Source organism: Rhipicephalus sanguineus, chromosome 11, assembly GCF_013339695.2.
Source record: "Rhipicephalus sanguineus isolate Rsan-2018 chromosome 11, BIME_Rsan_1.4, whole genome shotgun sequence".
NCBI classification, from domain to species: domain Eukaryota; kingdom Metazoa; phylum Arthropoda; class Arachnida; order Ixodida; family Ixodidae; genus Rhipicephalus; species Rhipicephalus sanguineus.
In genome coordinates this window covers 41,330,215-41,402,303 of record NC_051186.1, presented here as the reverse complement: position 1 = coordinate 41,402,303, position 72,089 = coordinate 41,330,215, and the positions used below count along the sequence as shown (strand labels likewise).

Below are 72,089 nucleotides of genomic sequence, written 5' to 3'. Positions count from 1 at the left end.
TCATTGCCACAGAGGCCAGTTGCCGTAACGTCCATAGCATGGCGCACCCGATCGGCCAAGCCGACGCGATCCGGCGAGTCTTGCGACGGAAGGTGCGTTGTCCTTGAAGCGCACGCGCTCTTTCACCGCGTCAGTGGCAGATGCTCCATCAGCTTCTTCTTTGTCACCTTATTAACTTGTTGAAGTCTTGCCACTGCAGTTTCCTACAAAAATCACTAGAGGAATATATCGAGGAAGTGTCGGCAACGCAGCTGCATGCAGAACCGCTTAGGTTTCTCCATCTGCCTGACAGAGCGGAGGGAGAGCGAGCGTAGCCGTAGTATTACAGTGCATTTAGGGAGGAAGAGGTGAACAAAAAAATCACAGCATATCCACGGAGTGAATGATGATGAGTGGGCGAAGCTGCGGAGGTTCATCGGTAAACCGTGAATCTTCCGTGAATTCTGCCCAGTACATCGTCGCCGACGTGAGATCGGGCGCGTTTATACTAAAGGTTCGATGAGTTATGACGACTTGCAGCTCACTTTAATTTTACATGTACGCTGTGAGTTTTCATTGTTTAGAAAACCATTGCTTTAGAAAACATCTGGCGTCTTTCGTTAAAGCAGCTGGCGTCTTTTCGTTTTGCTTTAGAAACATCTGGCGTTCTTTCGTTTTGCTTTTACAAAACATCTCGCGTCTTTCGTTGGTTTATTTCATCAATCAATGGCGTTTTGAACAAAATTTTTATTGTTTAATCACGCACAGGAGAAATCTCACCAGGCACTACCTTGGAGGTAAAGAATGGCTGCTAATGGGAATGAGAGACAGAAGAAGTCGGCTTTTAGCTAACGCTGCGTATTTTTTATTGTTCAACAACGCACAGGAGAAATCTCCCACCGGCACCACCTTGGAGGTCAAAGCGTAAGACTGGTTACGCACTACGACTACGACTATGAGGGACGAACGGGTGCCGCCTTAAGGAGCTTCGCCCCTAAAACATTTATTGTGAGCAAGCGCAATGTGTGCCCTAGGTGGGCGGCCTCCTTATTCCAGGTAGCCGCGTGCCATGGCCATCTCTCGAGCCCGTCCCATCCGGCTGCGCTCATTCTTCAGGTCCGTGTCTGATAGGTTGACCTCCCACTGCTCTCGGATGTTGCTTGATTGCTACGGTTCCATGTTTTCGTACGCATCCTCGTACCATATGACATAGGGTGTTTGATACATCGCAGTACATGCAGATGTATGGATGCTCGGTCGATGAAATTCGGGGCTTAGGGTGCCGTGAACGCAACACTCGGTTTGCAATTTTCTGAGGGTTACTGCCTCTTCCCTTGTTAGGCTGCGGTGAGGTGGCGGATAAGTTCTGCTACAAAATAAATGTCATTATCGTGGTCAAAATTGAGAAGTTAATTCACGCAACGTTCGTTCCAGCAGTATAGTTGTGCTATGGGAAGAAAAATCAGCCGGTTCCATGGAGGACGGTGCTTTGCACCCCGCCCCATTACTACACACTAAACAAAAATAACCAGAAACGGGAGTAAACTGCTTGTCCTCTAGCGCACAACCTTTTCTGGGTTTTTTTTTTACACGTACCAGTCGCGGTAAAAATTTACTCTCACGATAACCGAGTTTTTGAACGTAGCAACGGTAGTAATTTTTTACCCCCGCTGAGGTTTTCAGCGAGTATAGTAAGAGTAATTTTTTACTGCCTTTACAATGTTTTCCCGGTGATTTCTGAGAGTTATTTCTCGGTCGACAGTTTCTTGTGGCTGATGCAGTAGTATTTATGTACTCCCCTAACTCAGTTTTCGCGGCTATTTCTGATGGTTAAAAAAAAAAAAAAGGAGCGCGATTGCACCATGATCCATCGAAATTCGAATTTAATCAACGTAGAAAACACAGTATCCATGACATATATAGAGATAAACACATACACAAACACATATACATACACACACACGCACACACACAACCAATGCAGAATAAAACACCACTTCAACCGACTGCTCCGCTGTACAAACGTACTCCGGCCAGCCGGTATATATAGGCACCGCATCTTGACCCGCCATGTAGTGCAGGTAGGAGACTTATGTTTTGCTTGCTTGAACAATAAAGATTCACAGCGCACGCGTAAACGTTTAAGTTTGGTGGCAAGTCGCCATGAGACACACCGACCTTTTTAGTATAAACCCGCCTTATCTCACCTTTTTGATTATCCAATTATTCGCTGGCACTCCGTGTTGGCCGCACTCCCGTTAGCAGTGCTGATGCACAAACCCGCAAAATATACCTAAGCACACACAAACCACGGCCACTCAACAATTTTTTCATTGCGCAGCGCTACACAAACACAGTAGCAGCACATATCCAGGAACGCCGGCGAAGTAGAGCGGCGCCGTGCCTGTACCAGGTTCTAACGACGGCCTCGCTAGGCCTTTTCGAGGAGCACGGCTATGCGATAAACGACAGCTGGCGATCTCCTCTGCAATTTTCGTCGTCGTTATTTTAGAGACAAATTAAAAATAGGTGTCCGCTATTCGAGGAGTCTTACGGAGCGATGCACTTACAACGAACGAGACCGCTCGCAGGCCCGGTTTTCACCGTGCTCGTACTCGCAGTGCACCGTCGGCCGCACGTTGGTTCCGTCTGCCTCGATCGGGGCTCGCCTTCGCGCTAGATGTTTCACAGCGGCGGCCGCATGGAGTGAAATACACAGTTTGGACTATACACAGTTGTACACAGGACTGTACACAATCTATGCGACGCTTGTTTCACCTGCTCCGGCGAGGCACTCACACCGGCCGCTGGCCGGCTCGGTGCCGACGACGTAGTGAAGCCTTTTTCTTATAGTTGTAGCCGGTCACTCTCCAGGAAGCAACCACGGACGATCACACCAGCTTGACTTTGTTGCCGCTGGGAGTGTTCTTCGTAGCTCTTCGCGATTCGGCACGGAAGCGAGGTATCCACGGCGTCCAGGCTCGGAGCCTTGCGCTCGTAAGCGCACGGCCGCTCGATGATAGAAGAAGCACCTCAGATCCAGCCCGCTGTGCGCAGCCGCTTGCCATCACCGCCACCAGACATATACAGCGCAAGCTTCTTACACTCGTCCCACAGGCGCTGAGCCGTGCCCCCATCTGGGAGGCAGAAAGCGTCTTTTCCGAAGAACCACTCAACAACAACAACTCGCCTGTCTCCAGGGCCGATATCTGCAGTACGGCTTTCCAGCAGGCTTTTTTCTTCGAGCAAGTCCGTTCGTTCACAGGCTGCTTTTCTCGCTCGTTGTGCTTCTGCAGCTGAAGTGCCTGAGGCGCGACAATGCCCAGCTTTGAAAAAAAAAAAGAAACTTGAAGGGGCACTCATCGTCGGACAAAAGCCGCCGAAGCGGGGCGAGCGGGACCTTGAGGTCACATGGTAATAAACTCTCAAACGGGGGTTAAAAATCACGTGACAGAATACTCCCCAGGTAGTAAAATTGGATTATGACATCCTTTTACTACGTTCCTCAGAGGTGGTGGTAAAACTATGTCATGTGCCACTTTTACTCCAACGTGAGGTAGTAATTTTAGAAGCGAGGGAGTTTTCAGAGGTAATGAGCCGCGAAAACCCCAATCTCGGCTAACTTTTGCTTACAGTGTACATTTACAAAAGGAGAGGGGGTGAATCATCCAAATTGTTGGATCGAGGCTGTAAGATAATCTGCATTGCTCTGAAGCGGGCTGATATAACTACGCAAAGGCCATGGCAGTGAGAATGTACTTCTCTCGACGCGTGTGCGTGTTTGTGATGTCAAAGATAGGCTGAGGTTCAAGCTATCTGCGCTAGCACGAAGAAACAAATAGGTTCAACTGCCATCATGCTAGGCTAACAGGCATAAGCAAAGGCTGTTTCGTATTAACTGAGCGCCATGAGAAGCTATTGTCCGTCCCTATTGCCACTTTACCAAGAAGCGTCACCAAGGGCAGAGAATGCATGCAACAGTGGTGTCTAGCCGGCGGAATTTCAAGTTCGTAAAAAAGGCACATTGGACAACACAGAAGAACTGTGTGCTCCGATTGTGTCATCAGGAGATGCTTACGGACATTTTGAACACTGTGTTCCGCGATGTCTCCAGTGAGAGCGCACAGGTCTTTACTTGCACATCATGCATGAATCACAGCATAATGTCAAGTGGCGTGTACAAGTACGACGTCATTCTTTATTCGCATAATTAATCACTTGTTTTTCATACCAAGGCACTATACACTGCTTCGATAGAAACCTTATTGCGCCGCATAGACATGGGTGTGTATATTTCTAAGGATAACCCCTTTGAAACAGGCTCGCTTTGAAGAGTTACCTAGTCCGCAAGAGCAGGCTATAGGAAGCACATCCATAGGTTTTATTGCCTATATGTATGAACATATGGATTTCTAAGGATGTCCTCTTTGAAATGGGTTGGTTTCAGCCTGCAGGAGCACGCAGTAGGTTCATGGGTTTTATTGCATTTACTATATTTACTTTGTGTTAAGCTGCAGGGTGACATTTCGAACACAGGGACAGCACCACGTTTCTAGGTATATATCCCTAGAAATGAACATGTCCATACACCCATATTTTGTTTGGTCGTGAGTGTGATAGGCGCGACGAAGTTTCTTTTGTCAGGATGGAAAGTTCGAGTGCCTCCATGTGCGAAGCTCGTGATTCATTCTGTAAATAAGAAAAATTACGTGGTACTCCATTCCACATTACGCTGTGATCCTTGCACGCCGTGCAAGAGAAGACCTCTGAGCTCTCAGCGCTTCAGGAAAGACGGTGTTCAGAGGGATCGCATGCCTCTTTAGCCGATGACACAGTCAGAGAGCACATCTCCCTTCTGTTGCCCTAACTGTTTTTTCTATTCCTAACGCAGAGAACAGAACCAAGCTTTCTTTAGGAGCGAAGCTCCTTAGGCCGGCACTCCTCCACATCGTCAAAGCTACCTTCTCTTTAAGCATCGCTTTAGGTTGCAGTGGCCGGTGATTTAAGAGGAAATGTTTAGACCTTGAGCGGTTTCGGTCTAGCGCACCAGAAATTCCAGGTTAAAAGAAATAAGCTCTGTGCACAACTGGTTATAATGGTCGTCTTCACTTTTACCACCTTCATCGTGCATTGTGAAATGACAACCATCATTCTAGCGCACTGCAGGCGCTTTGTCGAAGGTAGTAGCAGACGCTCTCCCCACCCGGCGCCAGCGCGAAAAGACAATGAAATGCTGCGCGTGCCGAACGCCGCGCGCGGCGTTCCGTCACCGCCGTCGAAGCTCCCCGCCGCATCACCGCTCGCACCCCTCTCCCTGCGCTGCGCGCGTCGCACACTCACTCGCTCAGTCGTTCCCTCCACCGGGCGCAACAGACGCTCCCCCCACCTGCTCCCCACCCTACGACCTTCATGAAAGCCAGCAGCGAGATTAGGCGCATGGTCGTTTGCGTCCCATTTCTAAGGAGCTTCGCTCATCGGTTGTATTCGTACACGGAACAACTGCTAGTTTTCTATTATTTATCGGGCAACGGCGTCTTCATTTTAAAAAAAAATGGAATAAACTACCAGCAGGGATAAAACAAGCAAATAATTTTTCATCGGTGCTAAAAAAATATTTATTTAGTCTGAACATTGTTTTTTTATGTGGACAATCATGATGTCCCTTTTTTGTGTGTGTCAGTAGCCTCAGTAATTGCCGAAATCTGTTAAAAACACAACTCTTAACCAGTGATTTGTTTTTCTAGATTAATCGTGTATATTTCAACCTTTCGTAATGATACAAGAATTTGTCTGCAATCATCTTGTTAACTGGTGTTTAATATGTTTACCTAGAACTGTTCAATACAGTCATATGCTTCCCAATACTTTCGCTTTCCCTTTTTACGTTCGTGCAATTTAAGGATGTACGGTTATTATCTGTATGCATGCAATGCATCTCGTTCTTGTACTTGGAACTCATATTTATTTATTTTTCATTGGAGCCGCAACTAGCCTTTCGCCATGGGTCCAATCAGTTTTGGTAGCTCTGTTTGTTTTACCCTTGCAAATAAAGAATTGAATTGAAAAAGAAAAAACCGAAGCTACGGCCTACTTTCCCGCCAAATCAAACCTCTCAAAGCAATGGGAAGCAAAAGCGAAACTGGAGAGTAAATTCGACGTTAACTCCTCTTTTCGTCCACACTCCGGGCTGCACCCAAAATATGGGGCTTTCTCTACAATTAATCTAGACGACTGCTGCACGTCCAAATATGCTGTAAATATGTCGTATGTAGCTTTTGAGCATCACTAGGCCCGGGATGTGAAAAGGATCTGGGTAGCCTATGTAGTGTTGGCTCCTCTTCTATGAAACCACTGCTGCTACGCTGAAGTTGAAATTAATTTCAACTTCAGCGCCATCGGAGCATAGCGGTCTTTTGAAATGTGCTTCTGCTGCACACATCGCGTTCGTGCATGCTCTGTATTATATATACTCTACACTATGTCTATAGACCGCAACAACGTCTCCCTTCGTTTGCAAACACAAAGCTTGTCTACAGTAGCTCGAAAAAAAGTAAAGCATAGTGCATGAAGTCCCACTTCGGATTCAGAAATAAATGCCAGAGCGGAAGCGACGCATGCTTTCGCTGTCGGTGCAGCCGCGCATTGCGTTGACGGCTGCAATCGGAAACCTGATAGCGAGCTGGCACGATAAAGCCAGGGTCACCCTTTATCGGAGCGTCGGCGTATCGTCAGAGCGTCACGCGCCCAGGTATGGTGTATACGCGCGCGTATTTTGCGCCAAATGTAGCGGATCTTCCAGACTATTTTACAGATAGGTTTCGATGCCGCCATATTGGGCTGTTAACCTCGCCATTTTGTATCCTTAACAACTAAACGAACATTGCTACGGTAGACGCATACGCATAAAAACAGTTGGCTCGGTGCATTCGACGTTTCATGACCTCAAAAATTAACGTCGTGTTATACAAAAGGAAGAAAACATTCGTTTAAGAGTCCAAGGTAGCGGCGCCCGTATGTCTTACGTAAAAGTGGCTATGAAATAGCGCTATTCGTTTTTCATATGCAATAAAGAAGTGGTTTCTTGTCAACGACCATGAACTGTTATCTGGAATTAACGTTTATTTCAGTCTACGGGCGATAATTCGTTTATGACGTATAAACTTCAAATGCGGGTACTAATGACAAAACTCAGTCTATTAATGTCATCTTTCACTTTCAAACTTGTTACTGTCTATCAAACTTTTCGACATGTGGGCGTAATTGGTTCGGCCCGCCATTGCTGCAAATTCTATTTTTTGCCCACAGCTGCCTGTATGCGTTCCCGTAGTCCAATGGCAGTGAGAACAGCAGGCGTAATGGAAGGACGTACGTTCGGCTCCCCCAGCGGCAAGTTGTTGTTTTTCTCGTCCACTTTCCTTTCCCGTTCTCTTATTGCGACATTACTCCAAGTGATGACAATGCCAACACATTAAAACAGCACCGCGCTGGATCGCACAGGTAATGTGGACTAGTAGAATTATAGCTCACTAATAGTCTAATAGATATTAGCTTTGGTACAAGACAGATAGCATGGGGGCAATTCTGGACACTGTCAAATTCCGCCATATAGTCATATTTCGTAATGGCAGCTTTTTAAGTCAATCAGAGAGGCTGTAGCAGCCCTCTGGGCCAATCAGAATTGACCAATGGCGGAATTTTACACTGTCCAGAACAACACCCCATGAGGCGTTCGCGGCGCACTGGTTGCCGGACTTTCTATCCCTCCTCCAGATGTTTCTGGAGCAATCAAATTCGGCCATATCCGAGTAGAAGCGGCAAGAGGATTGTTAAATCAATATGTTGGAAAGGTGATGCTGCAGCTAACTGGTCGCTGAGGTCGAAATCTTCAATAATACGGCTTCAGCATAGAGTCGCGAGCAGCTGTCAGCACCGTATGTTCCCAGTAATTATGTCGACAGGTGACGTAACGTCACTGGAGATTACGGTCATTCGTAACATCCCAGTGGGAGGTCTTTCATTGTCCAGAAGACGCGAATCACTTAGTCCAAGCGCATTTGTCCACCTGGGACATTGCGTCATCCGTGCATTAATGCGCGGATTACCTCTCAGTCATCCCGACTAGGCGTCGTAAATCGTTCGAACTTATGGATGTGGGGAACAGCGATTGGCGGGCTTGTGGACAAGCGTGCGATGGGCTGCCTAGTTCTCGGTACGCCAGAAAGCTTTCTTAGCAACATTACAAACAACATGACATTACAAAGAAATTGCCAATGGAACAGCGCGAAGAAGGCAACGCTGCAACTTAAAGAACAAGAAAACAGTACATTTATTTTAAAGAAAGGCCTTGCAAGGTGTGTCCTATGGTAAGGCGGTCAGGCAAAATGGAATGAGAGTTGATCTGATGAAAAATGGGTGTATCATACTTCAATGTCGGCAAGCAATGTCTCAATACTTCAACTGCAATCAGTCAGATGAATTTCAGTATTGTATCAATCTTCTAGAATGGAGACGTTAACGAACTGAATAATTGTAACCTTATTAGCTTACTTTTAGTATTGTGCAGTATTTTTTTTATTATGTGATGAAAAAATTTGTTGGTGTGTCGAGTGCATTAAGCTTCACATCACGTGTCATTAACGCGTTTCGCTGAAATCAACAATATGTACACGCTGGATAACCTCGCTGGTACGCTCTCGCCTCTCGGGGAATGGATATTCAGTTCTGAGTGAATTGTCACTTTACAAAGGTGGATTCATCCTGCAAATAAACCTTTCTCAGTCCACAGTGAGCGTTCTGCCCAAGCACTAATTATCATTGTCAGTTCCCAGTGCTTTCTTTTGAAACATATTAACGGGATTCAACTTGCGGCACTGATATTGTCGGAGCCCACGACTGCCGTTTTGTGTTCCCTAGGCGTAGGGAAGTACACGTCGATGGAGGCTATCCCATGTCATTGGCATGGCCAGAAGAGGGGGGGGGGGAGATTGGGGGTATAAAGCTTTTGAAATTTTTCAAATTTGCATGTGTATTACAGACGTTCACACGCAAACACACGCAAGCACATGAATAAAGGTTAGTTGAACCACCACCCCAAAAGGAATTTCTGGCTATGCCCCTGTCCCACGTGACGTAACACACGTCACTTCTCGCCTTCGCGTTACACCCCCGGACAACGTGGCGAGGATTTTCGCGCGCACCTTACACCCACCTACCACGATTCGCACTGAGCGGACCAACAGTAACGAGATTCCCGAGTAACAGCGCGCGGGTAACTTCGAACGCGACGAAGAAAGGGATCGGGTGTGACTGTTCCGAGAAGCGCACCTCGTCGTCACCGATTGATCGACGCGCTCCGCTTTCGGGCGAAGTGGGGCCACGGGCGAAGGGGGATGGACGGATCCTCTCATTGGCTCCCCTCCCGACAGTTGACTGTCACCCCGCACCGTAGCCCGCACCAAAAAGCTGCCCGTGTGTGGGAGCAGGGCAGACTTCCGCCAAACCTGGAGGAAAGATGGGAGCGCAGCGGTCTTCGGTCCACGGTGTACTTTCGTTTCTCCCTTTTTTCTCCCTGTTCCGGGAACAGGCTCCCGGCCCGCCGCCAGTTCCCCAACTCTCTCCGTCGATGGGTGCGTGGATCGTGGAATAGGGGAGCGCGCAGCGTCGGTCGGTAGACTAGTTTAGTTGTGAGCGGGACCGCGCGATCTGGAGCGCGACTAGGCTGCTTCGGCTACGCCAGGAGGCGCGGTGCGCCGCACCACAACAACCAAGGTCGCGTGAGTCAGAGCGTTGTTAGTAAAGAGACAGTAATCACTGCAGAAGTATCTTTTACATAAACGTGGGATTTTGCCCGCGGACTTCACGTAGACTTCATCGTTTATCTGTAAAGATTCCCAAAACACTGTATTGACAAGAGTCGTCCATCAAATGTACTGCTACTTTTAGCCAAATGGGTTGTCCACGCTTTCAAAGAAGTTGTTTCGATATTCACGAGGATAGCTTAGTGCCCTAGTTGGTATTGCATCTTAGAAACTTTACAGCGCACACAGACGGGGACAGACAAAGAAAACACAAGACACAGCGCTGCATGAACTACAAGATACTTTATTTTGAATGGAGCAAACATATGTAAGTACGCTGAAGCAGCCAATGACAACGCTCTAAAGCCAAGTCTCAACAAAAATAATAAATAAAGATTATGACACACATCATCGGACAGTCAGGTCTAAACGACAGGCTCAGAGAGCGCAAGAATCTTGTTGGAAAGACTGTTGTTTGAGGCCACTTGTCTTTACATTGCAGAAGTTGTGTCTGTGAACCGATTTTCTGGCAGTGTAGAAGCTTACGAAATTGACCGTGACAAAGAGATTGCGTGCGCTTTCCTTCCGTGACGCTCTCAAAAAATAAAAGAAAAAATGAGATTGGTTATTTGAATACTGATATGCAGAAGGCAGAGTGCAAAGCGACATATGTCATATTCTTAATTTTTTTTTTGTGCTCGGCTTGAGAGCGTTGTCATTGGCTAGTTCAGCATACATATGTTTGCTCTTTCAAAATAAAGTGTCAATTGTAGTTTAGCGCTGCGTCTTGTATTTTCTTCGTTTGTCCCTGTCTGAGTGCTCTGTAAAGTTTCTAATTTGTTTCGATAATATAGCATCATTGGTATTTAGTAGACCCTATCGTGACGAAAACAGAAGTAATCAGTTTGGAAACATTACAGTTATTTTTAGTGAATTTTATACCGATTCGCCTTCCCGCAGACTTGTTCCTTTCACTGGACAAAGGCTATGTGTTCCATGTGCAAAAGTAAATGTTATTTTCTTTGGACAGATGTGCATTCCATAGACTTTCGAACAGTGTCTTGACTCATATCGCTACAAGTATAGGAGGAGCATTGCCTCTACAGACATACCAAGGCAGTCCATAGAGTTTCTGTAGGCTTGTTTAGAGCTTTTTCCTTTTGGTTGACTTGAAGTATTTCGATTCGTAATGTTTCTATGCTCTGTAGATGAACGTCTTAATTATATAAGTGCACCTCATTTATTCTTAAAAATTTGGGCCATAGTCACTCGAAAAATTGTTTCGACATACAACGATTGCATTGTTAAAGGGATAAAAATTAAATTATCGATGAACTTGTTTGCTATGTCACCTTCTTGAAAAGATTTCCTCTCTGGCTGTTTGAAATTAATATTTTTATGACGCAATGTTAATGCTGTTGGGGACATTAATTATCATGTAAAAATCCGATGGGAATAAATGGCGCATATGCTCCCTTAGAGCAAGAAAATTCATCCTAATGTAGGTTGCAGTACTGAGTCATATTACGCCGGCGTTCTTTCAATAGACAATACGTCTATGCACAAAAGTTAACAAGAACATACTACGTTCGATCAATTTAGGTCCAGTTATCACAACACGTCAAAAAAGACCGTGTAAAGTTTCACGTATTGAAACTTTACAGCAGCTGGTGCCGTAGCTCAGGTTTAAAGACTAACTCTGGATAACGCGTCTTCCACTGCCTTGCAGCTAAGTCCAAGTGCACGATTGCATTGCCGGTTCACCGCCATCAAAACGAACTGCATTCGAACCAGCGATTTGAGTAGCAGAACACAACCTCCGATGAGCAACTATGGGTAGGGAGAGGGCTAAGGTCTACTCTTCCTCAAGCAGCACACGACCGTAAATTTTTACATTGTCTGGTTAACTAATGAATAGAATTGAAATTTATTTTGTCGTCGGTTCTTAAAGGGACATTAAAGAGCAAAACGATTTTTCTCATATTAGTAAAGTACTCTTTCACGATATCAAAAACACCATGCACGCTTGGTGCGAGAAGACGCTTAGTAAGCGAGAAAACGCGCAAAAACAAAATGTGGGTCGCGACGCTGCCTTGAAGTTCCTGCACCATTCGCTGTGACGTCACATGTTTTGACGGCGCCTACTATAGGAACTACGTAGTTCCTAATCGGTAAAAATGAAGTACATTGTCCTCTGATGGGGCCTTAGACTTAACATAACAAGTTTGGGGTAATTTTGTTTAGCCAATGGCGCCAAAATACGATAAATACACTTTGAAACCTGTGACGTCACGCGAGATTTCGGCGCGAAATTTAAAAATGAAACATTGAACTTCATTTTCTTCTCTATTAATAAACCTATGATGGCGAAATTAACGACATTAGAGTTCTCAGAGCACAATTTATCGATATAAACCGATTCATTGTTTCTGTTTAGTGTCCTTTAGAAGGACGCGGGAGCAGAGGCTAAAGCTGAGAAGAGGCCTCTGCTCCTAATTACAGTTTGGCATGCAGGCCGCTGAACATCACAATGCCATAATATATGACAAGTATACTTTATATTATTGCACAATAACACAAGAAAAATTGGCATAGCCTTGCTACATAATGTGGAATGAAACATAAACAGGTTCATCGCGTAATGCAAATTCATAAATATGTTAGAAATCATCAAACACAGAAAATTTATTAAGCATACTCAGTATCATGGCGTCATGATGGACTTGATAATAGTGTTAGAAGGAATGTTATTGGAATCTACGAGAGAAGTTATTATTGAAGAGAAAACGAGCAGCATCCACCTTTCCGAGAACGATGGGCTCAACACTTTTGAGCAGCGAGTATCGCAAGCGGAGGCGGTGGCTGCGTCACCGGGAGGAAAAAGGGGGGAATCGGCCGATGACGACGGGCGGGCTTCCTGTTCGCGCGTGCCCGACGCGCAAACAGCATTCCGCGATTGCTACGCGTCGCGCCATTCCGCTCTCGCACTCTCTCGCCTTTCGTTTCGGAGGCTGTGCTCGCTGCGACCGCTAGTCGGCGGCACGAGGACTGTGTCCAGAGAAGCCCTTTGATCCTTTAGGTGCTCTTTTGCAATGTGCTTTTCTCGTGAAATGAACTTTTGATTGATTTGGTTCAGATAGGTTGTGTTTTCACGAGGTTGCAATCCAGAGCCATGAGTGATGTGCCTTCAGGCAGGAGATCTACAGGGCGTGTGCTTCGGCTTAAAGGGACGTTAAAGGGAAATAATGAATCGGATTGGATTGATAAATAGTACTCTGAGAACCCTAATTTCTTTAATTTCACCGTCGTAGGTGAAATTAGAGATATTAAAGATAGAGGAGAAAATCAAGGTCAAAGTTTCATTTTTAGATTTCGCGCCGAAATCACCGCACGTGACGTCACGGATTTCAAGGTCTATTTTTCGTATTTCGGCCACATTGACTCAATGATTTTTCCTGAAACTTGTTATGTAAAGTCTATGGCGCCCCTATGACAATGCACCTCATTTTTACGGATTATAAACTATGTAGGACCAGTAGATGCCGTCAAAATCACGGCACGATGTGTGGTTCGGGAATGTCAAGCTGGCGTCACCACCTGCATTTTTTGTTTTCGCGTTTTTTCGCTTACCAAGCGTGCTCTCCTGGCGAGCGTGGTGATTTGGGAATTGTGAAAGAGGGATCGACTAACATGACAAGAATCGTTTTTTCCTTTGCAATGTGGGCCATGCTACCACATCGCAACCCAGAGCCGTGAGTGACTTGCTTTCAGGCAGATCTACCGGGCGTGGGCGTTGCCTTAATTGGGCACTCGCATATCTGAACTCCGCATTGCTTGCGTGAGAGGCAAAGAATGAGCTAAAGTTCCTATGCATTTCGAATGCTAGCAAATGTACTGGCGAGCCTCAGAACATGCTAAATAATTTGTTGGAATAGTTTTTCTAAAGCAAACCTCAGAGCACTCTAAATGTTTTAAATGTATTTTAGCCAGTTTCTGTTTCGTTTTTGAGAAGTGTATTGCTTCGTGCTGTCATGACCCAGAAGTGATCACGTGGGATTAACACACAGCGGCGTTTGTCACCCGCTACAGTGCGTCTTGATCGCCTGGTCCCCCCTTCATGTTGTTGATACTCGTTGTAAGGACTGATGTATCAGCGAGCATAGATAGGAACGAGAGAACAGATGTGAGTGTGTAAGCATCGCATTCCGCTTCTCTCCCCCCCGCCCTCCCCTCTTCTGTGTCATGATGTCACGACATAGTACAGACTCCTGCGAAACTAAAGTGTAACAGTCTCCAAATAAGCTTTTATATTTAGTTGTTTAGGACGCTCTGAAGTTAGGAGAACTTTATGGCACTGAGGTTCCGGGCTTTCTATCGACCCAGAAAATGGAGTCGCAAGTATCATATCCGCGCTCCTTTAAGAACTTGGGACATAACGAATAACGTTGCCTGAGATTTCTGCTTGCCAATATCGAGCTCTACTAAGAAAGCAAGTGGGCATGGATGAATAAAATATCTGGGAGGGATTGTTGCGACTCACGACTGAAGCCGAACGAGTCGGCCCAGCACGTGATACCCACGTCAAAGTGCATGGTCGGTTTTATAATGCGCCTGCTTTGCAGCAAAGCCTCTGCAAAAAGCCTAAAATGTTGGCATCGGTGAAAATTAGCGGAGAATTAAGCATTCTCCACCAATACGCTGGGCGTCGAAGGTCACGCGTTGGGCTGACTTGACGGAGAAAAATTTTGGGAGGGGCGAAGCTTGTAGGGAAGGGTGTTGCAGCTCCATTAAAGGAGTACTGACACGATTTTGAGACATCGCAGAAAGGACATTTTTTGTTTCCTTGGTATGCAGTGTCAACGCTGTCCGCTCACCGGTGTCGGAGAACACGTATAAAATATTTTAATTTGACTTTGAAGTTTTCGTCGCTGAGCATCTGCAAGCCAGCCCCACTGCAATGGACATTATCCCGACGAGTCAAGACAGTTCCCTCGAGTTTGCGAGTTCTCCGTCCTGCATGCAGCCTAAATCGCAGAAATGACTGTCGGGGTCACTGGACGACAGTTCACTCATCGTTGTTTATGTGCACCACGAGCACATAACGGATTTGCCGCTAGTACGTCGCGAGTTTCTGCATCCCCGTGACGTCATACTGATATGAAACGTCACTGAGAAGCCGCCCCCTCGATATCGAAACCGAAAGTGTATTTTTAAGGTAGTGGTAATTAGAATATATACGATGCATTCCCAGGCACCACAATACTCGTTTTAGGTTTCTCGACACCAGTTTCTTTTTTTCGCTCCCCCCTCTCTCTCTGTCTCTCCCATCTTTCCACTCCCCTTCCCTTTCCCCCGGCGTAGGGTAGCCAACCGGACTGCTGTCTGGTTAACCTCCCTGCCTTCTCCTGTATTCCTTCCTTCGACACCAGTATTTTTATTTAGAGCAACAATCCGTAAATTTTTAAAATTCGTGTTAGTACTCCTTTAACGTGAAACCTGCGGAGGGGCGAAGCATGCAGTGTGCGCCGGTGTTTCCCACAGCAATATCACTGCTAATGGGCAGTGAGAGACAGAAGAAAGATTAGACACAAAGACCCGCAGTCCGCTTTTAGTTAACGTGCACGCTGCGAATCTTTATTGTTCAACTACGCACAAGAGAAATCTCCCACCGGCACTACATTGCAGGTCAGTATCCAGTGCCTACAGGGTGGCCGGTGAACGGTTTTGCAGCGCGAGCAGTCGGTTTTTTTATTGCGATAGGAATTATATGGACAGTCTCGGCTGGATTTTGCCGTCGCCGTCGTCATGCCCCGTATATATATATATATATATATATATATATATATATATATATATATATATATATATATATATATATATATATATCAACGTCCCAAAGAAAAATAATTCAGAAAAATGCTTCCGAAGCGCGGAATCGAACCGCGACCTCTCGTTCCGCAGCGCGTGATGCTAACCACTACGCCAGAAAGCGCAGATCCTTCAGGTAGCTAACGGCGATCGAGCGTTATATACATACCCTTTACCGCTGGCAGGACTCAGAGACGGCAGGCGCTTATAAGCGTTTCTTCATTACCAGCGAGATGGCGCGAGGAGCGCGACGGGCGGATTTAAAAGTAGTCGGCAAGCTCGCTCGCTTCTTATATTTGCGCAGGGAGAACCTTGCACTTCCGCTGTCTACTCGCGCGGTTTTTTCGTGGTGAGGGGAAGAGGGATGTTTCGAGCTTTCACCGTGATGTCCGCGCTCATGTTACGGAGCGTACGAAAGTCACTCGAACTCAAGGGACGCCGCTAAACGAACAAACAGAAGATGAGCGCGAACTATCAAGTGTCACAGCTCGACACTTGCAGCACGCTAGTTTCTTTCGCTGCTTCGGCCGCCTTTGCAACAGGAGCGCTGTTCAAACTGAGAGTATTCATTGGCGAGCCTCACTTCGTATAGCATTAGTTTCTTGCTATCGCATTCATTGCTTCGCCCTTGCGGCGAAACTGACTTTTTTTTTCAATCAAGAAACTCGCTAGCAGACGCTGCCTATGTCGGTGTTGTCTCTCGCGGGCAAGGGCGCGTTCTCGTTCCTCGTGAGCTGGTATACTCGCGGACAACTTTTCTTGGCAATGAAGCGAAGGCTACAGAGCCACAATGCACGTATCCCACCGCTAATGAATGTAGTCCCACAATTGCGTCCTATTTTCTGCGTGAGATATATAAAATACTCATCCATTTTCTACATGTAGCTTTTTGAGACGGAACGCAGCACACACAAGCGAGATATTTGTATTTCTTTTGTTTTATGTGTTGTCACTTTGCGTTTTTGCGTGCGTGAAAAAGTCGCGCCTTTTGCCCGTACCTTAGACGCTAAGCAGCGTTTGCGTCGAAATGCAACGCTAGCCATCACTTCCCACGGCGTTATGAGACGCGCGCCAAACCGGACTACTTCGCGTAGCAGTACATGTGCAGGCGCTCCGCCCTCGTAGCTTTCCCTTCATTGCCAAGAAAAGTTGTCCGCGAGTATAGTTCAGCGTACATCGCAGAAACAGCGTTTCCATAGTCAACGCGCGCCGTGCTCTCTTACCACACGGCGAGCGCTGAGGTGATGGCGCCCTCTCTTGCGCTCAAGCAAATGGACAGGACACGACAATGCACGCGACGACAGCAGACGACGATGCACTGCCGACAAGCCAAGACCCTATAGGTGCTTCGCCCCTAAAAAGTGAAGAAAGTTGGCTTCACGACGAGTTGGCTTACCAAGCTAATGCTTCAAATAATGTTTCCTTCCAGTTTATTTCAGTCACCCATGCCAGTGAGCCACCATCACAGTGTTCGTAACTTCGCAAAAAAAGTTGCTAAGCTTGTGAGTTCTTGTCGCCTTGGCGGCATCCCTGCCTTTTCAATGTCTTAGTGGCTTTTTAATTAGCTTTTAGTGACGAAAATGAGCAGAAGATTAATCTGACAAAATTACTTAACGAACTTTGACTATGCTTATTGCTTGATTGCAAAATGCTTCTCGAGATATTGCGGAAACTTAGTCTTTGATAGGAACTTTGGGTAATAGTCTTTCGTTTCCCGTAGTCTCGATTTACCAAATCTACCCCTTTCTGGCCGGCTTCACCTGTTTCCCCATATTGTGTACATGCCAGTCTGCGTGCTCCGTCAATGTTTGTATCATTATAATCACCGGTTTAATGGATCATTGATGAGAGACAAATCACTACTAATTTTTTTCTATCACGGATAAAAAGACCGCCTTACTATCGCAGCAGAGTAACTTACCAATGGTAACTTTATATTATTCCTACGTTATCCTTAAAGAACTTCGGTTGCATAACATAAATACATATCCGCACCCTTGATATCTCTCACAGTGAGACTACGAAATTGAGCCATATTAATATCTCTCAATTATTTCATGTAACACTGGACAGTTAACTTTCTTCACTAATTTGTTCAGGCGATCTCTGTTAGCTGCATGTGGCTCATGCCTTTGGGGCTTGCCGGTGAAACAGAGGTATACCGTATATGGAAGTCGGGGCTTGGGTCCTCTGCTCGTCGTCCAGAAGAACTCAAATCTAGTAGTACAAGTCGGTTGCTCGTACCTCGTGGGTGTGAGGTAAGCCGAGTTTTACTCACCTTTGTGACTACAGCCAAGCTATCTTGTGAGACAGAGTCCAAGCTCGGACGAGGCATTCCAAGGCGTAAGGCACGCAAGTAACGAGTTCATACGCGGTGTGCTGTTTTGTACAACTTCGAAATCCTGCCATGCTGGAGTTTTGTGACAACGAGTGGAGGTGTGAGGTAATCTGCGAACAGTGCATGGTTTCACTTGGTAGCATCGAGAGTAGCACCGTCGCTATGTTAGGCCCACCCACATGCCGTAGCCAAGGCTACTTCAGAAGTCCAACCTAACAGCCCGAACTGTTTATGAAACTCCTGGACAAGAACAACATACAATCACTTGAAAGAACGTAAGAATGGGTTTGTTGGTGGTGATACATGGTGAAACTTATGGCGTACAAAAAAGACACGGACAAAGAAAGTGACGACTGGACGATGCGCACAGTAAACGAATCAAGCGGATCGTCCAGTCACTTTCTTTGTCCGTGTCTTTTTTGTGCGCCATAAGTTTCACCACATATACAATCACTTTAGTTTTCTTCTTGGCCCATTTTAACCGTTCTTGCTCAAAAATTAATATTGAACTATGTGTTCTACGTGTGCGATTGCAGGAAAGGATTTGTAGAATAACAGTTACGAAATGAAAACTTTGCAATCATCAGTTTAAGTTGACGTATTCCTGTTCCAAAAGTGCAACAACCGTCATCAATCTTTTCCGCTTGATTAACGGAGAATTTTAGAGTTGTGTAGCAGTTTGGTTTTTCTAGAACTAAGTGTTCTTTTCTTGGCAGGTGCATGGAGCCAAATAAACGAAACTGTGAAGTTGTTATTACCCATCACCTGTGAATTAATGAAATTTCGAAAGTCTCAGTCAACGTTGGGCCACAGTCAGTGGCAACCAGTGTGAACTGAAGCTCACGTACCCGAGTCCTCCGTTCCAGGAGGTGCTATTTGTACACTACCAAAATCGCAATCTTGTCAAAGTTTAATTGACTCATTGGGCGGCTCCTTCCACCTAGAATGTCTAAAAGCAGTAAACGAATAAACGTGATAGAATTCAACCATTGTTGCGAAATGCGAGTATCCAGAATAGCTTCCTAATATGCCCTCAACTAAATAACATGTGGTTGTGGCACTTATTGCACCCTCTCGTGGCTCGCAACCACTGATAGAAATTGGCCAACAGGTAAAGTCAATTAACAATGATAAATTAAATCACATTATAAGAGAATCCGCGAGCAGTGGTGATTTGCTCAGCGGACATTCAGAAAACACAGGAGTCGTCAATCAAGCCCGCAGTTCATTTTTTATTGACAGCGGTAACACGTTTTCTCTTTTTCTCTCTCACTCTCACTCAATAAGATATTCTTTTTTGTCATTTTTGTCACCACGACACTTTTTTTTTTCACGTGGCGTACTTTTCATCAACAGTAACAATATATGGCAAAAGAGATGTCGTGGCTTCAGAGTTGTTTCTTTTTTCGGTGCATTCCACAGCTCAGAGAAAATCGGAGAGAAACGAAATAGGAGACGGTACAGAATCAACACCCGTTCAGTTCAAGCAAATAAAAGTGTCGGACAATGAGTGATGAAACAAAAAAAGTAAAAGAACATGGCTTAGATAGTCATTCGAATCACGAAGGGAGATCGGAAAATAAGATTATGACCATGTGTAGCTTAAAATTGAGTGTGTCTGCGTGCATGTGTTGTGTGTGTGCCTGTGTGTGACTGCATTTGACGTATATTTATATATGTATATTATATATATTACAATTTATAACATCGCGGTCGCTTAAATATATTTATACTATATTCTCCTCCATTTTTACTCCGTCTTATTCGTCCTGTAGCACATTTCTGTATATATATAATATATTTATATAATGTATATATAATATAAATCTATTCTCTTCACGCACCTCTGTTATCAGTTGCTTTGTCGCTGCCTGCCATCAGTTCTTCATTCAAAAGAAAGTTCCTGTCTTCGCACCGTCAACTGGAGGAACCGGTCCGCAGGAGCACATCGGTTGCTTTCATTCTTGTACCGCTTGGCTAGCGGTTTGCGACTGTGTCTACAAATAACTTTTGACCTGACGTTGATTATGGCCCTCTTACGTTCCCGTGTTCCATACCTTAAGCCCAGGCTGAGACTATTCCATCGCGTGTGTTACGTTTTGAGGCGAGGCAGTCACAGCCCAAGGCTGTGAAAAAATCTGACCATTCAGGAATAACCTAAATTCGAAGACGGCAAAGAAGAAGCTAGGCTACGCCGCCGAATGAGCTATCCAAGGCTTAACGTACCGTCGGCGTCAAAAGTTTAGAGGCCACTAACCCAGAGAAAACTTCGAATTTCCCAGCAATTTGTGCTGTATTCGGCCGAACTGCTCAGTACATGTTAGCGCATTGCAGGACAGGCCGACAATCTAATTTTGAGGCTGCCTGACCAAGAAGCGTGAATATTCAGCTTTTTCTTGGGTCTTGCGGTCTCTAAACATTTGACGCTGACTGCACATGACGGAAAATACGTATCGTGCACGCAACTATGCACTCCTTCTCATCTACTTCAGAATGGCACCGTCTATTGTTTCGGGATCGGGGATGGGGGAATGGGAGGCAAGGTTTGGTACCGCGACTTGTAGCGATTGGTTGAGCGACGCGGGAGTGAGTGCACGATTGGCTAGTGAGCAAATGAGAACAGAACACGGCCCTGACGTGAGCATTGCAGTGACTTACGCGAGAAAGCTTTTGTTTCGCGTCCGCAGCGGTAGTTGGGACTCGTTGGTATTATAACTGAGCGAATATGGATAGACGCTGTGATGCGAAGACAGCCCAGGTACGAATTTGTTCGAAGCTGTGTGGTTTTGGACAACCTAAGCATAGCAAGGTGCTGGATTGAAGACCGAATCGAATATATCCTGTGTACCGCCTATCCTCAATGCATATGTCGATTTCTTTGTCTGGCACTCTTTGGCCAAAAGTGGCCCTTGTGCCAAAAAAACGTATTAATCATCATCAGCAGCATATGTCGATTTCAGCATGAGCTCTTGATAGCTCTTTTTTCTCACGTTGTCTGCTTGGGAGGGACGCTTGAGGAAGGCATGGATAGCGGACATACTTGGTTGATGAGATGTGGTGTGGAGACCTTGCTTACTGTGAACATTGAATTAGTGTCGCAACAAATTCGGGAAACCTGATACCTCAGTGATAATGAAATACTGCGTGTTTGGGCGGACCAGATAAATCGCCATTCGTCAACTCTCATCTTTTTTTTTTCCATTGTTGCAACAACATTTGCATATGTCACCTGGCGTCACGGAACCTCCTGTATGACATGTGCATGACACAGCACCCTGTATGTGTCTTTCTAGCATTGACACCCCGCCAGCCGGACATAGACATCCCATGTGCCTCTAGCACAGCGCAGCAGCGTCTATGTCGCAAAGCTTAGAAACACTATAAAACCTAACCAACGTTCTGTCTGACGCCTTCCAGATAGCTGACTGATGAAACTGAGCTGTCGTTTAAAGGTGGTGAAGTCTTCGCTGTTGGCATATCGCATGCACTGCCACTGACTGGAAAATCTCAAAACAGTATTGCCGCAATGACTCCATCAAAGTTATTCTTTTACAAAGCGCACAGGTATATCCAAACCCAGCTGCCCATTCGGCTTCAGAAGTCTAATGTAGCGATCTACCTGTAGCGTGATGTGTACTAGACAAAACTGTTTTCAGAGTAAAACTGTGATTTCCGGGCCACTTTAGCTGTCCGGCTGAATATGGTGGGAGTGCAGATGGTCTGAGAGGACGTGGATAACAGCTGGTTAATGGAGTGACGTGAGCATCAGTGCGCATATTGACGATCGTCCACACACTTTCCAATGCACTTGAGATCAATGTGTTTAGGCGGACCATGGCGTGAGACATCGCCACGCGAGGTTTCATCTGCGCATGCGCTGTTGGAGTCAAGGTAGCGCTCCATTGCACTTCGCTCTAAATGGCCGTCGTAGGCTTGAATGCGCTCAGCTCAAACCGACATTCCTTATCCCTTCAGTTTTACGAAACACGGTGTCCCTCTACTCACGCAATTTTCATCCCATCCCTCCATCTACTCGAGACTCTCACTCGAAGTCTCCGAGCACAAAGGCACTTTCTCGAAACGCTTACGCCGGCCATATTATTCCTGCGTATTTAGCTCCACTTTAATTCCAGTCCAGGCACTCCTCATTTCTGTGTTCTGAGTCGCTGTATGCCCGCCGAATATTTGACTATCCGATATCGTAGTACAATTTTGTTGATCTAATAAAGATAGAAGACCGTAAAAATATGGAGCGTATGAAGCTTGCTAGCATGGCGAGCTTCGGTGTCAGAAAATGGCTGAAACCTCCAGAACACTCGCTGAATAAGCGTCTGCACTGTTAAAATACACAACCCTTTGCTACCCGATGAGAACTGTCTGAAGCTAAGCCTAACGACAGCGAGTGGTTGATACTTGTCAATGAAAGACTTCGCAGAAACAACCGAGTTATTTGACCGTGAACAAAATCACGCTCAAACCAGGATTAAGCTCTCGTTCGGTAGTTTTACTTCTGGCTTGCCATTTTGTAGCGTTAGCTAGAGCATTTCGTCAAGCTGTTAACCCGAGCTTAACCCTTCCAACCTGCAGTTAAACTTCCGTGGCCCGGAACTCTATTCATATGCACACTTCGCAAATGATTCCTTTCAAAGTGACACTTCCACAGATACATTCGAAGTGAACATGAACTTGTAAGAACTGTGCTACGAGGAAGATAGATGGCGAAACCATGGTCAACCACAATGTGCTGGGAACCAAACATGAAGGGGACAGCCGGGTGCTCTGTTTAATTAAGCTCCGTTCTTATCTCTCAAACGACCAAATCCTCTCGAACTAACTCAACTGTGAAGGAAAAAGAGAGGTCTCGTCTATCGCGTAACTCACGAGATAAGCGCGGTGTGTATTGCCCTCAACTGATATCTCATCCAATAACTGAGGTGCCCCCCTTTTATTGCGACAACTGCTTGAACACGGGTGGCAATGACAGTAGTGCGTGCGGCAACATTATTGCTTTCGCAAGAAGCATCCTTCCTTCTTTAGGCGCATTGATTGAAAGCTTTGATTTCGCATCATGTAGAGACAGCAAAAAGGTACGACAGGCAGAGCTGCTTGAGAAAGCGTGTGTGGGTTTCGTGGTATATATGTCTGTGTGTGTGTGTGTGTGTTCGCCTTTTGTAGACCATGCATGAGGCTGTGCGATTTCAAGGCTGCGAAGGAAACGTGGTAATACGGCGGTGTTGCCTGTAGGCCGCGGGGTTCTGCTCCTGGCTTCCCTGGCGAGCAACTGAGATCTACGGCTGGCGTTGTGCTTTTAAGTGCGTGCGACTCTACGACCAACGGCCCGGAGAACGGGCTCACTTTCGCGTGGTTCCTCAAGGTTACCCGCGCTGCGCGGTGGTAACAACGAGTGGCGGCGCTGTCGTCGCGTCTTGGTCAAAAGGAGGCGCGCGATTGGTAGACTGTCAAAGCGGGACTTCAGAGATCAACGCCACCCATCACGAAATCGCGGTGTCCGTTATTTCGGCCGCTGCACACCGTGAACATCTGTGAAAGAGTCTTTTTAAGCAGCGTTGGGTTCTTGTGTTCATATACACGAACTTAGAAATGAAGAAAGGGCATTTGGCGAATGCGAAGACGTTTCTCGGGTTTTGACGACGATGCGGCTTTATACGCTGAGTTTGCGAACAGAACGCTCAGACTCGACGCGGTGGATAGGATGGTGATGGTCGCTGTCCGGCCAGCTGTCGGGAAGCTGTCATATGTGTATGTAGGAAGCCGAGCAAACTTTCTTCATATATCAATTTACCGTTGTTGGCACTGCATGGACTTCAATACCTAACTCCGCAAGGAGCCGCACCGTACCTTAAAGCATTTAAGCAAACAAAAACAACAAATGTGAGCAAGTATCTTAGCGCTGACTGCCTGTCTCAGGTATATCAACATCGTAGCGTGGACTAACACAGCGGGAAAGCTCGAGCTCTATGAAAGCAGCCGTATAAAAAGCATGGGAAAGAAATTGCGAAAAATAAAAATTCCGTCTGCGTTGTAAAGATTACAGCTCTCTAATTGTAGTTCATAAATGATGAGAGACAAAGCATTGCACCGCGGTGTGATTATCATGCACTCCTAACTGACCGGACAGGTCGGCGTGTGTTACGCCACAGATGATGGCGTCAGTGCAAAAAAAAAAAAAAAAACATGTCATCCTAAAATTTGTACGCATTTCTTTCACTGTTTACGCAACTCAGTGACAACAAAGAATGTGTCTATGATTCCTTGACGGAGACTATGAGAGACGTCTTCCTTTACTGCATCGTATAAACTAGAGTTGGAAAGTCGCAGCTAGGTTTGTGTTTGTGGTTCAGTTTATGGGCTTGGTGTTCTCTCTTTTTTTTTGGCTGCCATAGTTTTCGCCTGCCTCTAATGAAGAGTGACGTACTGCCGTGTCGTGATGTCGCATCCCAGTACAACGCAACTTCCCCGATGAAGCTTAATTTTGGTGCAAACAGATGAACTCGAGCATCACACATACGTTTCTGCGTGGTCAGCATCAAAAAAATAAAAAAAATAATAATGAGCGTGAATGTTTTCGGAGGTGAAGGTTCAGTTCGTCTCCACAGGATTTTGTATATAACGTGTATTTAGCTTGAGCTGTCGTGTGGGGTAATAAAGGAAAATCATAGTAAAACAGGACTGCCCAGCTTTCACAGTGCACAATCTGCCAACTCTCGAAAGGTCACTCCTCAACTTTAATTCCTAGTAACTTGTTTAAAGAGCAGAAAGGTGAAAGCCCCTAATTGACACTGGAGGTCTACGAGACAAAACATTCGGCCCAAGTACAAAGTTCTCCCTCATTTTTTTAAGCCTAACGTGGCTGCTCACTGAAGAGCTGCTCAGTACACTTTAGGGCCTCTTTCTTTTCATATTGTCATTAGTTGCGTCATTATTGGTGCTCTAGTCGAACATACGCCCTAACTACCCATTTATTACACCTTTCAAAACAGAATTTTGAAAGTTTTAATAAAACCAAAGCCCCAACTGTGGGATTCGTATGTCGATCGTTGGCACGCCGAAAAGTTATTAGAGGCATTTCGAAAGTTGGCAGCGTTTTTCTACAGTGCCGAGCCCGCCCTAACACAATCATATGAACAGTGTGAAACCACGCGTACACTGACATACACATGTACTACATATATACAAGGCGATTTCGTGCGGCTACACTTTTGGAAACAACAAATGATTGCAGGAAAAAATCAATAAAACAACTGAACGCGCGCACATATGTACACCAGTGATTAATACTTCGCCGAAGAGAGCAAACATACACAATGGTGACATAAGAATCATAATACTCTTCTCTATCGGCAAAAGCACAACAAGGATACTAAAAAAGAAAGTGTGGCAAGACTGGGGCATAATAAAAAAACATGATACAATATGTACAACACCACCAAATGTTGCCGTGTGGTCGCTGCTGTTGGCAATGGAGCGCCGTATAACGTAGTGCTTTCTTTTTTTTCTCTTGCTTTAAAAGTTGCGTGGTCCGAGAGAGTTGATGCGTCCTATCACAGTTTTAACGGGGTTTTGTTTTCTTTTTTTATCACAAACACAAAAAAAATTCCCCAAGTCGAGTTTCGGCAGGTGCCAAGTTTCTCGTGATCTCAAGCGAGCTTTAACCGATGCACTAAAAGTGGGGAAAAAAGGGCGCACAAAAAGGTATACGTTTTACACCTCCTTCGTTCGTCTCGCGTACTCTCTCCGGAATAAAAAGGGAGTACGCGTTACTCTTTCCAATGCGACCTGACTTGTCACGTATGTGAATCGCTTTAAAGAGGCACGTTAACTCTCACTTGGCTCCCACGACTCTCCGACGAGAGTATAATGATCTCCAAGGAGAGTTCTAAGAGAGAGTCCTTAAAGAGAGTAATATACTTGGCATGTCAGAAGTCACAAAAATAGCCGAAGGACTTTTTCTTAGAGTGTAGAGTCTCACTCCTTCTGTTTTTAACGAATTACAAGTAACTTTCGGCTTGTTTCATTTGAAACGCTCGACGCACGCAATGAAACTTTTCACTGATCTTCTAGGAATGTCCCACACCTTTACGAGGTGTGCACCTTTTATGGAGTAAAATGAAACGGCGACAAAATGAGGAGGTGTAAATTAGTAACATGTGCACCTTTTTCTTCCCAGTACAGCGTGCATGGCTGCTTTACTCAACCGACAATAGCTGCTTACACGACTATACCCTACCCCTCACCCCTCCCAACCCTATTTTTTTTATTTTTTTTTCTCCCCTGGCAGAGTTTGCGCGGAAGCTCGGACGACGCAACTCTCGTATAAGCTGAACGCGCACCAACGGCTGGCATGCAAGGCTTCGCAGAAACGCGTACGCAAGCTTTGGAGACGATACATGGCGCTGGCTTCTGCATGGTAAGTCACACGCGCAAGTTATTGTATAAGGCCGCGGAAAGAACGCATTTTGCACCAAAAAGAAAGGTGGACGACGTTGCCGTACAACGAGTCAAGAAGGTGTCGCTTTTTCCACCCGTTTCAGAAGACAACACTGCGCAGTCTTCCGAGGGACTACCCGTAGATCTCTTATCTGTGCCCCAGATTGTCACCGACGCCACTGGGAGACCTAACGTGTCATATGGAGCCCCTGCGTAACCTGCTAATTATGGAATCGAAGCTGATTACAAATATTTCCGGCAGCGCCAATCGTAAAGCGATGCTCAGGGCAGCAGGTGTTCCGTTGACCTCCAACATCCGAAAACTGCGATACACTTCAACGCAATGACTGCGCATGCGCTTGAAGAGTCACACAGAGTTCAGTCGAAGCAGGTTGGAGCGAATTGTCCCAAGCCCATGAGCATAGTGCTTACGTTCAGATAGCCTTTGTCTCTTGGAATGTAACTGCACGACTGGCATGTCTCGACTCAGCAGGCGATAAGCCAAGAGCAGTTGCTGTTTTCGCAAACATTGTTTTGTTATCAATGCGCTTCAAACGGGCATCATTGTAGGTGCTCCCGAGTGACACGAGATAACCACGCGGCAAAATATTGAATATAGAACAGAAAAGCGAGAAAGATGGCTTGGAAGCCAGCACCACATTTCGTCGCGTAAGAGGAAATGGCGCGCACGTTACGTAGCAGCATCGCGGAGACGCCAAAGGCTGCGAGTAAAACTACAGATCAAAGATGGGGCAGCCAAGGCGCAAGCTCGCCGCGCGAAATTGGAAAGCCCGACCGCGGAGACGCGACACAACACCAGAGAGGTTTTCGCGACCGACGAGTGCCTCTGAGACTAACGAAAAGAAAAAACTGAGAGAACGGCGCGAAGGAGGGCGAGTAGAAAGAGGTCTGCAAGCAATGACTATGACGAGCGTGGCGCCATCTCTCCGCGGCGGCGGGTCAATTACACCAAGGATCTCCTGCTACGCTGGGATCGTCTTAACAGAGAGGTCGCGATCACATCGGCCAGGGAAACGCCCCACACACCCTCTTCTGCGGCCCCGCGCACCAACACTCCGCCGCCTTGTGGCAATGGGTCAAAGCAGACTGACGAGAAGCTGGCAGGGCCAGTCATGCTTCAAGACCCAAGTCGAGAACAGTGGTTGAGACAAAGTACTAGCATCACGGAACTCCCAAACACGGCCGCTGGATAGGTGACCCCCTACAACGGTAAACATCCGCCATGTTTAAACGGCCACGGAGGTGCAGAACACGACATGGCTTGGCTCGACTCTTGACTCGACTTCCACCAAGCCAATCGTGTGTGTGTGCAGCGCTGGCAGCGCCTCCTCTGTGTGTGTGCGTGTGTGCCAGTGTGTGCATTAAGCGACACCGTGACCCGTGACACTCTGCTTATGCACGAACAAAACAACGAAAACATTTGACATTTGTCTACATTTTTTTTGCTCTCTCGCAACCTGCCACTACCACATCGCCGAGGAGAGTACGGAGGTGATGCGAGAGCCCGGTTTTTCGGGGTTATGTGGAAAACATAATAAGTAAAAGGCAGTCGACCCGATTCGAAGGGAGGCGGCGGGCGAGTCTGCGCCGCGGCCAGTAGTTGGCGCCACTGCATCCTCCTCGCCTCCTTTGCGTTTCAGCTCCATCCGTTTACGTTTTACAGTAGTAATTGCGAGACCATTCGGCACCGCTGTAGCGACTTGTCACGTCTCCAGATTTCTCACTCGCTACCTAAAGACGGGCCTTTGTCATCTCACATAGGCCGCTCACCGCGTAGGATAATCGCAAGTGTGCAGAGTTGAAGCCTAGCCATGTGACACGAATGAACTTCGGCTAGTTTTGTACCAACGAAACGGTGCGCAACTGTCAAACTGTTTTGCGACTGATAGCGACGCCACTTTGGCAAGCTCTTCTGAAGAACAGTGGAGCCATCGTAGTTCAAAGCTCATGATGGCGGATCGCCGATGCGTTACTAGAGACTAGGCAGCATACAGCGTGAATAAACCCGTTGCAAGAATTGACGAAGACTTAACCTGCACACAAATGCTCCAACAGAGCTCGACTCCCTCTTCCAATTCTCAGAGGCACCCGTCGCCCGATCGTATCACGCGAGTCAGGTTGATCAGCCGTGTGAGGCCGCATGACGCGTTTGGATCTTTAACCAACGCTAGTAAATTACATTTGAAAGCAGTTATATCACCAGCTTAGTAAGCTCCATCCGCTCTCGGCTTGAGCGGGATGACCCTACGACCTGACCACAACGAGCGAGGTACTCCTAGCAGCAGCAGCATACCGCCCCGCAATGCACACAATGAGCTGTCGCGACTCTTTGGCAACGTGAATGTCGGCACTCTTTAGATGATGATTCAGCGCGATATAGTCCACTCACTTCCTCCCAGCGCTTCTTTCTCGACTGTCCTATGTACACGAAGCAAGCGCTGTCCTCCGGAGAGGGTTAGGAGCAAGGGGCTATAGAAGACGAGAAAAGGCCTCTCCACAAACGGACGACCGACCACATTCAGCCGATTGGTTCGTCCCCCCTCAGGACATGACGGTGGCCACGTGGTCCTCGGCGGAGCACATGAGTCCCTTGTAGCCGAAACTGACCTGCTGGCCCGAAGAGGCCACCAGCTGACAGGTGGCTGCCGACGGCGACACGGCCGTGGTTGTGACCACGCAGTCGGCCGCCTGTTGCTGCGACGCGGCCAGCGACCGCATCAGGTCCTCGGCGCTGACCGGCGCAAGCTTGACGTGCGGCGGCGAGAGTGGCGAGAGCAGATCGAAGTCGTACAGGGACAGGTCGATATCGCCGAAGATCTCATCGCTGCTGCTGCTCGCACCACTGCTGTTGCTGTTGCTGGCCAGCGACGACGAGGAAGAGGAAGGACTCGTCTGCAGTACCGAGGAAGAAGCCGACGAGGAAGTGACCACCATGGCGGCTGCAGGAGAGTTGTGCGCCGGCAGCAGGGTGTAGAGAGGCGCGGAACCATTGGCGCCGCCGTTGCCGCACCCGGGGTCGACGATGCCACACGCCGACGCCGAGGACACCGGTTCGGCCACCGTGGGTGCCGGCGGCGTGACGGGAGCGCCGCTGCCGAAGTTGAGTACCGAGCTCCAGTTGAGGCTCGGTAACCGGTCCTCGTCAGTCCACAGGGGTGTGGGAGGGGGTCCGGAAACTGGCGGCTCGGCGGGAGACCGGACAAAGGGCGTCAAGCGGCCGCTGTCTCCAGGAGGAGGGCACGACCGATCGTAGTCGTCGCCGTAGCCGCCGTTGTGGAAGGGCGTAGCGGCGCCGTACGGCTGATGCGGCGGTAGGTGGTGGTGACCGGCGCCGAGCCCACCGTTGGCGGTGGCGCCGTGCAAGTGGTGGTGGTGGTGGTGGTGAGGCGAATGATGGTGGTGATGGGGGTGGTGGGGGTGATGGGGCGAGGCGGCAGCCGCCGTGGGAAGCGTCGCCGGCTCGGGACCCCTAGGCGGCCTCATGTCCCGCTCGAGCGCCCGCAGCGTGTTGCACACGAGTACCGAGCGGAGGAGGCTGGGGTCGGGCGCCTGTCGGAAGCGGGCCAGCTTGCAGATGCTCATGTTGAACACCACGTGCTGGCGGCGCGAGTACGACGAGCGGGCGTCCTCACCCGACGAGCCGCCACCAGTGGTAGAGCTGGCCGACGAGCAGGAGCTTGAGGAGCTAGAGTCCTCCTCTTCGTCGTCGTCCTCTTCGTCGAGGCCACCGCCGTCGGAGAAGTCATCGAGCGAGTGCGCCTTGCGCTTGATTCCGCGTGGCTGCGCCTCTGAGAACATGGCGCTCACATGGAAAGGCGGTGCAATGGGAGCTGCTGCACTCTGCAATGAGCGAGAAGAAGAAAAAGATAGAACGATTCGGTTAGCATCGAGTGTTTGACATCGTTAGGAAGAACACGCATCTGGCAAGCGCTCTAAACTTAAGTCCTGAACTTGATCACAGTGGCATTTCCCAAAACTGTGCAGGCGCCACATGTGGTTCTTGTACACCGAAAAGTGTCAGCACTTGTGCTTTGGTGCTACGGCCTCCCGAGATTAAGCGGCAATAGAACAGAGAGGAAAGCATACCTTGGGAATAAATCAACGAGAGCCATGCCAGTGCCGAAGTGCTCACACACTTCGGCAAATAGAGCAGTGGCCTTTACATCATAACGACAAATTTACATCATAAGGACCTTTCAGGGGCATTCCAATGCATATGATCGCGGTAATTATGAAGCTCAATGCGATCAAGTTGCTGACGCCACCATAAGAAACTTGTGTTCTGTTTTATTTCAATTAAAGACATTCGATTCAAGACAGACACGCTAGCACTCGCCATTCACCAATACAATAGTCAATCTAAGCGAAACTGCAAACTCCCTCGGCCTTATGCATTTGGACTATTTCGTCATTGAGTCGCCTCTGCTCCTCCATGTATTATGGGAGTTGAAGTTATTGAACTCACCCAATTTCATAAATTTTGCGAGTTAACGCCTCATCAGTACACTATATAGGACCTCAATAACACACCTTGGCTCTTGAGCCCGAGATTATGTCCCCTGCCCGTTCTGAACTCTTATTGGCTCGTATAGGTCCGATTGCGCATTAAGCCTGACCTAATGCCTTCCTCGCACAACTTACTGTCGCGATTTATTGGCTCCAAAAACTGTTTACCTGAAGCACTAATGGGAAGGAACAGATCAACGATTGTAGCTGTGATAGGCAGCGGGTTCGCTACTCTTGATGGCATAGAGCTCTTGATAGCATATTGGCGTTTTGTTTTCGCGCATACTCTTCTACGGAAGCAGTTTAGTAACGTGTTGCCAGGGGAACAAGCACGCAAATGAAACTACCGTTACATGTTTTTTATCGCATCTACAGAAAAACGCTGAACAACATCCGTTTATACACACTGAAAGGCAGGTACGCATGCGCCAAGCAGGCTGCGAGCAAAGCGTCGTCGCTTCGCCGGGCGTGCCAACTCGAACGCGTCCTCCGAAGGGAGCCCGTTTGAAAACTTGGCGCCCAACGTTGGGGACGTGCCAGGGACGACGCGAGGAATAAAAATAAAAGAGAAGCCGCAACGCGCGAAGGTGGTAAAACCAGAATCAGCAAAGAAGAGAGAACCGCGGTATTGGCGGGCGAGGGGAAGCAGCTTCTTTTTTCTTTTATTTTTCACGACAGGTGCCGCCGCCAGCTCTTTCTCTCTCTCTTTCTCGGGACGGTTTCTTTGTCCTCTTCTTTCTTCCCTTTCTTTGCGCTACGCTGGGTGCACAGTGTGGTTGATGCGACGGCAGCGCCGCCCTGGCGGCCGTGTGGTGGCGAAGGCTGCGGTAGGTAGAGCGAAACACTATGCACGCTGACGGCGCCAGGAGTGTGGAGCGCCGCAACAATGGGCACGCGTTCTGACGCGGCCGAAAATGGAGCGAGCCGCTCAGTATTTCGAATCTCGGAAGCCACGAACTTTGGTCGTTGTTAGACGGGCGCTGGCGCCGACCACGGCAACGCGCGCTAGGTCAGTGAACAGTAACTCGCGCGTGATCATCAGAAAAGTGGAGAAGCTGTCCTTACGCCACTGTTTAGGTCCTCAACGCAACGACCACACTTAAATAAAGTGCCAGCGAGGGTCAAAATCATGCGAAAATAACGTAACAAAAGACAGCTTGTTCCCAAGTTCCGGCTACGCCGAAGGCAGGCTCCAGAGCAGAAGTGCTTCTTCATCATTTGGTAACGGGTATTGCAATTTCTCAGTTAATCACTATTTTTCGATTATTGCTTTTCATATACCGACGACACCTCTTTCCTTCCCCCTATTTATTTTTGTCCCTACCGTATTAAATGATTGCCAATATAAAAGTTAGCTGAAACAAGTGTCAAAGCACGGCCTCGGGTCTTTTAGACACTGCATTCGCTGCAGGGCCATGACACCGAACTTAATAAACGCCCTGAATTTCGCTCTTGACAAACCCTTTGCGTTCATAAGCGGCGCGCAAATGACACGGTATTCTGCGCGAGCCAGGTGAAACTATTAGAGCGGCAGCTGCGGTGACAGCGGGCGCTGACGAGGCATCGGTCGTGTGCCTCGGCGGCCGCTAGGGATAATTAAAACCGGACACTCGCGAACCGGAGCTCGCAGACAGCAGCCAAGGGCCCGGCCTCGAAATAGCGTGGCGCCGCCTATCGGCTTGTGCGCGCGCATCGCTCATGCCCGGACAGCTGCAGGTCTGCCATGTATGTAATTTCGTCGTCTTCTCTGGGAATATCATGATATATACAGGAACAGCCGGATAAAATTATTAAAAAAAGCCTGTTCGTTGAAATGCTCGATCCAGGAAGATTACTGTTACACAGCACAATACAAGAGCACCATCATCGTCTCTCCTTAATACTTATGCGCCATTTTCTCTACTAATTAATAATTGTAGGGGTTAACGGCCTACAACCACGATTTGATTATGAGAGACGCCTTAGTGGAGGTATCCGGAAGTTTCGACCATCTGGTGTTCTTTAACGTGCACCTAAATCGAAGTACACGGGCCTCAAGCATTTTCGCCTCCATCGAAAATGCGGCCGCCGCGGCCGGGATTTGACCCCGCGACCTGCGGGGCAGCAGTCGAGTACTATAACCACTAGACTACCGTGGCGGGTAGTTGTCACTACGGAACGTTTGTATTGCGAGCGGGGAAGCAAATGCCAAAGTTTTACTCTCTGTTGAAGAGAGAACAAAATGCTAAAGTTATGGCCGAAATGTGTCGTTTTCCTTGCCACAAACAGGAACGCTGTGCGATGACGTTGGCATTGCCCTTGTTAACTTGAGCAGAATACACGGGAACAAACGCTTACGACGTGAACTCGAATCCGCGACACATTCGGATTCAGCGCGACGTGACTGCCTGCGCGCTCGCTCTTCTCTGAGGCCGTTGAGCAATGCGCTTGGTTCGCGGTGCTAGTTGCACAAAACTTGCAGGCGTCATGCGAATCGCGCGCCCTTCACGCGTGCGCCGGGAATGCACACGCGCAACTCCCCAGTCTTCGAGGACTTGCACACCGCGTCAAGTAGGAGAGTATACACTGTAAATAGGAGTGATAGGAGTGCCAGGTTCTCCCTGGAAGCTGCGTCGGCGCGTTCCCGCGAAACATCTGCGATTTGCCGGCACGACCGACAGGGCCGCGCTGGAATCGCCAACGCGGTTTGTGGAGTAGCAGCGGCTTCTCTCCGGCCGTTGCGCGGCCGATGGCTAGCTCGTTCGCTCGCTCGCACGGCCGGCTGACTGTGCGGTCCTTGAGAGAGTTTTTCTCCTGCGCCTTGGACACAGCGCGCGCTGCCGTGCGTCCGTCGCGGAGACCTCGTTCGCACCGGTCAAACCGGTTCGCAAATAGAAAAAAAAAAAACCGTGGCATAGGGAAGAATAAAGAAAGACGACGGCCCAGCTCTTCTCGCCCTTTGCACACGCCTCCGTCCCCCCTCCTTTTGTTTTTCTCATCCCTCGCCTCCTACCTCCTTTCCCCTTCAATTTGAGAGCCCATGTCTTCGAGTTTAGTCCTTTTCTTTGCAGTCGCAGCAGGTTCCCGTTTTTGTCTCTCATTTTTAATACTGCAGCGGCTCCTCGGCATTCGGCTCCTCGGTATTCGTTTATAAAGTCCTCGCTCAGGTCGGCAAACAGGCCTCCTGCGGTGCGTTGCGTGCATTGTTCTGGGGCGATTTCTTCACCTTTCTGGTTTCACTGATATGTTCGGTGCCACCTGCAACACTAACCGCCGCCATGATGGCCCACACCAATCGCCACTGTCAATTCATGCCGATCCATAGAACATGTTGTTTCAAGTCCCGTGTCTAGAAAACCCAGCGCGAAACAAAACAGACATACACAGAGAAAGTAAGAGGACGGTCGCTTGCTTTCTCCGCCATGTTTTCCAGTCAACACGATGGAGCAACTGTCCCAACAGTCAAGTGCTTCTGTTCTTAACGCCGCGATAAGGAAAGAAAGAGAAGACAAAAGAGAAACGCAATGACTAGGCCTGACTTAGGCCTGGTTAACGGGACGATGCCCTTCTTCATAAATCACGTCTCCCGACGACGCCGATCTTGGCTCAGTTTCGTTTTCAGTCCGCCTTTTCATATTTTTTTTTCCTATGCTGGCCTGTGCCGCTTCGGTAGGGGCCGAGACAACAGGCATCGCCAAAAAGATAGCCTCCGAAATCAAGAGGAGTTTCGCGACTTTTCCGCTAGGGGAAGCGCGCATGAGCCGTGGCATCATGGAAATGGCGGATTCCAAAGCAGCCCCTCTTGCTATCTAGGTTGAGTTCCCGAGTATTTGGTTAAGCGCATCTTGACATTTCGATTTGCGCCGCTTTCGCCAGTAGGCTGACTCTACCAAACCTCCCGAGGAAGCCTGCGAGTATGGTTTGTTCATTCAAGGATACTGGGATAAACGCAGCGCGACTTAAGAGACTGGAGGCACAGACACAGGTGCTCGTCTGTGTCTATCTGTGTCTCCTATCTTCGTTTTAGTTGAGCTGCATTTCTCCGAGTACGAAGCGACTCGCCCAAGTCAAGGTACTATTGGAACAAATCTGTACATCCAAGTTCTGCTTCCCGATAGCTTGCCGATGTGGTACAAGAAGCTCAAGAGCATGGACAGCAAGAGGAGTGCGCGGAGTGCAGCAGTTACTCTGCCTCCTCATTGTCCGAGCATGAGGAAACGGGGTGGTCCGGACGATGACGAACGCGCACTGGAAGTTCAGCGGCAAATCCTTGCTTGCTTGATGCTAGGGCAACCCTTTCTCAATCCCCTCCTTGAGACTTTTTCTGCTCCGGCCCTGTCTCCGGCACGCATGGGTGGCGTCCGAAAAGAGGTGGAAAGGGAGGGGGGGGGAGAAGAATCAACGACTCGGCTAGGCTAGGCTAGGCTATCTAGCGGTGCGCGAACCGCTATGGGGGCCAGAACGCTGCATCTCCTCTCCCTCGAATCGCCACCACACCAGCCTTCAATCTTATTTTCCTCGCGCCCTCAACAAGGAGAGGAGGAGGACGCTGAGAGTTCCTCGGTCGGTTCGGGGAGGGAGACGTGACTGCGGCGCGCGGGCCGAGCGGCGGGAGGTCCTGCGCCTCTCGCGCGCGCCGCGACGTTGACGTCGAAGACGACGACGCGGGGCCTGTTGGGAAAAGCTCCGGCGGCGCCCGTTCGACGGCACGTTATTCTACCGCGGAAGTAAACACGGACGTCGGCTGCGCGGCACGAGCGGGTCCCGGTTAGCGGAGGATGCGGAAGACCCTCCTCGCACCCTGGAAATCCCGAGCTCGTATTCGAAAAAGGAGTGCGCGCTCGCGTTTTATTATAGGCGTCGCCGACCGTGCTGCTTGTTGCGCAGAGCTGCATCGGGAAGGGGCAGCAGCTGTGCCGAGATAACGTTTGCGCGGTGTGCGAATGATGCGCTACTAAACCGCGCTCTTCGGGTATCGGAATCAGGATCGGAACCATTAGATAGCTTTCGCTGACCAGGGAATTCGTTAGCGGCCGCCGCCGCCGGGATTCGATCCCGCGACCTTCGGGGTCAGCAGTCGAGCGCCGTAACCACCAGACCACCGTGGCGGCTAGCGCCGGCGAAGTATTGTCAAACGCCTTTAAAACGAAGTATTCGGGAGATTCAAGATCCTTCGTGATACAGGTCACTTCGCTGTAAAAGTATCGAGCCGTAACGCTCGCTATATATATATATATATATATATATATATATATATATATATATATATATATATATATATATATATATATATATATATAGGGAAAACGTTAGTGTTGTAGAATGCGCAACAGGTGGTGAGTTTTAGATTACGCTTTTTATTTCTCGATCAAAGCGATGAACTGTGGTCTAAGACCCGGCCGAAACGAGCCACAAACACGTGGGCTTTTCAACTTGAAGTAGCGGTGTGGTAATTACTTGAGTGACTTTGTCAAACGCAACGAACGTACGCGATGTTTTTTTTTTTTTTTTACGTACGCACTTACGAATAGCCATCTTAATGTCGGGGGCTACTTTAGTGCCTTATTTGCAAAATGGCCCAATTAGTGCACTAAAGCCGCGGCTCTTTATTCCTTGGCTCAGCATTAAAGTCGTCGTATTAAATAAATCTACGTGCTTCAACGCACTGCGCGAAATGAACATGCATAGCGCGATAAAGCGCGATAAAGATAAAGCATAGCGCGATAAAGATAAAGCGACACCGATACTTTCTGGCGCTGTAATAGCATTTCGTACAAAGAATAATGCCACGCTGTCCCTGCGGAGAGAAAACGACAACGGAACAGCCAAGACTTCTAAAGCGAAGCGCAGACAAGTCGAGCTATGCCTTCGGAAACTCACAAAGAGAAACAGGGTGAAGGGCGTAGAAGAGGAAAAAATAAAAACAACAAGAAATGTCGAGAATGAAAACAGAGACATACAAAATGTCGACGAGAGCCGACGACGTACCACGTTCTGTCGCCGCGAGCGAGAAACAAAAGGACAGGCTGATCAAGGTACGCGCCGAAGCGCGCGCGCGCCTCGGCAGAAAAATACAAAGCCAATTGTTTCACTGCAAAACGCCTACGCGTCGGCGATTCCACCAGCAGCCGAACACTTGCTTGCCGCAAGCTGCTCCTAGATCGCATCGTTGGCAGCGAAATGCAGGAGAAAGAAGATCGAAGGGGCTCCTGACGAATCCGAAAAGAAAAAGAAAAGTCGTAGGAGATATATGTCAGAAAGACAGCGGGAAGGCGTCTCGTTCTGGAATACCGGAGTATGACCTCAGAGATCTTCGACAAGCGTATCGGGTTTCTCCAATCTCGGAGGTAGTGGAACCGAAACATCTGTTTGAACGCGACGGTTGCTTTACTGTGGTATTGTTGTGCAACCCATACGCGCCAAGGCAGAAGGACAGCTCGGAGTCAAGCGTCTCGTTCTGGATGCAGTGGTATGGTCTCGGAGATCTTTGACGAGCGTATCGCGCTTCACCGATTTCGGAGGTCGTGGAATGGGACCATCTGTTAGAACGCGTCGGAGTCGGTTTGTTGTAGTATTGTTCGTCGCATTTCTTTTTTGTTCGGACGGGCGTATGACGTTTATAATGTGTGTACAAAAGGGGCACATATGTATCTTATAGAAGTACTTTGGCCGTACACAGGTCGCTTTATCACATTTTAGTCAAGCCAAGCCAAGCTAAGCCTTCGAAAACGAAACAAGTGGTAGGATACACCAGCAGTACTGTTCATGAAGTGGTAGTAATCGTCCACAGGACAGTAAGTCGATGGCATTTTGCGAGCAGCAGCGCAAACTCGCCTGCTACTCTTCAAAAGTCCGATACGACGAGAGCAGACGAGAGTCGAGCTACGCGGGAAACGCCGCCGGACTTCGCGCGCATGCGCCGCAGCCTCCGTTTCACTGGAAGCCACGAAAGCAGCGCCGCATCTCATGCTTTACTTCTTTTACCTTAGAAACAAACGGGAATTGACAATAACATACATATTCAAATTTTCAGCCCTCGTTTTGGTGCGTGTAAAAGCATTAGACTACGTACAACAAAGTGCTTAAGACTGCATAGGTCTGGTTCATGGCGCTCGCGCGAGGCGGCGCGACATACCGGTTTTTGTTACTTTTAAACGCGATTTAAAAATATAAATCCTACTCAGATCGCGAAAAGTATTCTGGAATCTGTCACTATAATTCACGGCCTTTTCATTTCCACCAGGATTTAATCACCCGTTCTGGCCAGTTGTCGGTCCCTTTAATCAAGCCACGGAAGTAGGCCTAGTTTTCTAACCTGGTACACCAATCTACATTTTGTACGAGAACAATACATCTGAGAACAGTCAGCCTGATAACGTCAACAGACTTCATCAGGAACAAATGACAGGATATATTGCTCATGCCGCACCTTTGCATGACATGGCGAAAAGATCTCACATATTTTCACTCACTGAGCCATGACAAATTCACAAGTGCAGAACCTTGACATTGCAACATTTTTCTGTACGCTACATTCCAGTGGCTCCTTAGAAGGCCTATGAGCGACGTATCGATTAACGGAACCATGCACTTACCGACAACTTTGATGGGACTCAAACATGAATAAGACAGTAGACTTTATGAACACGGACCACACATTTCAAGCAGCCAAATGAGCCTATGACAAGTCCATGCAAAGCTAGCTGAGACTAAGCCGCCCACCATGAAATGAAATAAGTGTACTAACACTACTGTCTGCTCGGTGTGTCGAGAAAAGCTGTGAGTAATCCATCCACAAAAACACTTCCGCGTCCTCTAAGTTAATATCTTACAGCTTGTCTTTACGTACACTGCTTTCATTGTTCAGAACGTTCGTCACGGACGCCTTCCATTCGTCACATCAAAACGAGGAAACGGCTGACTGAGAAGCGAGAAGGCACGACAAAAATTGACGATTGCGAAATCATGTACTGATAGGCTGTTGTGCGTATATGTGCTCCATGTTGAGTGCAGTGCAGGCAGTCGCATTGTCTTCCTTCACCCTACGCGTCTTCCCCTGCTCTGACAAGTGACTTCGTGTGTTCTCCGTTGTTCAAACGTTTAGACGCTGCCAAGATTCTGCCGGATCTTTTGTATTGTCAAGTGGCGCTCACGATAAGGGGACGCTGTGAACAATCCGATAACGAAGACGCCTCTGGAACTTCCGTGATAGCGGAAATGCAGCAAAATGAATGAAGCTGGAAAACAAGCTATCAGAATTATAAAAAAGGAACAATGAAAAAAGACTTATCAATTACAATCAGCTCAATCATACTTGTACACGCAGCTACCGACGTGAAATTGGTGACGCGGACTTGTCAGCTAACATGTTCATGCCGATTCGCCGAAGCGATCATCATCAATCACATTCGTCTGCGTCTAGCGATGAGCCTCCTTCTGAACGTTGCTTATAATTAGCAACAAGAATGCACGATTTATCAACCGTAACATACGCTCATTAAGATTCAAGCACAGTTCATTGGCGAATATATAGCTCCGGGAGCATTTCCAGCTGTTCCTGCGAAACAGAGCTTAGAGAACGGTATCGTACACGATGCAACTTCAACGAGGGCACCGAGATTATTGTGCTCAAATCGTGACATTTACACGAATTCTTCATTTGTCTACTAACACGAACTCTTCTTCTTCGTGCAACTTTGTGACCGTGTGGTCGAGTAAGTCGTGCCGATGCCGTAGGCTGCAATTAAAAATTATGGCATGATGTGCCTTCCTCAACATCAGTGCATCAGTTCAGCAGTCCTTGCGGGGATCTTATTCAATGCTTGCAGCGCGGGCCGTTCCCGGGGCAGTACAATCTTTCCACACCCCCACGCCATTCATCATTACAATAAACCTATAGCGTAATCAGTAGATATCCTCCAACGGCATATTTTTCACTGGCGTACAGGTAAGGTAACTCGCTTGACCAGTATAATGGTAAACTTCAGAGCGCAAGTTGAGTAGGCGTCATAGATGAACACATAGCACGGGACAACCGCTTGTCCTGTGCTGTGCAAGTTCTTCTACGTCCCGTACCTAATTTGCGCTCCACAGTTTACCATTATGAACCAACTAGACCCGCAACGAGTTCTCTTATGACCAGTATAAGATGACAGTAGATGGTTGTGTACGTCATTTTTTTGATCCCGCTAATACGACAGGAAAGAGGTACGTGTCACGAGAATCGACTTCCCCTGGGGACACTGCAGGTTCGTTCGCCCACACAAAAGGATCGGTGGCGGAAACAGCGCCCGCAAGAGGGCACTGTCGAACGCGAAGAGGTAGTTACTCTACGAAGATACAAACCGGAGGCGGGGGAGGGGGGGGCAAGTTAGGGGAGGGTTGGTTTTATAGTAAGCACGCATCACCAGAACAAACCCGACAGCCCCCCTTACACATTAAGGCAGACCACGGTAAGAAAGAAGTAGAGGGGACGGGGGGTCTCGTTTTACCCTCTCCCTCACAGACCCATAGATGATGGAAGCGCTCTTTGCCTGCCGGCCCCAGGCGGGTAGCGGAAACGGAAGTCGGGCATCTTTTTCTTGCTCTTCTAGTTCGAATCTCCCGGCTAGTGAGAGCGGCATCAAGCGCTGAGGAGAATGGGTGGGGTAGTGGAGGGAAGGGGAGGGGGGGTCATAAGGGCTGGGAAGAGAGAAGGGGGGGTCACACGTGCTTCCGGTGACGCTCTCCGCACCGCTGCTTTATCGCCGCCGATGCCGGCGAATCGCATGCGGAGTACGATGTTTTCCATTGAGGACCGCGCGAAAGAGATGCGCCGGTAACACAAATCAAGGACTCTATTGAGAAGACGGGTACTGTAATAAAAACAGACTACGCCCCAGAGCCAGGATTAGTTACTCGATTGTAAATAATAAAAATGTACGAAACTTGTAGCGAACTACCTGAACAGGGGACGCAATAACCGCGAGTGACTCTCGGAGAAAGGCAAACTATACACAACGTTTATACGCGTAACTATACGAGTAAATCGACGGTTAGGGGTTTGGATCGCACCAACGGAAAGGGTGATTTTTCGTCCACGTAAGTTCATCTCGATTTACCTGTACGACAGTTAAAAGCAACAATGAATGCTCCCTATGCTTTCATTGGCCAATTGTCTGTTGGATCCATATGGTTGTGTCTTACAAAGAAACGAGCCCCCCCCCCCCCGTTAAAAAAAATTCTGTTCTTTCGTTCACACCACGTTTACACCACTTAGCGCCCTTATTATCGAGTTCCTTGGCCTCATTATTTGTGGCTACTGTGTCGATTTTTTTTTTATTTATACATCACTGATACTGCATTTTCATAGCAATGTGACTACAGGCCACGCCAACCAGGCGAAGAAAACTTCTGGACGCCAGCGCTTTCTCACCTAATTTTTACGCAGAGACGAAGGTCTCAACCTTTATTTCTTAACGCGCTTATTCTTTAACTTCAGTTACAATTAGAAGAGCGGATCTACACTTTGGGAGGCTACCTCCGTGTCTGTGGAGGGTGTGTCAGAGAATTGACAAGCGTAGACTTGCTCGACTACACGACGACCTTGCCTACAAAGCAAAACGACGGCCGCGGAGCCCACAGTGCGTCGGCTTAGTCCTTTATACAACTGCACACGGCTCGCGGGGATTCCCGAATGATACACGGCATTCCTCCTATACGAACGCCGCGCCAAGCATAGCACGCCCTGTACAAGCTGGGAGGGCTTGTAGATCGTGGCTGACAAGGTCACATAAAGTTGGTTCGTACAAGCAACTTGGCTGCAACGCGGCACATCAGGCCGGGGCTACACTAACAATGCACTGTCATGGCACTACCGCTGACGTACTCGTTCCAAGATTTTTATAGATCCTGAGTTAAACGCACACCTGGGACCAAGTGCATAACTGTATCGCTGTAAACTATATAACACTGCTCAGGCAGGTCGCTAGGCATGTACGATGCTTGTTGACCTTTTTTTGTCCATATAAATAACCGCGCAATAAGAGCATACGTCGACACTCGTACTGAAACAGGACCATACATGCGAAAATACGAGAGTCCACGTACTCTAACCCTGTGGACTTTCACTCGGCTGTCAAATTACTGATTAGCGATCGTGCGTATTTTGGTGGTCTCCTAAGCAAACGTGCGAAAATACGAGAGTCCATGTACGCGCACACTGTGGTTAACTAATCTCTTCCAAGTGTTTTTATTTTCTGTTCTAATCTCATACTGAAGTTGCCGGAACAAAGACTTCTCGCTTTCGAACAGCCCTCTGGATTTGCCTGGTTACTTGCGTTCTCGAGCAAAATAGTTCTTAAAGTTATACTTCGTGACGCGACGGTATGGTCAGCGGTCCGACAAAAAGGACCACCTCCCTATAAAAATTCCCGCCCTGAATAACACCGCGAAGACTGACTGCAGCTTTGATAACTTTAGGTGGCAAACAAGTTTTGAAACCTTGTGTGGCAATCTTGTGAGCCACGTGATCACGCCGAGGTTTGTAATATTTCGGCAGCGCTTTCATTCGCACAGCGAATGTCGCGCAGTCACGCAGCAGGCCGGCGACGCCGCAACGCAGCGGATGGGCTAGCGCGCGGGCGTCTCGCTCGCGGCACGGCCGAAGAAACGGGGGCAAGCCAAGCCATGCCAGGGCTCGAGGAAGCGACCGCCGGCACCGTGGAGAGAAACGGGCGAGAGAAGGAGGCACGGCGGCCCCAGGAGGAAACGGCTGCGCTCCCAACGTTCGACGCGGCTCGGCGCCCCACGTCGCGCCAGCGAACTCCCGACGTGCGGAGAAGAGCGCAAGCAGCGGCGGCCGCTTTCCAGGCCAGCGCAGCCGACGACCGACCAACTCGACCAGAATCTTGCGTAGGCCGCCGCCGCAGCCAGTCCGCGCTCTTTCGCTTGGCACGGCCACTGCATGCAAAAGTGGCGCTGCATGCCTGCCGTGTCCCGACTGTCTGGAGCCGGTATCATACATGGGAACATGCCCCTCTCGTGTCGCTAGGGTTCAGGGCAAATGGGAACGTCCTTCTAGCCAAACAGCGCTCCAGATAAGCGAGACATATTGACTGCGTTGGTTAAAAGAAACAGGTAAGAGGTGGAACCGGGATAGCTTTAAAAATTGACCGGTGAGCTTCGATAGCACGAAGGGCAAGACAGCATTACGACAGGACACATATGACGACATGGTCGATCACATTTGATGGATGATTGGTTCAGTACTGCTCCATTGGCCCAAGCAGGTCAGAGGACCTATTACCACTTCGTTTCAAGGAGGATGCTGTTACATGTAACAATCTAGTCTAGCCTGGTTCCGAGGAGACCACTGTCCTAGCAGACTACGACCGCAGCTGCTAGAATAAAACTAGCAGAGGGGCCATGTTCACCTTCCGAATACAGCCGCTGCACGACCACTGCGCGAAAAGGCGGCGTTGCCTGACTGCACCTGAGTATGGTGTGGATTCGAGACTTCTGCAACTGCAAGAGTTCTGCAACTACGATTTGCGGCACCATATCGTCACATGCCCGAACAGAGGAGGCGTTGGCCCGAATAATCCACGCACCAGGTCATCCGAGTACTCTGGTACTACTACATGAGCGTTGCTTCTGTGCTGTGGCTAGCATCTGCCCCATATAATGAATAATGCCGGATGAAAAAAAAAATTCACATCGTCACGAACAGCGCTGCTACGAAACTTCCAGAACCTCACAATAACCCCCCGGTAGTACCACACCATTTATCTTTTACTTCACTAGATTAGACATAACTAGATTTTTTTTATTTTTACTTCTTTCATCGTCAAATAGCAAAATGTAACTTAATATTTAAAAATTTTCTTTTTAAACTACCCGGTTCTTGGCCAATCCCCAAGCGTGGGTGCCAGCCACGGTTTCAAGGGACTACTACTACTACTAATACTACTACTACTACTACTACTACTACTACTACTACTATTAGATGATGCGGCGGCAGCGAGCGGCGCTACAGTTGCTAGAGGAGTAAACTGGAAGTAGCGGCGCCAACGATGATGATGACAATGATGGCGTCCGCGAGAACAGCTGCAGGAGCGGCGCGCTGCCCTCCCACTTTGAAGCAGATCGCGAGGTCCCGCCACCTCGCGGCCGTCGACGGAGCGACAGCCGATCGAGCCATCCGCTGACGCCGCAGGTTCAAAGTCCTGCTGCTGTTGCCTGCCTGTGCATGGACCCACGAGGTCCATGTCGGTCGTTTCCGTTCTGTGCTCGGTGACTCTGTTCGCCGCGACGGACGGCGGCCCCCTTGTCCGGGTAGGACACCGCTGGCCTTCGGCCACGCAGTACTTCCTGGGTACGTCTAGTTTGGGTGCGGCGACCAAGGTTGCCGCGCCAAACGGTAGCCCCAATGCGGTCGCAGTTCAGTGCCCGACGATTGGACTCGTCGAGCCGAACTGTGGCCCCCCCGTCCGGGTAGGACCCCGCCGGCTTCCAGCCGCGCGGTATTTCCTGGGTACGTCTGTTTTGTGTGCGGCGACTGAAGTTGCCGCACCAAACTGTAGCCCCATGGCCGAGTCTCTCTGGCGTGGGGCCGTGAGACTGGCTACGTCTGTTTGGCGCTTTGCGCCGAGCGGTAGCCCCCTTGTCCGGGCAGGGACCGTCTTTCCGAAACAAATCTTCCCCTCCTCAACCCGGGGGGGAGGTCGTGCCGGGATAGACGTATGGATGATGATGGGTTGATGAGTATCGTAGAACTCTGGGACAAAGTGCCTCCGGGCACCGCGTCTCCTCCCATCTGACAACGGCGCGGGGGCGCAACGTGCAGTACACTACCACTACAGCCGGCCGCATCTCTCGCTCGCTCTTTTTCAGTGCCCTTCTCTCGCGCGAAGAGCGGCAGCCGAGACGCCCGAGGCGTTTCGCGTGGCCTTCGCGTGCCTCGAGCCGCAGGAATCGCGACGGCGGCAAGCTTGCCCCGCGCGCTGCCAGCTGATCTGACCGCTCACTACGACGACGTGTTTGTATCTGCCTTGGCGCGCTGTCTACGTGTTCACAGCAATGTTTCCTGCAAATAAACGTAGAACACTCTCAGGCCCTGGCGTGGACGGGCCAGTCCGACTAGTTGGACTTTCTGGGGCACTGAGATACTGCACCTGGTAGTTCTGCATTGCATTGTAATCGTAGCAAATCGCAATGAATGTACGCAGCGAATCGCAATGTGTACGCAGGAACCTAATTGTCTTGCCCCGCTTCCAAAACTACGATTGCTTGGAAATTTGGGGGAGCAAAACGTAATTCACGACTCAAGTCAAGGGAACATTTGAAAGCATAAATATTAGACAAATCCTTCTATTCAGCACCATATCGATGATCGACTGAACTATCGCAGCCCCAGAGTCCCTTCTAGCGATATTTATAAAAAATGGCGGTGTGCAGCCCCTGACAAGCATGACAGCGGCACCTTCACCTGGTTCGGACATGGGTTTGACTGTTGCCGACGTCTACGCCTTCGGATGAACGGCTGCTTACTTACCGACGCTTTACGGGTATTGTGGACACGGTATTGAAGAGCTCGGCAAACATAATCGCCTTTTGCCAACTGTGACAACTTGCAGACAAACTACGAGTATTCTGCTGATGATTTAAATGGCTCTTATCCGGCTTACAAAAAATTATTGGTGATTAGGCCATACACGTCCGCATGACAGTGGGTAACAGATCTTGAGAGGGCGCAACAGGCTCAGAAAACATGCGGAATACGGTGGCAACTCTGAACTTAGTGAGCCGACAGTCTTCGCCGTCCGCCACTCAGACCAGCATTGACATACACGTTGCCAAGGGTCGACGGTGGCGTTGCCACCACCCGCAGAAGAAATTGCGAAACACTGTTGCGCGGGTTTGCGCCACTTCGCGATCGATCCTATGGTTGCCGGTTCGAGCTGGGTTATATTTCGATCTACGCGGCACAGCTTCCGACACATAATAGAAGAGTGCGCTTTACGCGCGCGTTTGGAAGGTATTTTCTTTCCTCGCCTCTGACGACATATTTAGCTGTGTCAACTGTAATTTACGACCTGGTTGAAGGACGTCCGCATATGGCAGCCCAGATTTCAGAGCAAGAGTTAACACTGACGAAAGCGAAATGTTTACAACTGCTCGAGCAATTTCGTCAGCTCTGACAACTGGTTTGCGTAGCACGACGAAAGCTAAGCATCGCAGGGCTCGACCAGGTGGTTTAATTACTCGTTTACCGAGTATCTGAGAAATAGATGTTATGTAATTAGATTTTCGAATAGCGTTCCAATGAAGATCTGAACTCCTTAATATATATAAAGGTCCGGGCCCTCTGACGGCTTCGGGCAAGTACCCTAAACGATTTGCCGTCACCTTTATTACTAAGAAATGCTACCGTGTGGAGGCGCATGTGCAGTACTGTCAAGCAAACGCACCAGTAGAAATCCGCGGAACCTTACTGATCAGATATAGCCGTACTGTTACATTAAGTTAGAAAGGCTTAGCATGCCCGGATAGCCGAATGGTTTAGAAATCACAAAGGCTTGCTTTACTCCACGATGTCTGGCTAATGTCGATGACGCCGGGCCCGGCATTTCGGGGCCAAGTGTCGTGTGAAATTGAAATATCTTGCTAGTTTTGCCCAAACTTCCAGAGTGTGATTTTCTTAGTCAAGGGAAGTGTGTGACAGTGTTTCCAGGACTCATAAAGTACCGTTAAGTAGTCCTTCAAAGTATTAATGATTAACTTTGTGGTCGCGAGACGCTGCTGTGGTTCGATAAAGCTGTTAAATCTAATTATACATGCTGATACATATTTGCTACCCACATACAATACAAAACATATTTATTTCCAGAAATACAAGAGAAATACCATTGGCTAAAAGCTGTTAGAAATACAGATTGAGAAAACTACTTCTGCCCGGCTCATCAGCAACTACAATAACGATACACCTAAGCATTCCAATTTGTACAGATGGGCAAACCCTTTGAATAATCCACGTTGAGCTGCGTTACTCGAATCATTTGTCAATATATATATATATATATACATACACACACACACACACACACAAGTTCATTAACGGGACTTGTGACTCTTCAAGCCTACAGACAATAATGACCCATCACCCGGACTCTTGCGTTCGGGGTCTAGGAGCTTGCCTCAACGTGAAAGCAGCGCCTACCGACGCAAGTTTCGCGGGGCGCCCCTATGCTCTCGCCAAGCCAGACACCCGCGCGGGGCCAGAGCCATCGGCCTCCGCGCATCGATAGCGCAAGCGTCGACTCCCCGCCGCCACTACTACCACGCCGGCGCACATTTCCCCGTCCCAGCTAGCAGCCGACGCAATCCCGTCGTTCGAAAAAAGCGCCGGCGCCGGGCCAATGCGCATGCGCACTGAGGACATTTTGCTCCCTCTTCCAGCATGTGAGCGCGCGAGTATTTTTTGCTTAGTTCTCTCCAGTTCGAAAAAAAAAAAAAAAGCTCCCGAAAAGCCGCTTCGCCCCACGCTTCTACTATACTTCTAGTACGCCTCCTCCATCTGAATCCTCCTCAACCGTTCCCTCAGTGCTCTCCGAGAAGAGTCAAGGAGAGAGAGAGACTGATGAAAACAAAAGGAAAACAATCAAGACCGAAGCCCTCCCCTACGCTCTTGCCATTTCCCAACCTCCGAACTAGGCAAAAACACCATGGTATAAAAACCAATCGAGGAAGGAGGCCGCGCAAAGAGGGAGCGAACTACTAAGAGACGCCCGCGCAACGAAAACAAAAAACTTTACCGTCGCAAAAGCGAAATTTAGCAGAAAAACAAAAATGGGAAAGAAGACGAAGAAGAAAGACAAAAGCGGCCCACACCGTCCTCTTCTTCCCCCTCCCCTTCCAGTCAGGCTCCCTCTCTCCGTTAAACTTCTCTCCATTTCGCAGAATCCAGCCGCCGCCACTTCTTCCTCGCCTCCTCACAATGGCCGGCTCAGCTGGTTTGCGCGACGTACCCCCCCATTTTTCACAATACCCTCGCCCACTCTCCCAAGGCAAGGCGTGTGTGTGTGTGCTTCGCTACCCCATCACCCGTCGTCCTTCCTCCTCTCCGCAATATTCCGGCGGCCGACTCACCGCGCACGCGCACAAGCGCGCGTCGCGCGATGGCGCCACCAAACTCCCTCTTCGCCGGCGCTGTTTCCTTCTCCTGTTTGCGTTCCGTTTTTCTTTCCTTCTTGCCTCTCCTTGCTTCAGATTCCGTTCTGTTTCTCTCGCTCCATGCACTTTTCTCTCTCTCTCTCGTACAGATCCCTAGCTACCGTCGCTTGGGCCCCTCCGTTTCTCCCCAGCCTGGTCCTCTCTCTTGGCCGCTTTATTTATTACAGCTGCCGCCGCCGCCGCGCCGGCCAGACCAGCCAATGCCGTTGCTCTGCGGGCTCCTCGGCAGCTAGCTGCGCGACCATACGCGAAGCCTGCCTCCATTCTCTTCCCCCTTCCAACCTTCTTACACCCACGTGGCGTGTTACTACATAGGCTATCTCAACCTCGAGTAAATTTGAAGTAGCAAAACTTTTCTTCAAGTATTATCCCTGCAGCAAAGGAGCTAGCTGGTGACGACATTGTTCCTCACAAACAAGAGGTTAAAACACGTGAAGAAACAAGGTAAAACTACATGCAACGGAGAAGCCTGAGCGACTTGCTTTATCATCCGAACATCTACACTGAATAATATTTTGAGGGCATTGTCACTGTACCCTCAGCATACGCCAGTGAATGTACTACAATTACTACAGATGCGCATCAGGTGTTTGCCTTCGATACGCATGTGACGCAAGAGGGCGGACTGCCTATTCACTTGAGCCATAGTTTTGATTTGAGGACGTCAGTGGGTAGTTAGTACCCAAGTTATAAAGTGAACGCTCTGAAAAATCGACAATAAGAGCAAACTCCTACGTTCAACTACAGAAGACGCTGGCATCTGTGGCCATTTCTCCATGGCTCGCGAGTCCCGACAGTTGATGGTAGACAGTAGGCTATGCTGTACCCTTTTTTCGTCATTGCCAGAAGTTAGTTAGACGTGCGAGCTGAACGGCCGCATCGCGAATGTTTAGTGAGAAACTTAATAGTACACATGTCGCGTCGCTAAAGATAAATGTCTGCACGAACGCAGACAGTTTCCTTTTGCGTCCTTTCCTTTTTGGGTTCAACAAGTCCAGCTGCAGAAATGGCATAATTGACTGCGTTGTCAACTCAGTAGTCTTAAAGGAGACCGTGTTCGCTACAAAGCGGTAGACTCCAGAGCACCTTCTTGAAGAGAACGGGGTTGTAGTTTGGTTAAGATAAAGTCCTGGATAAAAAGGAATTATTTGAAAGCGAAAAGAATCTGGAATGAATTGAAGGCCACGAGAAGCTTGCAAGATGCCTCCTAGGCCGGTAACGTTAACTCCCAAGTCTCCAAAGACTTGGCACTTTACTTTTCTCCAAAGAACCCGGAACGAAGGTTCTCACCAAGCGGATCCAGAATTCCGAGATAGTTCTCGTTTCAACCGCGGCGCCATCTCTCGGCGCAAGCCACAGCGAGCACGAGCGGGCCTGAAATGCCCGCAAAATTTGACCTGAGCCGAGCCGAGCCAGACGGGAGCCGAAGGCGCCTGAGGGCTTGCTGGAGCGAACCGTAAGTAGCGAACAAAAAAATTAAAGCGAGAAGAGCGACGCGATCCGACAAACAAAATATGGCGGCAGAGCAGACACAAGAGAAAAAAAAACAGCAGCGGCGTTCCGTCTCACTAAAGCCATGCAGCACATTAGATGCTGGGGGGCTGACGTCAGCCAATGAAGAGGGAGAGTAGGTGTACTGCCCTTCGCACTATGCATCCGAGCCCGTGTCGTCTGCTACAGAGGGGCAGGCACAAGCAGACGATACTGCAAGGCTGCGCGACATGGGCAATACTTACTGGCAGTTTTTATTTAAAGACAAACGTTGTTGATGACCGGAACTGAGAGATGACTCGGCAGGGAACTATCTGACTGATGAACAGTGAGCATCGACGAAATCTGGCACCATACTCTAACTGCTCAGCTTTCTTGTTCATAGAACGCGAATGAATACATCGGCACTGTTTCACGATGACGTCAAGTTGCTTAAACCAAGCCCAATAAAAGCAGATGTTCGTCCTTCAGGATACAGGACATAGCAAAGGCTACAGTTTTAAGCAGTTAGGACGACAATGTTTACTTTGGAATCGGCACTGTGTAGGACTGCTAACTACTTTCGGTCGCGCATTTATTAGAGGTACTCCCCGCGATTGCTGCTCGTCACTTCTACAAGGCTGCACGGTTGTAAGCGCCAGCGCATGCAGAGAGAGCCGCGGAGGGGGCCACCACCGACTGGAAAGGGAGGTGAACGAAGGTAGCTTCGGCGCATGCGTCGCTTGAGCAAGGCGGCGGCCCATCTGCCGAGCGGTGGAAAGAGCGCGCACGTGACTCACCTCCGGTTGGCGCCGGTAGCGCCCCCTCCGCGAGTTGCGGACGCCTCCGTAGTTAGCGCGATGGGTGGCGGGATATCGACAGAACGCCGTTCGTCGCTGTCAAGAGCTAACACACAAACGGCGGCGCGTGAACTTCTGCCGCTGGCGACGCACAAGCGTCACATCTATCTGCTTTTATCCCTGCGCGGGCCCTAGGCGGCAAGATATCGGCGGCTGCAGCGCGATAACGTCAGACAACCAACGCTCGCTTTACTCCTTCCAACGTCCCAATTTTTATACTTGACATCCATTAATGAGGTGCAAACAAACGTCAAATGCCCCAAAATCGCAGAAAGTAAATTATCAAAGCGAGACCAAGTCTCATCTGTAAAACAAGGTAGCTTTTCTGTGTTGAGCAAGGCCTCTGATGATCCTCGAATGGTTACACCTCCGTTATTCCTAACACATTGGCTATTTGCGTTATAACTGCAACAATACGAAGTCTCCGAACTGATTTTGCCTCAGATCCACACGACCGCTGCCAGAAAAATGTGCAAATACGATAACGGCGGTCGAAAACCAATGCTACATGCCTCCGGCGCAAAATCGCGCCCCCCTTATCTCGCATCATTAGCGTACCATTACAGCTTACTGTTTTCTTACACTTCGGAGTTCCAGGCGGCTCTGCTGCAGCACCTTGAATATGGACACCACTGATAGCACATTAAAACAAGAAAAACGAGAAACGGCAATCAAGAGGACATGCGCACGTATGCATTAGTTGTGCCATTCGGCGACACTCGCACTCTTACCAAGTTCATATTCGAAAACGTTCATAAGTTCACATTCGGAAGAACAAAAGTGGAGTTCCTGAAGTCATCGGTTATTTGGAAGCACTGCATCGTACGGCTGGTAATCTGCGAGGGCCACGCAACGTCCATTTAATTACAAAATGCACGTATTTACACACGAACATCGTATCCCAGACAAACTGCGCAGTTGGGGACTGTCCCAAGTCTTTATTACCGAACAGAATAACCCATCTGAGAGGTTAAGCAAGCGAAAAAAGGTCACTCTCTAAAGCTGCAGGGATATTTCTGGACACACTGGTTACCGCAAGCCGTCGGATCTCCTGGACAGTAGTAGAGACAAAAAAGATATCACCAATAAATACTTTAAGCGTGCCTTTATTTTGCGAGCTACAGGTTTCCAGCACTTTTGACGGGGTACGATCAACGCGTCTGAGAACGACCGGTCGCCAACCACGGACACTGGAAGCACGACAGCAGGACACACAGTCATGGTAACGGTTCACGGGCTCCCGACGGCTACTGTGTTGCAAAAGCGATTCCGCGCCCACAGCACACATGATCCCGGGGTAGGCAAGAGCCCGCGACGGGTCTTGGGCGGTTTTCAACGTGGCTAAAAACGAATGGCAAACGGCAGGAACGTCAGCAAGCACAGAAGCATTCAACAGCAAGCTCGGACAGATGATGCGCACTGGGCAAGAGTTAGGCCTAAGCAGAAAACAGCGTATTAAAGTTGTGTCTAACAGAGTCAGATTGTCGTTAGAAATGAGATGTTATGTTAAAGTCCTCATATACGCTTGCGACGATTCACAGACATCGCACTAGCACAACAGCAAAAGAATTGTCCAACAAGAGGTACACAAGCATTAGCCATTAAAACGACACAGAACATAGAAAGTTCAATAACATTAGCCATTAAAACGACGTAGAACATAGGAAATCGAATTACACTTACGCTCAAAGCCCACATATAGGGTGACGTACTCGTTTCATTACACTTACTACACCCTATGGATCACGTTGTACGAGTCCGGTATGCGATCGGTACAACGATGTTCTAACAAGGCCGGAGGGAACTTTCTGGAAAAGTTAAGGAGCTCGCGAGCGATGAGTTCAAACAAAGGCGCGGAATACTCGTTCAAAAAGTCAGGCCAAACATCCATCACGGACCCGCCACGCGCACAATTCGAGGAAAAGAAAATGCGCGCCACCGCGTTCGTACGGTGCGCCTTAGCGGCGACTAGCCGCAACCATCGAAACCGGAACCAAAACCGGAGGCGCTGACCGAAAAAAAAAAAAAAAGATGGAGAACGCAGCTCGACAGACGTCGGGGTCCAAGAAACGAAACCACCCGAAGTGGGGCCCCTACAGCGGCGGCTGCGGAACGGCAAGCGCCCTGAGCGGTGGCGCCACCTAGCGGCCAGTCGCCGCAGTAAGCCCCCGTCGGCTGGCGCTTGAACCGAAAGCCCATCGCGAAGAATCTCGTTCGCGCTCGGATCGCAGGAGCGCGGTGCCGGTGAAAAAACGCGCGAGCTAGCTAGACTGCGCAAACTTCTCTCGCGTGTGTAACGAAACGCGGCGGTACACAACTCCGGTGACTGTTGCACGTTACGCCGGCAACAAAGGCATTCCCTCCTCACGGGATGCCTCGCTGGAGAAACATCGAATCGCTCTAGAATTGCCTCCCATTAAGATTCGCGAAATAAAGAGGGAAAAATGAAACTGCGAACTGTACAGGCGTCAAGATTTGAGACCATGACGAAATTTCAGGCAGGACGAAGTAGGGTCCATATATATATTCCCCTCGCTGACTGTGACGCCAGACCGCGGCACAACGCAACCGCTTGGTCGCTAGGCCGGCGGTTGCAACGCGATTTCCCCACAGAGAACGAAACGGCGTGCGCGCGTCAGCACGCGCGGCTGTTGACAGCGCAGGCGTCGTCGTCCGGTGGCTGTGCCGGTCGCGACGATTGCCCTGGTGAACGACACTGCTTCTCGGAGCGAGAGCTGTCTTCCCTTATCGCACACAAGCTCACACGGAACAATGCCCCGGCGCAGCAGCTTTTTCTTTTTTAATAGGGACTCGCGCTGCTAGCAGGACTGGATGATAAAAACGAATGCCTCCGATGTGCTCCCTACTGCGCGAATATTCTCTGCGCGGTCCGGAGTCACTAGGTGACGGTCCTAGTAGTGACGCGCGCACGCAGCGATAGCGACGTTCGCCAGAACGGTCACACATACACACACAGACGCATGACAAAAACAAAAACGTCACGCACACAAGAAGCGACGATGACGATGACAGCGACGAAAACTCACCTTAAATCTGAGGGCATGCAGTGGGCTGACCTCTACCCCCATGCCATAGGCGTCTGGCGTCGAACACGGGATGACGGCCTCACGGCTCGAACCGTGCTGGTCGTCGACTTCGTCGTCGCGTCGACACGTCGTGGCAAACACAGTCCCTACTCGGGAACACACGAGAATGTTGTCAGTTCACGACAGTCGTCGAGGGCTATAGGCTGCGATGAACGGCAAACGCTGTGCGCTAGAGTCAGCCGCAGCAGCAGACGACACGCCGTGAGGAGCACGCACGGCAGCGGCAGGTACGACGCTCTCTTCTGAAAGCCACACCGGCACCGACAGCGGCTGATCGCTCACTGAAGCGGCGCTCGACGTGAGCGTTGCAGACGACGGGGCGCGCGCGATCCCGTCGTGCTTCGCGCGCTATGATCACGTGGAGCGCTTGCGGCCAATCCGCGCTCGCGGAACGCTCGCGGCGGCCCCTTGCGGCGGCAATTTTTCTTCAGCTGAGGACGCGTTGCGAGGCGCTTTTTTTCTACGCGGCCATGTCGTTGTTCTGCCGCCGGTGTGGGCGAGGGATGAGGCGCCGAGGGCTGAAGGCTGGCTGGCTGGCTTGCCTGCTGCTGCCGCTTGCTACGAAGGTTGCCACGAGCGGCCGGTGTGCTGGAAACTTCATTCGAGAACCGTTCTGAAGCGCATTGTTCTGTGTTCGTTTCCCTTTTGCCTGTTGAATGAACCTTGCACACTCATTAAAAAAAGTTTGCCTTTGTGACTTCGCCCGTCTATTTGTAAGACTGTTTTCGAACGGTCATCGTGTGGCTAATGCCACACGATGACCGTTTGGAAGCCTCCAAACATGTTCCTGTTTTTGTCCGCTGTCCTTAGCGAGGGTATTCTTCACTCCTGTCAATCCCGGTACTCTATTTTGAAGTTTGACGCAGAGATATATTTTCTTAACGAACACAGGTCGGAATACCAACCCGTTGCGCTCTTCCTCTCCGTTTCCCCAAAGATCACAGAGTTGTGCTATTAGAGAGAGTAGCGGTGTTCACCATTAACTTTGCTTCGCATCTCCCAATCAAAGGGCAGGTCAGGTGATTCTGCGAGACTGGACGCCACGGACAACTGGCAGTAAATTCTCCGAAATATGTCATAACGTCTCCCAACGTATCCACACCTTCAGACATGACGTCACTAGATGTATCCTGTGACGTAGAAAGAGTCTTCTTTGCTCACTCTTCCCTTTGTCCTTTCGTTACACCTGTAGCTGTAAGGACACATGAGCAGATGCTCAACAAAAAGTTTGTTAAATTTGTTACTATCACGGTTTCTGAATGAAAAGACGCTATAAGAGCCTTATAGGCATGTGAAACAAATCAGGAAATTGATGCGGACGTATTACTTTATGTGAGCTGAATTTCTTAAACAATGTTTTGTGAAGCGGTTGGCTGTGAAGTTTCAGTGAAACTGAAACCATTGTACTTGAATATGTTAAAATAAACTCTGGCGACGTTTGTGCTTGTATCTTCACAACTCTGTAGTAAGATATCGAGAGGACACACTGGAGTAGCTAGCTGTGCATTTTTCTTTTCTAACGACGCAGCTTTGGTGAATGTTCAATACTAGGTGTGTGGATCTGTGCGCGACTCTGTGCATACAGAGTTCATTCACACACTTGTGACGGTATTTTGTTCGAACGAGCAGTTCTGCATATCTGATAAAGTGAAATTAGTCGTCAAACCAGTTCGTGTTCTGATTTTATCTTTCCAAGTACTGACCTCACCTTTCGATGATAACGGCACAAAGCTATGCCCAGATACACGTGTAATAATAGCACATGTTTCGAACCCACTTACAGTAAATATTGTAGAATATCGACATCTTCTTTTCTCGCATAAATTCCGTGTTAACATATTGTTTTTGATGTCCTGAATTTAAGATAAATGATGAAAATGAATCGAATGGCTGATAAGCTCCCGAGAAAACGGCAAGCCTTGTGTCCGAACGAGTTTAAATTAATGTTTAGCCGCCTTTTTCTTTCTGCGCTCTGAAAGTTTGGGTACGTGCGAATTGCACAACTTTATAATACACGTCAACTTGACATCTTCTAAACAGCTGGGTGTTTTGCACTTATGCCGGGTCACGTGACTTAATACTCAGCACAGGGTCAGTTTCGGGCCGTGGTTCTGGGAAAACAAGAAGAGTTCGTTTACACCGCTTGTGGCGTTGCTTAGCTGCAATAAGCAATAATGCTTGTTTAACAACATAAAAGATATTTCATCAATAATGTGCCATTTGGAAAGAGACCTTTGCGAAAAAATGATAGGCGTAACACAAAGGATAGAAAAATCGAAGAGTGGATCAAGGAACAGACTGCCGTAGCCGATATCCAAGTTGATAATGAGAGGGAAAGAATTATGGCAGCTTTCACACTACTGGTGCCAAGCCTGAAGGAAGAACGGACCTGGGCGGCGTTCCTTATTTCTCTTCATTTTTTTCTTTCTGTCTTCTCTTTCTTTCTCTCTGTTTCTTGTGTCTGTTTTTTTGTGCCAGTTGCTTTCTTTATTTATTTCTATTTCTCTCTCTGTCTCGCTCTTTCTATCTTTATTTCTCTTTCTTCCCTTTCTTTCTTATCATACTATGTCCATCTTTCTATTTCTCTCTCTCCCTCTGCTTCTTTATTTCTTTGTTTCTCTTTATTTCTCTTTTTGCCTTGCTCTTTGTTTTTTTCTACCTCTTTTTCGTGTCTGTTTCTTTCTCTTTCTATATTTTGTCTGTATTCCCTTTCTTTCTATTTTCTCTTTCTTTCTCTCTCTCTCTCTTTCACGTGTTTCACGTGCTGCACTTCGCCGAGCAAAGTTCGCGTTTAACGCTCGCACCTGCTGGACTAGGTAGTGGGGCTTGCCCAATTCCTGTGGCACATACCCACCTGTAGTTTTCTGCGGGAACCAACGTTTTTACGGCCGGCTTGCTCCGCTGTTAAAAAGAATTTGGCCTGGTCCCGTCATGAGAAAGACCGATGACTGATGGTCACTTAGAGCAACGGAATGGGTAGCAAGAGATCGGAAGCGTGACCGAGGACGGCAAACGTTAGGTGAAATTTGAAATTAAATTAGAGTAATAAAATGTAATCAGCTCGCGCAGGATAGGGTGGTGTTGGAGATCTCTGGAGGTGGCTCTGGTTCCGCAGTGCACATAAAATGGGCTGACAACAAAAATGTGATGGCTATTTGCGAAATTAACTTGAATAACAGACGGAATGCCTTCAGCATAGCAGCGAAGTAAACAATAGTTAACGTTAGTCTGTTTGGGTTATCCATAGAGAGGATGGCTAATACGCCTTCGCGGTACTATATCGTATTTTAAGGTATGGAAGCTGTGTGGTATATCATCAACTGTGAGAGCGGGCAAAGCATAAAGCTTATTCGAGCAATCTATATGCCCCATAAAGTTTTGCCTATACACAAAGTAAATACGAACTCAGCCGTTCCACAGCGCAGAATGCGATCAAATCTAAGAAAGGCTTGGTATCGGACATCACACAAGCACACTCTTGTGGTCTTGGGCCATGTGGGAAGCAGAACTTTACTTAGGCGGACGTTAAAGAAATGCCTTTATACAAAGAACTTAAACACGACGATGGAAAAGTCTCGCTGAGGATGTTGTTCATGTTCCATATAACAGGAATCTTTCCTGCTACACCGCACGGACTCCTCCTAAGAGTCTAAGTCCGGAAACATACAGTCCAATGAATTACAATATAGAAAGCTCGGTACAATTAGGCACTATGTGCAACATACGGGATACACGTTCTATTACTCCACTTTAACATTGTTACGAACTGCAAATCCTCTTCAACTTCATTTCCCCTATGCAACGGTTCTGCGACATTTCGAACGCAGAGAACAACGAAATTTCACCCGTAGCGACAACTCTGACCTTTCTCATGTTCCGTCAGAAAAACTTTTTGTTGAGGCAACTGACATAATTCTGTCGTCGCAGCAACTCTGACATTTCTAATGTAGCGGCAGAAGTGCATCCTGTCGCAACTACATAAGTATCCCAGATTAGACTCCGCGACACAGTATGCTTGTCTATCGTGATGTTGAAATGGTATAGGAAGTACACAACCTTCTTTAGTTACGTTTCGCTGGGCTATAGTCGCATAGTTGAAAAGAGTTTAATTGACGGGATGGCGAAGCGCTCATCGTACGTCTTTTTCGTGTACTTTCCTAAGCTGAGCACATCTCAATACTGCAACCGAAGCACTGTAGGACGACACACTGGATTGCTCCAGAAAAGCGTGGCCTGAATGTGGCGATATAATCTTTTCTGAACAGTCCCCCCCCCCCCCCCCCCCCCCGCGCGTCTACAGGCGTATCGCGGATCTTCGCAACCATGGCTCACCTGCACGTGCAAGATAAGTCCGTACTAGACAGTAATACCGAGACCGCAGAACTACAGGACGGCTTTCACTCTACTCGTGAACTTTTAACCTGCCTCTATTTCTCTAATGCGTTACCGGCGTTCGATACCTAACCGAGCCTGTGCAGGCAATTACGAACCTGATGTACAGAACACTACCGAATTGAACCACCGCTGTTTCTTCAAGAGCAAATCCGTTGCGGTCGAGATAATATGTACCTCGCTCACATATCTACCACTGTTATCCAAAAAACGGCAGGAAGGGGAAGATGGAAGCTTGCGATGAAATAATCCGTAAACTGGGGGTGGGTGCTCGAGCCGACGTTTCGACAAGTGGACTTGTCTTCAACGCTGGAAAGTTCCAGCCTTGAACAAGACAAGTCGACTTGTCGAAACGTCGGCTCGAGCACCCACCCCCTGTTTACGAATTCCTTTGCCACTGTTATGTATTGTAACTTGTAAGACACGGTGGTTGCTGACTTGTGTGGCATTCCTGTGTAAGGAAAGGGGCATAAGAAAATGCCCCAAAAAATGACAGTGACGTAATGGTGACGACCGGTGGTGGATTGAGAAAGGGTATATTTTCGCGTGAACGGGGCTGTATTGGGGGGCTCTAACCTTCATCCTCCCCCCGCCCCGCCCCAACGGCTACGCCAGTGGTACCAGCAACTTCCGCAGAATCGTGCCATTGTACCAGTACTGACTTGAGACATGTGCCTATAGGGGTCAGCGCAGACACTTGAAAAGACTCTTAGTGACTGAGTAATCACTGAGTAATGGAACGAACAAAAAAAAAGGTACGCAGTAGGACCATGGTTCGGAATAGGCAACAGACCGAGACAGCCAGTATTCTAAAGCAGAAATTACTATATCACATTTCGTGGGGCTGCCTAAACCGACCACCAAATTTAGATGCCTTTTTAGGCCAGTACAATCTATCTAATACTTTCGAGCAATGGAAGGCGCAGCTCGCCAGCTCTGACCCGGAGGTACAGCTTGCGCTTTGGGTCACGTCAGGCAGGCAGCAGTAGCCAGTGGAGCCCTGGACTTGGGGCCCCACCCATCGAGCTCATGACCCCTTATCCCAACCATTATGAATAAAGTTGTACTACTACTACTACTACTACTACTACTACTACTACTACTACTACTACTACTACTACTACTACTACTACTACTACTACGAGGAAGGAAGGGCAATGGGCGGATCATATAATGGCGTAGCTCTCCATTGCTGGGATTCTCCATACTCGAAAGATCACTGACGACCCCTAGACACCTCCGTGTCACTATTGCGCATTCTGGCCCCCCGGAAAGCCAGCTTCTCCTACCAACAGGGAGGAAGCGGCGGGGGGGACTCCATGGCACGGACGCACTGAAGCCCGATTTAATCGGCGATACACGGTAATAGTTGCAGCCGCGCGGCGGGCTACTGGGCGTCCAATCGCGTTGAATGACAAATGAGCGTGGTTTGCACGCACGGTATTCGAGGGGTGTAGCGGGCTTCTCCGGCAAAGAGGGGAAGGGGGCTTTGAGGGATGTTAGGAAGTCGTATGCAGAAGGGAGAGTGAGGGGCTTCATTTCCTCAGTGTCTGCTGAAGCGACGGTCTCGTCTGCTCTGCCGATGACTCGATGACTACGTGTCAAGAGCGGAGACGTCCACTTATTCACGCGTCCGCCGGGCCAGGCTGCAGGCTCATCTCGCTCATTACAGGTGGGCGGCGTGCGTACGCTATCATCGCTGTGTTAGCTACCGTCATGAATGTTGAGCTCTCTTATTATGCCACGATTACTTCTTCGCGCTCGCTGCTCAAAACAGCTTCCACCCCCCCCCCCCCTCCTCTCTCCTCTTCTAGATGGGGTAATTGAGAGGGGCCACGACGCGGCCGCCTACGTGGTGTTGCTGTCGATATCTTTATCGGCAGGGCCGGCGGCGCACGCGCCTTGTGGACGGTGTGCTGCCGATGGTAATCGTCGTCGGCAAAATCACTTAAGCCGCCGCTGGTGGCACCGCTCATCGTCGCACTTTCACGCACTGCCTGGCTACTTGTCAGGAAGGAAAGTGATGGTAGAAGTTGAATGTTTTGGGTTAGCTGGAGGCACGTGGGAACTCGTGAACCTACGCTGCTGCAGAATGGTAGCCTTACAATCTCTGCACGGAGAAAGACATGCCAAAGATGATATCCAATGTAAAGCTGGCAGCCGATGCATAGAAAAACAATGTGCTGTAGAGGTTGCAAAAAGGAGTTGGGCAGTCCAGAGGCCCGCATTCAAAGAGCCTTAATCAGCCTGTCTGAGGACCTTAATCCTGTTCGTACAACCCCTGTATGTCTATATTGAACCATTACACACACAAAACCAGCTCAACTTTGAGCAGGAAAACGAGAACGCAGAAATAAATTCGAGCACGGAGGTCGAAACAAATTGTGAGTGCCTGTATTGCGTGTCTTTCTATACTCATGGTCCGGCTACGAACAAGTCTCATGTGACGACGAATATTGTACATTATTGTCAATCGAACATGAACCGACAGGTGTTCTCTTACGATCGCGTGAGGTTGTTGGAAATGTGGCAACTGCAGGAGCGCACATGATTACGAGCGTCTATAGCTTGCAGACCTTGATCGAATCATGGCCACCCGGTCAAGAAATCCCATCACAATCATAATCATCATTTTCAAACTATTTTATGACCACTGCAGGAGGAAAATCTCTTCCAGTGATCTCTGATTTAGGCGCCTTGGCAACTGACTAATGACAAAAACTCTTAAAAATTTATTCTTGGTTCAGAATAAATTATAAATACTCAATAGGAACTCATCCGGAGTATTCAATGGGTAATTTATGTGCGCCAAGGCGGCGACCTGTGAATTTATATCGAATGACGTGGGTTATTGTTCTTTAAAGCTTTGTTTACAAGAAAGAATACACTCATGGGCCGTAAGAAACACGACAGGGAGAAATATGTGACGTCACAAGCTTGGTGTGTTTACGAACTGTAACGGGCTCAGCAGTCGCTTCCATGGCCGCTCGCAAACGGGAAAAATTAGGCCTTCGAGATCACTTCTTGTTAGTCTGAGGAAGCCGCCTCATGGAATTTCATTTTAAATGCCACCTAGTCCTTGATTCGACGAAGCATATACGGAGGAGTTGCGTTGCGTTCTCGTCTTGTCAGCAGCACTGATCATCAGTCGCACTGTGTCAGTAAGATGGATAGCTACTTCTATACGTTTTTGACGCGGTTGGTTGTTCCACATCTGCGAACGCTGTAATAAGTCATTTAAGCCTGCTATTGTCAAACAGGATGTTTCACTTCCTTCTATTTCGGTGTCTTCACCCGTGATAAACATTTGCTACTGGGCTTATAAACGCTGAAAGTAACAGACCGACGTACGAAAATGTTTATACGCCGGCCGAAATGCTGAAAGATGTAACAGCTTTCGTCCGATACAAAGTTTACGAGGCACTGGAATATATATATATATATATATATATATATATATATATATATATATATATATATATATATACATACGAGGGTTATTCAAAAAGTAAGGGCCGTTTCGTCCCAACAAAAGAAATATTCATTAGTAAAAGTTTTCATTGGCGGGTTTACTTTAGTACACTCCTACTCCACTTTTCTACATAATCACCGTCAACATCTACGCACTTTTCGTACAGCTGCGCCCGTTTCTGTAGTCCCTCTGCATTGAAGTTCGCCGCCTGGGAATTCTTTGCTGTTTGAGTTGGTCTGTAGGAGCTTTTGGTACCCACCTTGCACACACTTTGTGAAATGCGTGCTTTTCAGTTACAATAGTGCAAATTGTAGTGCGGTCTACAAAAGGCAATTCATCTGACAGGCCACTAACTGTCAGTCGTCGATATAATCGCAATTCGCGGTACTTGTTGAACAGTTTCATTGGTCTTGGCGCTGGGCCATGCCACTCCGCTCTTCTTCGTGCGCATATCGCGGTCACTTGCGAAGTCTCGACACCACCATTTTATGACCTTTGCTTCACTCATCGCTGTAAGTCCATAAACTATGCAGAACTTGAGAAGCTGATGATCATTTTGCAATCAAAAATCAAATTGCAGCTCGCACTTTATATATATATATATATATATATATATATATATATATATATATATATATATATATATATATATATATATATATATATATATATATATATATATATACACCTTGTAACCAACATCGGTTGTTTTCTATGCCTACGTGTCAGGGGCGTAGCCAGAAATTTTTTTCGGGGGGGTTCAACCATACTTTATGTATGTTCGTGTGTGCGTTTGTATGTGTGCGTGCCTATATACGCAAGCCAAATTGAAAATTTTCGGGGGGGGTTTGAACCCCCCCAACCCCCCCCCCTTGGCTGCGCCCCTGCTACGTGTGTGTATATGGGTGTATGTGCGTGATTATATATATGTATATATACATGGATATATGTATGTGTATACGTGTGTATGTGTATGTATGTGTGCATGTTATATATAATGGCTCATTTGTTGAAGTAAATGTCTGATGTACTCCCTCATTCCGCCTATCCTGCATCCCGGCAAAAAGAATTGCTTGGCGCAATACAAACACGGCACACAAGGAAGGTACACAAGGAACAAACACTAGGTAATTTTTGTCAGTGTGCACCAACTAGGCTCCCAAAAAGTCCTATTATAGCCTGCATCTGTTCTCAATATTGTGCACCGGCGAGCCGCATCTGTGACTTTGCGGGCGGTCCTTGATGAGTGCCGCCAGCGCCTGCGAGGCCTCCGAGGTAAGCGGTCGACTTCAATAGCCACACCGAACCACATCCCTCAGGTGCACGGGTGGGCACGCACTTAATGACTTTCGGCGCGCTTCTACAAGATAACACGCTGAAAAAAGACGCACGCGCTCTGCGTTGACATCCGGCGTCCGTGACCATAGTTCCCTTTCATCCCGAAGTGTATGGACCTCCCCTTTTAGCGCGGTAATCGCGTTCTTTCCTTTGTCACTCGTTAACCTTTTTTCCCGAACCACACACGTAGCCCTGTTTCTTTCGCCCTTGTCTATTTGCTATTTATTTCTTGTTTGTTTGTGTGTTCTGACCCCGCCTCTTGTCAAGTTCTAACAAATTGGGACACTGTGTATGTCAGTATGTATGTCTCTCCCTCTCTCACATTCTCTTCTTTTTTTGCTGTTGTTGTTCTGGCCCCTCCCCTTGTCCCGTAAATGTTGTGTTTTTCACTGTGACTTTCTCTTATATATTTTAAAGGGACACTAGAGAGAAATAATGAATTGGTTTAGATTGATAAAGTGTGCTCGGAGAACTCTTGTGTAGTTTATTTCACCACCATAGGTTTATTATTAGAGGAGAAAACAAAGTTCAAAGTTTAATTTTTAAATTTCGCGCCGAACTTTGTAATTCGTGACGTAAAAGGTTTCAAAGAGCATTTAACGTATTTTGGCACCACTGGCTCGACGAAATTTCCACAAACTCGTTATGTCAAGTCTCTGGCCCCCTCAGAGGACAATGCACTTCGATTTAACCGATTAGGAACTACGTAGGCCCAAGCAGGCGCCGTCAAAAATATGTGACGTCACGGCAAATGGTGCGGGAATTCCAAGGTGGCGTCGCCACCTGTATTTTCTTCTTGCGCGTTTGCTCGCTTATTAAGCGTCTTCTCGCAGCAAGCGTGGTGTTTTTGGTATCGCGGAAAACTACTGTACGAACCGTTTTGCTCTTTAGTGTCCCTTTAACTGATAGCCAGGAATATTCTTTTTATTTTCTTGAAAAAAAAAGTATATATATATATATATATATATATATATATATATATATATATATATATATATATATATATATATATATATATATATATATATACGCGGCAGAAGGAAGAGAACACGAATATATGCACTGTGAAAAACACATCGAAAGAAACTATTTTCAACGTGAGATTGTTGTCTTCTGCCTCTTAAGCACGCACATTATGCGTTCGTGTGTGTGCATCTGTGTGTGTTCGCACGTAAATATCGCACAACCACGCGCAATTTCTGCCCTACTATGCGCAGTATACCAAATCGCTGCGGTCGAGAATTGAACAACGCCAGCCACCTGATTTAGATCTCATCGTTCATCGAACGGGACGTGCGAGCCAGGATACAGAAAAAAAGAAGATCGGCTGCATTGCAGGCCGTATCCAGCGGACGTGGGAACGAAAACAACGTTATCGACGCCGACCGATAACGAGGAGCTGAAAAGAACGAGATAGGAGCCGCTTTCGAGTCGCACGTTTTCGCACAGCGCGCTTCACACATGCCGTGGACACTGGGGGAATGAGGTGACAAATGTTTACTTGTAAAAAGAAAAAAAAAATCTGTTGTCGGATTGACCTGTTGTCAATGCAGTGTTGTTGTTGTAAAAGCGGATAGCTATAGAATTTGCAGAAGTTAGCCATCCCTAGCCAAAATTTAGCCATCGTCTAGCCATCACGCAGCAATGCAACCCCACGCTAGAACCTTTAACAGTTTACAAAAAAAAAACTTAACATTGAGTGGGCATTCAATGAACGCATGAAAAAAATGCCAGGCCTGCGCGGAAAGCGCAGCACAGACACGGCGAAAGCTGGAAGAGCGGCATTTCTAGAGGCCACTGTAAATTCTCCTGGGGCTACTAATACAAGTACACTGGAAAGGTACCCACTACGCCATAAATCGTAATTTTTGTGAAGCTGGGAAGCACTGACTACGCCACCATCTGTCATTTTGCGGAGAAGCGAGGTACCCGCTACAAGTCTGTAAGGCATTATGTGCACTTTGTTGATGCGGCGGCTGATGACGATGAAGATTTATGGCTGAGCCCTTTGTAATGGGTTGGAAGCTTTAAACGACCCACTAGTTACGTAATTCGCAGTGTGTGACGCCCGGTCGTTTATTTCACTTTAAACGACCCACTAGTTACGTAATTCGCATTCTGTGACGCCCGGTCGTTATTTCACTCTCCTTCTAAAAAGACAGGGCGTGCAATCACGGACACAAGAAAGAAGTCAGGACATCACAAACGCCGACTAACAGTTGAGTTGAGTTGTTAGTCGGCGTTTATGATGTCCTGACTTCTTTCTTGTGTCCGTGTTTGCACGCCCTGTCTTTTTAGAATGAATACTTACCAACTATAGCTCAGCTCTCGGTTAATCTAAGCTTCACTCTCTTACCACGCTATATAACGTCTACGTTAACGTGAGAAAGAGAAAGAGAGGGAAAGAACTTTATTGAGGCCCTGAGGAAATGGATCATTGGGGCCGTATGGGCTTCCTTGGCAACTAAATACAAATACACTTGCGAGGTACCGACTACGCTATAAATCATCATAATTTTTGCGAAGTAGAGAAGCAGCCACTATGCCATTTTTCGTGATTCTGCGGAGAACCGTGGTACCCGCTACACATCTGTAAGGCGTTATGTGCACTTTGTTGATGCTGTGCCTGATGGCGATAAAAATTCACTGTAAAAGGTTACCGTGTTAGCGTTTTATTTTTAATTCGCGCAGATAACGAGTAGCTGAAAAGAACGAGATAGTCCCACATTTTCGCACAGCGGGCTTCAAACATGCTGTCGGGCACGGAATGAGGCGGTGTGTTTATCCCGCCCCACCGGTAAGGAAAAAAAACAACTCAGTTGTTGGTTTTACCTTCTGTCGAAGCAGTGTTGCTCTTGTAAAAGCGGATAGCTTACATTAGCAGACATTAGCCATCCCTTGCTAAAATTTAGTCATCGCTAGCCATCACGCGGCAACAACAGCCGACGTTACAACCTGTAACACAGAAAAATTCAACAAAAATGTTCCATATATATATATATATATATATATATATATATATATTATGTTACTTAATCCTAGCCAACATTCAGTCATCGATAGTCATAATTTAACATCACCGACAGACAATAGCCATCATATACAACACCACTCAATATCAGCCACTGCTAAATACTGAAAGTGTGCAAGTAAATACAGCACCTTATGGATATTTCTTACCGAATTCTAGTTGAGTTCGGTGAGCGATATTTCATCGTTCTCAAGGTATACAATGCAGTTATATGAGTGGTCGGCCAAAATATTGTCTTCGAAATTCGCCGACAACTCAATTATTAAATCATGATTTAGGGAAGAAAGTCCATGTTGCTGTTAAATGAAGGATAGCTAACGTTATCCACCGTTAGCCAACCGCAGCCAATATTTAGCAATTCAAGGCGACACTAGCCCTCGTTTAGCCAGCCCGCGCCAGCATTCTACCATGTTACCAGAACCTCTACCAGAGTCCTTCAATACTTCTCCTGGTCATGAAGCTCCCGCGAAAGTTTGATATAGGGACAGGAGCAGCCGCTAGGGGCGCCCTCGCCCGTGCGTGGGCATCGGAGCGGCACCGGCGCTGAAGTTGTACGGCGCCCGTCGGAACCGCAAAACGTGATTGAAAGTACCCGCGAACGTTTAGTACATCTTCAGAGTGATGTTACCCTCACGGAAATTCGGGGAATGTCTAATACAGTGCAATTTAGCGGCGAATGAGGCCTTAAAGCTAGAAGTTCGATGGCAACAAACGCATGCTGCTTCCGCTGTGCGCGATATACTACCGCTATAAACGCAGGTTTTTTTTTTTTTCTGAAGAATCTAGGGGAACTTTGTGGATGATACGGAGTCCTTCAAGGACTCTGGCGGATCTTCGCGCGTCGCGGAAACGCAGTGGTTGCTACTTTTTATCGTGCATATCAAATCTTTCAGGCTATACGTGGTTGTATACGAATATATCGCAATATAGCCTCCTATTTAAAGAACCAAGAGCCAGTTTGAATGAATTAGTTCTTTGAAAATTAACGATGATCGAGGGATAGTTCACAGGGCTTTCCCCAGGTTTTCGTGTTTTATTTCGCGTTCATTTATCACTACGGTGCCGTGATGCGTTTAAACTTCGCTTGCTCATGCAGTACTGTGTAGTGTTCCCAATCCTTCTTTACTGTTTTTACTGTCAAGGCGAAAGCCCTACATGCCTCATCAAACGCGAAAATTGATCGTCGGTGTCCCACGTTGGCGGCGTCAACACGTAACGCAAAAAATGATCATCTCTCGTGAGTAAGTATTTATTGCGCTCTTCAGTTGTGACTTCCGCTAAATTATTCTTCTTCATTTCCGGCATCCCTAAGCGTCTCGGTCTTCATTAGGTGTTCATACATATGCAATTAGCACGTTAGAACCAGGCTTATTACGCACGACGGTAAGGAACTGTTTATTGATCCATCGGATTCAAACCCTATTAGATCACCAGCACTCAAAACCAAATGTTTTTATTTAGTACAGACGTTTGCCCTAATACACATGCACAACACATATCTTGTGTGTATATTAAACGTTTTAAAGAAATCATTCGCTCGCATGACGAAGGTGCGCTTCTCTTGCGCTGTCACCCTAGCAAGCTTCAGCTGGTAGCGCTGAAGTCGCCGTTCCAGGCAACGAACGTGTGCTTCCAATTTTTGAAGCTGCGAGGAACTGCATATAGCTCCGTCTGTTTGGCATGCCACCTCTACGTTTTTGGTGACCTCAGTGCCTGTATAAAAGATAACGGCGAACGTTGCACTCCTCGAACTCATGTTTTACGGGCATGCAACGAGTAAGTGTGCGTCAAGGCGGTCAATATGCTCACCTTCATTAGCTGTGTTTTTCTCCGCAGTAGCTGTGTCAGAGGGGCTCGTGCACAGTGTCGGTGCAGCCTCAACGGTATCCACATCTGATGATGGTTCCCGACGACGCTTAGAACGCCTTTGCTGTCTAGGCAGGCGAGCTCTGGACGTTTTCGCGCTTGACAAATACGCCGGGAGGCCACGAAAATCCTCGGCAGTTTCGCAACGTCGCGCTGCGGCGTCACGACAGCACCTCAGACTATCCACTGGTCCACGCGAACGATGTCACTCTCGTCAAAGTGCTTTTCACAAACGCGTACATGTGGGGAATCGAATGTGAAACCACCAGTTCCTTGTCGCGGTATGGCGCGCTTCCACTCTTCCCGTCGTTCGGTGTCTCGAGGAAGCGAGAACATCGACACTTTTTCGTCGTTTCCCTTCTATCCGGATCGACATCCGAGTACGCAGCAGGTACGCGGCATCCTTCCCGACCTTCAGGCACAACACACTAGCCACATGAAAAAACATACGGCCGAAAAGGACGCGCTAACACGCCACAATCTTTCGCAGTGACACCGGCAGCCACCTCTGCTGCCGTCGGCGCGACGCCAACAGAATGGACGCAGCGCCGCCCCGCGGCCTCCGCTTGCATGGCACAAAGCTCCCTCATAGAGTTACGGCGCAGCTTCATGACCAGGAGAATATTGAAGGACTCTGCCTCTACCATGGATGTCACCAACAACACCGCCACCATTCTGCAGACATTCTACCGTGCCCGCACTAGAACATCAGCAGATGAAAACAGGGTTGCTTGCTGTTACAATAACGGGCAGCCAGCATCATCCGATATTATCCAGGAATAACAAGCAGTCAGCCAATAATAATCATTATTTGTCATTTGTCTTGTTATTTGTCATTCCTGTTTTATCAGTTGCCTCTGGTTATTTTCATGCCATTCATTTTTCAATAGTGAGGATTGCCATTAGGTTATGTACTGATTTTAGAGCTATTGCAATCAAGCTCACTCATTATTGATCACAAGTCCGTATACATTTGATGTGTTTTTGTAATTGCGCCATTCACGTAATCATGGGAGGTCTCCCTCCTGTCAATTTCTCCGAAACTTTGCCACCTCTTGCTGTAATATGCTAACTGAACTATTTTAATAAACTTTACTTGACTTGTTATTCACAGAATCCGACAGCTAGCCAACATTAGCGAGTCCGGCCAGTGTACAAAAACAAAGAAAGAGAGGGAACGCAGGAAAGGCAGGGCGCCTAGCTGGACTATGTACAGTGCTACCCTTCAAGTGGCAAGGGAACTGAAGCGGTAAATCGAGAGAGAGAGAGAGAGAGAGAAAGCATCAGTCCACATATTTCCCAACCTGCACGCACAGTGCAGCGTATAACAGGCTGTCACTTTATTTCGTGGCTTCCAAGAATTCAGAGTAGGTAACTCTATCTTTGCTCTCGCGCCAAGGATAGGATGGGCAGTGAGCTTGACCTCGATTGGCTGCCCTGTACTCCAGGAAATAGGACTAGAAACGCCTGTAAAAGGAAGGAATTAAGCTTCTCAGCACACGTTTATATATACTTTCGTCTGCTTACCTCTCCTACCTTCCCTATCCTCACCTTGCTTTTATCTCTCTCTCTCCCTCTTTCCTAAACAAAGATGCTTGGACCGGCAGCCGATAAAGCTAGTTTCGAGTTCCACTTCGTTTCGTATGTTCTACTTGCTTCACGTATGTGTAACGACCTTGATGCACAACAGTGGCAAGAAAGCTCGACCGAAGCGAGAGCCGACGCTAAAGGCAGTTTATTCCACGTATAGGACGTAATCATAAGTAAATGCAACCTATTATTGCAAATATACTCCTCTCACATATTCGGAATGCACGACATAATGCACGGAGCCACCAAGTTTTTGTTCTTATTAATGATACGCTCCTTGGAAGTAAGTGAAGAAAGAAAGGCAACCACATTCCCGGTAATAAAGGCAAATGGAAGATGTAAAAGGGCCTGATTTCAAGTTTCATAGGCGCCTTACCTTAGCTTTTGCCTTATTCGCGTCGAAAAAGAAGAATAAAAACAGCGTCCGTTAGGCCCCCCTTCCCTATTGTGTGGGCATCCGTCCCCGCCCTTGAGACAAGTTGACCCAGTGTGGCCAGAGAACTGAACGCGTGCTTAGCGCTACAGACCCGTCGCTCTACGGCTTACAACGGGTCTTTTGTAATAAAAATAAAAAAAATTACTACACATGTCGCCAAGCCGCTTCTCCCGCGCAGAACAAGCACACCTGTGCGCTCTTGGATTGCGATGACAATGGGACATCCATCGACAACGGACAATGCAGGAATCCATAATCCATACGGGAGAAAGGAGGTGGTTGGGGGAGAGGGGGACTTTATTTTTTCACTGCGAAAAATCTCTTCGCTAAGAGAAACTCTTTCAGGTGATGGTGCGTAACTAGCTTGTGAACGAAATCGAGAACGAAACGTCGAATAGCATGCATTGTTCTTGGTGTCTTGGCGCCATATTTGCTCTCTTTTTTATTTCACGAGCATCGATAGCGCGGGAAAGCAGTTCCACACTGTAGTGTAACGCGTGCGTATATGTGTACACGTGGCGTCGCGGCTGACTGTAGTCATAGCAACAATAGCTTTATATATACATAAATATTTTTCTTACAGCCGCAGAAGCTCCTTGCGCGAGCTTTGAGAAGTGCTGAGATTTCATGTAATCAGATGGAGAAAACGCGCACGCAGGCATCAGTGGTTGAGTTGATTTCCTCTCTTTAAGGTAGCTTACATTGATGGAAAATTTTCCCAGAAAATTTGAGGCCGCGAGGACAAAAACAAGGGAAAATATTTTTTTTCGCGGAATTGTTGGAGAGGCTAGGAAAATATACAAATCTTTCGAAACATATGGAAGTAAAAATCTCAGCATATGAAGTTTCACGAAAATAGTCGATCGTATTTAAAATAGTGATGCAGAACTATCGGTAAATTGACTATCGATAGCATCGATAGTCTTTTTTAAACTATCGATAGTGTCGACAAACTATCGATAGTACTACTATCGACAAACTATCGATAGTGCAATCGGTAGTACCATGGTTAATATTACTAGCGATATTATTGCCACGCGTGTTTATTGCTTTGTTTTGACGTATTCGTGTTCAGTCACCCACAAAGACCGCTAGCAAAGTTTGACGCAGACCGCGCCGTACTGTTTGAGAAGCTTCACGATTGTTTGAGATCATTCTGTTAAAGTTACGCGCCGGACGTGAATACAGTTGAAACCCGCAATAACGAAATCGGCGGGGAAAGCAGAAAATTTCGCTCTTGCGAGAATTTCGTTGGCGCGAGAATGCAGCAGAACGACATGAAATTTACAAAAAAACACATTTTATTTCCAAAAGTCTAAGTTGCTTTGGCGGGCCTTACCATGCAGCATTTTCATGCCTCTCGATCGGGAATCTCGTTTGCCACGTCCACAAAGTTCCCCTATGCACTGGTCAGGGACGGCGGCACCGCGCTGTCACCAGTACCGTCATCAAGTGCGCTACAGGCGAACCCTTCTTCCGGCTCCGCTGGATCAGCGCGCAATCGTGGACAGCGAGCTGCACGCAACGCCGAATTCTTCGGCAATGTCAATTTTTTTCCAGCCCTTTTCCACATCACTGATATTGTAGCCTTATATTCCAGCGTGATGAACTTCCGCTTTTTCGTTGGAGGCGGCATCTTCGCAGGCAGCGAAATCGGACGAAGCAGTCGCAAACACACAGGTTCACGTTGCACCAAGCGACCAAGCAAACGCTCCTCAAAGGATCCACACACGCGACCATGTGCGCGCAAAGCCGACAAAGCCAAGCACAGAGCCAAGCCAAAGAACGAAACTCCATGAGGAATGTGGATTTGGCTACGTAGTCCACGATAACGAGCAGTTTCGCCAAGCCATTATCATCATCACTGTCGCCAGCTTTATGTGTTTTTGTAAACAATGATGGCGGCTGCTTCTCAAGTGCGCTGTAGCGATAGTTTGCAATTTAAGTGTAGCATGATGCATTTCAGCAGTTTTTGAATGTAGTTGATGTTGCGAGAGTATATTATTTGCGCACTGTTTCAAAAATTTCGTTAATGAGGGACTGCGGTATGAATATCTTTCGTAGTCTCGAGTTACGAAATGCATTGACTCCTACGGGCGTTCGCCGGTGCTCTGAAAATATTTCGTTGCGGTGAGAATTTCGTTCCCTCGGGATTTCGTCATCGCGGGTTTCGACTGTAGTCAAGTTTATTCGAGACCTTACGCGAGCACCAGCGATAACGCTGGAAGGTTCGATTACTGATGTATAAAAGACGACGCTTTCCACCGATGATCAGATTCTCGACGGCCGACGACTTTTCTCGCCGCTATCAGTGCGCAGCCTGTATCGCATGTATTTTGAGTTTTGGTTTTCTGGGCACTAGATCGCCCAAATAAAGAGC

The 72,089-nt window shown here is 48.1% G+C and overlaps 1 protein-coding gene across 2 annotated transcripts; it reads right to left on the bottom strand.

Moving 5' to 3' along the window:
• Positions 1-27,906: 27,906 nt before the first annotated feature.
• On the bottom strand, positions 27,907-54,106 carry LOC119373979 (SERTA domain-containing protein 2). 2 transcript variants are annotated; one of them, XM_037644041.2, is made up of 2 exons: positions 53,525-54,044; positions 27,907-30,291 (listed from the first exon to the last, which is right to left on the bottom strand). In XM_037644041.2, the coding sequence occupies exons 1-2, from the start codon at positions 53,564-53,566 to the stop codon at positions 28,993-28,995; spliced, it is 1,341 nt and encodes a 446-aa protein (XP_037499969.2). In that variant the 5' UTR covers positions 53,567-54,044; the 3' UTR covers positions 27,907-28,992. The 2 variants fall into 2 exon arrangements, 1 of the variants encoding a protein (XP_037499969.2); XR_007417889.1 differs by lacking the exon at positions 27,907-30,291 and adding an exon at positions 51,571-51,818 and having other exon boundaries at positions 53,525-54,106.
• Between the last annotated feature and the right edge of the window lie 17,983 nt (positions 54,107-72,089).

Bases quoted from the DNA above. Each gene is read 5' to 3' on its own strand.
- LOC119373979 (XM_037644041.2), bottom strand. From the start codon at position 53,566: ATGGGGGTAGAGGTCAGCCCACTGCATGCCCTCAGATTTAAG. The intron at 30,292-53,524 runs GTGAGTTTTCGT...CGCTCATTGCAG, and splicing joins TGCATGCCCTCAGATTTAAG to AGTGCAGCAGCTCCCATTGC.